Source organism: Euleptes europaea, chromosome 8 (genome assembly GCF_029931775.1).
Source record: "Euleptes europaea isolate rEulEur1 chromosome 8, rEulEur1.hap1, whole genome shotgun sequence".
NCBI lineage: Eukaryota > Metazoa > Chordata > Lepidosauria > Squamata > Sphaerodactylidae > Euleptes > Euleptes europaea.
The window spans coordinates 42,583,061-42,655,149 of record NC_079319.1 but is presented as its reverse complement, the minus strand read 5'-3'; the positions used below and the strand labels follow the sequence as shown (position 1 = coordinate 42,655,149).

General features: G+C 42.9%; 2 protein-coding genes across 2 annotated transcripts in view; both read right to left on the bottom strand.

The window, feature by feature from the left end:
* LOC130482096 (epidermal retinol dehydrogenase 2-like) overlaps positions 1-4,164 on the bottom strand; it is a 17,279-nt gene extending 13,115 nt beyond the window's left edge. The window contains exon 1 of the mRNA XM_056854912.1: positions 3,832-4,164. Coding sequence (XP_056710890.1) covers positions 3,832-4,158 — 327 coding nt within the window. The 5' untranslated portion in view covers positions 4,159-4,164. The remainder of the gene's footprint in view (positions 1-3,831) is intronic.
* An 11,950-nt stretch (positions 4,165-16,114) lies between these two features.
* PENK (proenkephalin) lies at positions 16,115-34,866 on the bottom strand. Its single transcript, XM_056854290.1, has 2 exons — positions 34,732-34,866; positions 16,115-17,080 (listed from the first exon to the last, which is right to left on the bottom strand). The coding sequence occupies exons 1-2, from the start codon at positions 34,864-34,866 to the stop codon at positions 16,412-16,414; spliced, it is 804 nt and encodes a 267-aa protein (XP_056710268.1). The 3' UTR covers positions 16,115-16,411.
* Positions 34,867-72,089: the final 37,223 nt, after the last annotated feature.

Below are 72,089 nucleotides of genomic sequence, written 5' to 3'. Positions count from 1 at the left end.
GGACTTTTTTTCCTCCTCGGAGTCCAGGTCTACTGCCAAGAAAGCCAGTGGGTAGACATGGCCTCCCAATGGGACTCAGCTGGAGGCCAGGTCTACCAAAGGAAGCCTGCCCCGCCCAACAGCTGATAGGCGGGTGGGGGGCAGGAACCGCCGAGCCACCCGCCCAGCAATCGCGCGGCTAGAGGGGAGGCTTTAGCCTCCCAACCATTGAGGGCAAGGGAAAGGGGAACCCGACCATTCTCCACGGCGGGGGGGAGGGAGAGACAGTGCGCCCACTCGCCTGCTCTCTCTCTCTCTCAGGCGCGCCGGCTCCGCAGCCCGGCTGCCGGAGCAAGTAGGCGCGAGAGCAGGGGCTCCGAACCAAGTTCGGAGAGCCGCACTCAACGGGCCAAAGAGCCGCATGCGGCTCGGGAGCCGCAGTTTGCAGACCCCTGAGGTAGTATAACAGCTGTCACGAGACGGACCCGGCCGAGGTCCGCTCGGACTTATCTAGCCCCCAAACCAGAGGAGACTTCCCTCTCCAAGGGGAGAAGAGGAAGGGAGGGACAGGGACACAGACAACCAGGACTAAAGCCCCTTTCCAACGAGGCACGGTTTTTTCCTAAGTGGCAGGGGCGGAAGCAGCCTATGGAACGGAACCGGCAGTCAGGGAGGCCCCGGGGCTGAGGGGAAAGGAGAACCCACGTATCGCAACATCAGGAGGGAGGAAGAGGACCCTCGCGTCGACACAGCCCGGAGCCGGCAGGAGCGCGGAGTCAGCCGGCCACGGCAAAACAACGCGGCTGGCCAGCACCAGTCCTGCCGCCCAGCTGAACAGCAGCAGGGTGCGTCCCAGGCGCGGATGCACGTGCACAGCCCAGTCCTAATAAGGACTCGGGAGGGGGGGCTTGGGGTGGGAGGGGCCGAGAACCAGGTCTACAAAAGACCATTAGAGTGGAGGTCAGGGAGGAGGGCAGACTTAGGTCTCACGGCTGTATACCTGCAGGACGGAGACCCTGGCTGCATCCAAGGGAGAGATTGACTCCAACTCTCCCTCGGAATGGTCTGAGGCCGAGGAGGCTCCTTTGGCTCGGCCCCTACGGACCACAGAGGAAAAAGGGGTGGTCGCCATCGAGCTCACAACCCCTACAACAGCTTTACCTTTTGCTTTTCCTCTTATCCCGCTAGGGCAAGATCCAGATCCAGGCCAAACTCCTCTCTCCAGCACTTCCATAGTTGGTCTAACCGCTACACCTCACTGGCTCTCAAAAAGAGAACCACTAGTCCCTTATGAGAAAAATTGAGGGTTGATTGATATGCATGAATGTGCTTGAAATATGCATATTTTCTCCATGTGGCTACAAGGGTAAACTGGTACTAGTAGCCAGTTTCATTATTATGCCTTTTTAGAAGCAGGTTGGTATTGTTAGAGTGCAAATTATATGTGGTGCATGGATTTTCTTCATGTCTTCTTACACACATTCTGTAACCTAGCTACACTAATGCATACTTCTATAATCTCGTCTTAATTACATAACAGAGTTGATGCTCAATGCAACTGCTTCTTTCTTATAGAGGCGTAGGTGCAATAACACTTAAAGTAGTTAGTATTGTAAACATCTTCTCTAAGGTGGAGGCGATAATTAAATTGTTTACTCTGATTTTGACTCAAACAGTTTTGAGGACGGATAGATACAGCAGGAAGAACTGGTTTGGTGGGGACTGTAGATTGCTGTCGACGCTATACTTAAGAAATATGCCACTTCCTTTAATTATCAAAGATTTCTGCAGATTAGGTGACATTACAACTGCCCAGGCACTCCCAGGTGTAATGAAAATTTTAAATGAGTTTTACAATTATTGCACTAAAGAATATTTAGAAATAAAACCCAGGTTTTGCAAACGAATCCTAAAGGGAGGGGTGGTTCCAGAGCGCCCGGGGATGGTGCTGCCGCACTGCCTCCTGAACAGCTTGCTGCTGAGTGCGGCAAGCCAAAAATACATTTACAAAAGAAACGCTGTGGAACTCTCCATAGAGTTCCATGGGGTTATGCCTGCCTTTTTGCAGGCGCAACTCAGCGCATGCATAAAAAAGCATTCCCGGGCACAATAATGTCAGCTCTGCCCCTGGGAATGCGGTGGGAATTGGAACGGGTGTGAGACCTTGCACCGGAAAACTCTGCCGGCGAGACAGCACCAGCACCCAAGCCTTGCGCTGTTGCAAGGCTCCCTATGCCAGCGTAAGTGCCCCTGTGCCAGATTCTTTGCCCACTTAGCCAGTGCAAGTGGCACTTACACCAGCATAGGGGGTCATGCCGGCTCCTTAACAGCTCCGCCCCCTCTTCAGGATTGCTTGGTTAATCTTCACTAAACCTACACTTAAAAGGGTGCATTTCTTATCTCTGTAGGGAAATTCTATAGAGATAGTAAAACATTTAAAGTACCTCGGGGTCATATTAACACACAATCTTTCATGGGACTTGCATATCTTTATGTTAATGCAAAAGTTAAACTCCTCCTTTATTTCCCTTTTAAAAAATCAGTTTTTGCACAGGAGGGTGATTTGTACCAGCCCTTATGACCCTATATAGAGCAATCATACATTTGATTGTTAGATATGCTGCTCCAGTTTGGTACCCTGGCCATATAGAACATCTTTATATTCTTCAAGTTAAATTTTTTAGAAACTTGCTGGGTATTCTGCGATGTATTTCCTCCTCCACTCTGCAATTAGAATTGGGGCTCCAAAAATTTATAATCTATTATATATCAATCTGTCTTTAACAGCTCCTCAGATGTTTCAGTTGTTAATCTCAGATATCTCAATGTCCACCTGGACTAGTAGGTTAAGACAAAAGATTTTCCCTCCCAATAGAGCAATTGAAAGCTGAAAGGAATAATGTTTGGAAAGCAAGCTGTAAACAGTTACAAAACAAGATCTTAAATGAGAACTGGTCCCTGTTTTTAAGGATGCAAATCGTAAATGTTCACCTCTCTTCTTCCAGATACCCTTTAATGTCTATCTAATACTGCTCATACAATTATAGCCTTGAGCAGAAATAACCTTAAATGGTACTTTTTCCTTGCCAGACTATTTCTGCTGGTTAGAAATCTATAAATTTAGACAAGCTTTTTTATTGGCAAGGTGTAATGCCTTAGGAGATACAGTAAAATTATTGCAGAAGAACGCAAATGCCAATTTTGTCCAGATCAAATAGACTCACTAGCCCACATTGTTTTAGCATGTTCTCAAAACAATATTGCACAATATATATATATCATTCCCTGGATAAAACAGCTAATGGCACTTTCTGAGAAGTGGATACTGCATTATCTGCTATCAAGCAGATGGGTGAATTGCATGAGAGACGTGGCAACTTTTCTCTTTATAGTGTCAAGAAGAAATTTATCTTCATTTCTCCCTTTTTAAAAATGTGTGAAATGGAAGATGAATAGGTAATGGCTGTTAAATCTAGGGAAATGAAGGTATCCTGTCCTAGAGAACGTTACAAAAGACAGTTCTCTCCTGGATTTATGAAAGGATTATTAAAAATTCCTTTTCCAGTTGGCATCTGGTTAATTAGGATTTCATTGACTGTTTTGTATGTTCTGTGTGTGTCTGATTGGCACTACTGCTTTTTTTTTTGCATGCTTAACTTCTTTTACTGCTTTTAAGTTATGGAAAATGAGAATAAATATTAAGTAAGTGTAAATCCCAGCCCTAATTCTATCTTGAAAATTCCACCTGTCCCATCAGTATTTTTTCATAATTCAAATCCATTAGTAGCTACAATGATTATAATTACATGAGGCTTATTTATTCATAATCAAGTATCCAAGGTTTTTTTTTACCTGTTCTGCCACTGCATAAACTTCTTCCCGTTTGCTGCAGTCACACTTGTAGGTATAAACAGCTAAAGCTCCATTTCTTTTGGCAAGTTCAGCCGTCTCCCTGTTACCTTCTTCATCAATATCCCAGAGGACCAGAATGGCACCAAGACTAGCAAAATTTAAAGCAATCTGTTTTCCAATTCCATTTGCCGATCCTGTAATAAGTACTATCTCCCCAGCAACATTCTTAGGAGCGCTACAAAACTTCATAATGAAGGCCTCAAAGTAGTAATAGACTGACAAAACTATGACTCTGAGAGTTTCGAGGATGCTGCTTATCATGGTCATGATTCTACTGAAGGGATTTGTCCTTCCTAAAAAATAATAATAATAAATGATTAAAATTCTGTTAATTCAGCCATATCTAGGGAACAGCCAGTGGAATACATCAATTAACTTTAAGCGCTAATTTGACCTACCTAAGATATTTGTTGAAAATTGTATTCTGTCTGTTTATCTTGGTAATTTCTTCAGGGGCATGAATAAGAGTGATGCCCTTTCTTGTAAGCCAGTGGAAAAAAATTCTTAAAGTTTGTTTTAAGTTAATTAGATAATAATTTGCTACCCCCCCAGCACTTTGCTGCCCCCCCAGCACTTAACCAAGATCAAGTTAATTCATGCCATCGTATTCCTGATTACTATGTATGGGTGTGAAAGATGGACAATGAAGAAAGCTGATAGGAAGAAAGTAAATTCCTTTGAAATGTGGTATTGGATGAGATGCTCTGGACTGCCAAACAACAACAACAACAAATCAGTGGGTTATAGATCAAATCAAGCCTGAACTGACCCCAGAAGCTGAAATGACTAAACTGAGACTATCGTACTTTGATCACATTATGAGAAGAGTCACTGGAAATTAAAATCATGCTAGGAAAAGTTGAAGGCAGCAGGAAAAGAGGAAGACCCAACAAGAGATGGATTGACTCAACGAAGGAAGCCGCAGCCCTCAATTTGCAAGATCTGAGCAAGGTGGTTAAAGAGAGGACATTTTGGAGGACGTTGATTCATAGGGTCACCATGAGTCGGAATCGACATGACGACACTGAATACATACACAGAACTTTGCTATAGAAGGGCTTTCTTTCCTTCTTCACCACAAACGGTGGGATGAAACCAACAAAGCTGCCTCCCAGGTCAACAGTGTGTGCGTGTGTGTAAAGTGCCATCAAGTCGCGGCCGACCTATGGCGACCCCTTTTTGCGGTTTTCATGGCAAGAGACTAACAGAGGTGGTTTGCTAGTGCCTTCCTCTGCACAGCAGCCCTGGTCTTCCTTGGTGGTCTCCCATCCAAATACTAACCAGGGCGGACCCTGCTTAGCTACTGAGATCGGTCGCGACCAGGCTAGCCTGGGCCATCCAGGTCAGGGCCAACAGGCATACCTTTAGCATAAAGAGCAAGATCAGTTGAGCGCCCACCACCAAGCGAAAGAGGGATTAGGCGCCCAGCCCTTCTTGCCTATAGGGGCAGGCGTGTCTCTTTCTCTGCCTTTCCCTGCGCGCCCCGCCGAGGCCAACCCCCCCCCCCAGTGCACGGCCAGCAAGGGCGAGGGGCGGGACGGTGGCCGGCTCCCCACTTACCGCGCTGGCGTCAGTTCGACGGCACCCGTGCAGACAAGCGAGGGCGATCTGGGCGCGCCGGCAACCCAGGGCTGCGGAGCGGGCGTCTATTTCTCCGCCCCTCGCCTCCAGACCGCGCGCCACCTCCCAGGCTGCAGGCGCTGGCGCGCTCTGCCCAGCTTGTGGGGCGAGGCCCTCCGGCCGCCCAGGAGAGACGCAACTCCGCCCCCCCCGCCCCACTCGCCAATTGGTGCGAGGTGGGAGAGGAAGGAAAGGTCGCTGCTGGGCTGCGCAAACGGCGCGCTGGACGGGACGGGGCTCCAGACGGCGCTGCCTGGCGCCCCTTGCGGCCGTTTCCGTACTTACCTTGGCAGGTCCGCTCATGCAGGTAGTCTCAGTTGCAACTATGCAGGTAGTCTCAATTGAATTGCAAGGCTCTGAACCTCTGGAGGGCTTGCGCTGACCTTCCTGTTTCACAGTGGGTCGCCGTGTGAGTCTGTCTGCAGTAGTCGAAAAGGGCAAGAGTCCAGTAGCACCTGAAAGACTAACAAGGATATTTTCTGGCAGGGTAGGAGCTTTCGTGAGCCACAGCTCACTTCTTCAGGTACCTGAAAATATTCTTGTTAGTCTTTGAGGTGCTACTGGACTCTTGCCCTTTTCTATTCCTGTTTCAGAATCTGGTCCCACGCTGCTCTGATCTGGTCCCGGAATCTGGTCCCAGAATCTGGTTCCACGCTGCTCTGGGGTTCAAAGGTACCAACAGTGGCCAGAAATACTTTCCACCCATCATAGGCTGTGGTTTTTGAGGAGGTAACTTCGAAGTCACAAAAGCCCACATTTCTTAATCTGTGTATTAGTATAGGTCAAGTGAGCCTATTCTATGTTTCTTAACTCCCTTTGCATATTGAACACACGAAGCTGCCTTGTACTGAATCAGACCCTTAAACCATCCAAGTCAGTATTGTCTACTCTGACCGGCAGCGGCTCTCCAGGGTCTCAGGCAGAGGTCTTTCACATCACCTACTTGCCTAGCCTTTTAACTGGAGATGCCGGGAAATGAACCGGGGACCTTCTGCATGCCAAGCAGATGCTCTGCCACTGAGCCATCCACTCCAAGACACCTCCAGACCCATCCTCTCCAAGATACCTCCAAACCCATCCAAGACACCTCCAGACCCACCCGCTCCAAGACACCTCCAGACCCATCCACTCCAAAGCACAGTCGCCAACCCCTTCAATAGCATTTCTTAAACAATATATTTGCATTAATGAATCATGTTAATATTCTTAACATATATAATCCTAATTTGCAATGTTGAGATATTCTATAATATCTCTTAATCTGAATAAAAGTATAAGCAATAATTCAAATTAAAATTCATACCGCCCTCTTCCATGGCTCTTAGTAAATCAAATTAAAATTCTTAACTCATATAAACATAGTAGAAAAGGGCAAGAGTCCAGCAGCATCTTAAAGACTAACAAAAATATTTTCTGGTAGGGTATGAGCTTTCATGAGCCACAGCTCCCTTCTTCAGATACAGCTAGAATGTGAATCCATCTGTCTTTAAGTAGAGGAGAGTGAATTTAGACAAGCATTAGTATGTAAATGTTAACAGTATGTAAATGTGAATAGCAGGCGTGATGGGATTAGGTGTGGTAGGCAGAAGAGTCTGTGATGTCCAGGGGAGAGATGGATGTGGAGAAATCAGCATTGGTAATGAGCCATGAATGCAAGGTCTTTATTCAGCCCAGGTAAATGCATTGACTTTAGTTTGAATATCAACTGTAATTCAGCAGTTTCTCTTTCTAATCTCCCTTTGAAATTCCTTTGTAAGAGAACTGCTTCTCTTAAATCTGCAACAGAATGTCCTGGAAGGTTGAAATGTTCTCCCCCTGGTTTTTGAATATTGTGGTTTCTGATGTCAGACTTATGTCCATTTAATCTTTGTCTAAGAGACTGACCTGTTTGTCCAATGTAGATTGTGGAAGGGCATTGCTGCCATGTGATGGCATAAATCACATTAGAAGATGAGCAGGAGTATGAACCTGAGATAGTATGGCTGACATTGGTGGGTCCAGAGATGATGTTCCTAGAATCTATATGAGGGCAAAGTTGGCACCTTGGTTTGTTGCAGGCCTTGGTGCCAGAGTCCATGTTCCTGTTAAGTAGTTTATCATCATGGGTGAGAAGATGTTTTAGGTTAGCCGGCTGTCTGTAAGCAAGAAAGGGACGTAGAAGTTTCATAGGGCTTGGGGGAAAATTATTTTTCATTTCCCTCTGTGCTGCTGCAAGCTGCTCAGGAGGCAGCGTGGCTACACCGTTCCCAGTCACTCCCTAACTACCCTCCTTAAGGATTGCTCTGTAAGTTTGTGGCAATAAAGTGTATCTAAATGTTTTAAATTATTTTAAATAATAAATAAACAAATAAATGTTCCATTGCCCTGGAAACATATCCAGCTTTGTGCTAAGCAAAATGACGATTATTAAAGATAAAAAGGAAGACATTCATTTTTCCCAAAATGAACCCCGCTTGTATTAGTAAAGGAGATCATGAGCAATTTTGCATTCCATCATAGGTGTCTACATTTCATTTTAAGTATGAAGTATAAAAATGCATTCAGGCTGGCATGGAGACTATTTGCTGAGGTTATACCAATTATTCTCCAAATGAAGTTACCTGCTGGAAGGACTATAAGCTGGTTCAACACTACGATATACAAAATGTACATAGAATTTCCTCCTCTTGCATGTACCACTGGAAGGGCAAAAATATTTTGATCAATATGCATGTTCTCTTTTTTGAGCATTGTCTGAAAGAATCTTATTTTTACTGTGGACATCACTCTTTCATCCATTTATAACCCATTACAGATTATTTTGTTGAGATCAAATCCATTTCAGAAATGGTCATATATAGGTTTAAAGCCAACAACTAAACTGTATTTTAATAAAGAACCTCAGAGCTGTTAACAATCACGTGAGCAGAGGTGAAAGACATTTGAGGAAAACCATGCAGTTGTCATGGAAACTCATGCAGTTTCTATTATTCATTAGTTGTGTACAAAACTGGGTAGTCTATAAAGTAATGGGTATTCTCCTTGGTACCAGTATTTGCAATTTAGGTTCCCTACTATCCTTAACAGAAAGGGTAGGGATAACTGAGAAAATCTGAAACCTTTGTATCTATATTTGATAGCTGGAAAGTTATGCTACCTAAATTGATCACAGACTTCTTCATAATGATGATCATTTTGGTAAAGAAAATGGAACAAGATGTAGAACAGGGAAATTGTAGACTCTGTGTGATAGACAATGTTCATAAATGTCCTGCCTACTTGCCTTGTGTAAACTTGAAAGAGGATCTCTGTACATTGTTGTGCACCTGGTATTTGACTCCGAAACAAGTTAGTAGTAGTTACAAGTAATCTACCAGAAACCTGTGGGGGCAGCTATCCCATCCCCTGCTATGTCAGGGCATGTCAGTGTGCTTATGTATAGCAATTTCCTAATTGCTTCTCTGTAGCTCTTGTTGTCAGGTAGAAGTTCACTGCTTCCTTCCTGATTCAAGTAATTTGATTCCATAGGAGTGCTGACTGGTTTAGCATCTTTCATATTCATAAAGTCTGCCTTTGGTTAAGAAGATAGCTCCCATCTTCTTCCCTTTTTATTTGTATTCCAAGATAGTAGTGAATATTTCCAAGTTGTTTTACTTCCACTTCTTCATTCAAATGTTGAACAATTTCATCACAGTCCTCTTTGCTTTCATAACACAGAAACAGATCGTCCACATAAGTCAAGATGTAGGTCCATTTGTTGTCTCTGTACCTTGCGTACAAGCAAGGTTTTGCTTTGCCTTGTTCAAATCCTTCTTTGGTAAGCATTTGATGAAGATTCCCATTTCAGCATCTAGCAGCTTGTTTCAGTCCATAAATGCTCTTTTGCAGTTTACACACGAGCTGCTTGTCTTTGCATCACTCAGATCCTGGTGGCTGTTCCATGTAAATTTCTTCCTTTATTTTTCCATGTAGAAAAGCAATCTTTACATCTAAATGTCCAACACATCTTCCTTGCTGCTGAGATGCTTAAGAGTAATATCACTGAAGTGTGTCTCACCATTGGTGTCAAGGTTTCATCGTAGTCTTCTCTACTTGTAGGTCATTTCTTTCCAACTCCCTCTAAAAGACGGGGGCGGGGTGGAGTCCCCATCTTTGTAGGTCTTTAAGCAGAGGTTGGATGGCCATCTGTCAGGAGCGCTTTGATTGTGGGATCCTGCATGGCAGGGGATTGGACTGGATGGCCCTTGTGGTCTCTTCCAACCTTGTGGGATTTTGTGATTTTGTCCGAGATAATTTATAACCCTCCAAGAAAAGTTAGTTTCACTTCCAGGGCAATTTACAACGAAACAAACGAAAACCCACAGTTAATTATCTCCACAGTTAATTATCTCCACAGTCAAGGAATGTGTTAATTATCTCCACAGTTAAGGAATGAGGGCTGGCTGTTCTTTAAAAGTCTATGTTGTCGCGGTTCGTGCCGTTAAGTGCCTACACTCTTAGAAAGGACCCCTTCTTGAGAAGGGATATGTTATCTTATTCAGCGAGACACCACTAGACCGGAATCAACGGTTCCTAGAAACTTGTTATTGCTCCTAGGACATCTCTTGAACACGCCAATAAATTTATAATAATGGACAAGAGTAGAAGTATATTAAAAACACATTTATTTACATTATATAATATATGCTTTTTGGTTGCAAAGCCTTAAAATATCATATAAGGATAGACATCATTAGTCTTAAACATGTTTATGTAGCAAGTAATCATTCACATTCTCTATGCCTCCATAAAGGAGTATCTTAGTCAGAATATACTCATAAAGTATCCTTAGTGCAATGCACCTTCATTCAGAATATAAGGTTACAGAAATCCTGTCAAAATATGGTTAATTCTTTGGAGAAAGATTTGGTTAGAAGCATCCTAACATAAATCATTCAAAACATCATAACATTTCTGTACAGAAGACACACTATACCTTGCTGTGTCATCTGTGTCATCTGGAGTCCTTTAAGAGTCTAAGCTCTATGAGAACATATGAAGTTATCCCAGAGCATCTGTATTTGCTAAGTCTTGAATCCTTTAAAGACTTCTATTAATATTTTTAACTGATCATCATTAAGATCAGGCATTGTCTATGTACATGCTATGCATGCTCTTTCTAGTTTTAGACAGCAATGCTGAATATATAAATACTATGTGTTAGCTTAAAGCTGTTTACAGTCTCTTTGACTGTGCCAATCTGTGTATGTGCTGTATAATGTATCAGCATTGTGCATATCTCACAGAGTACAGAGAGTCTCCTTTCCCTTCAGGAATATCTCTGGTCTCTTGCTCTGAGTAGGTTCAGAAGTCCCTCTGTTAAGTAGAGGACGTTCTGACACTATCTCAGAGGTCTAGCTATTAGCCCTGTATTCAGGATGCTTCTTAGCATTGGTAAGCCAAATAGGTTTAGTTTGTAAGAATCCATAAATCTGATGGACTCTCAGTGTTCCAATACATGGAAAGATCACTGCACTTAGATTCCCATTCAAAGAATAGGAATTCTAAGGGTCTCTATCCTCTTCTAGGAATAGAGCAGTCTCACAAGAAGACTGTAAGTAAGATATGTTGAAATATCCAGATCTTGATACTTCAAGATACCTCTGAGAACTACTGTCCACGCAAGGACCAGAGTCTCAATGTTTTACATCTCAAGCCTTTTGAGATGGAGAAGTGCTACATCAGACAGCTGCAGTCTGCCAGTCATAGCACTCTAAAGTGCTAGCTGTTCTGCAGCTGTATTTATGCTGTTTCTAGACTCATTAAGAGTGAAGAAAGCTCCTATCCCCTCCTTCTTATCCTTCCAGAGGGGTGCCTTTATTCTTTCTTATCAGATACCAGGAGCTTAGTGGCATCTGCTCCTGTCTTATGTCCTTATATGGATTTCCTTTTCTTTCAGTCCTCTTAGCTTAGAGTATACTCATTTCTGAGTTACATGATCACATTACATATTTAATTTCTATACCATCCTCTTCGTTAGGACTATACGCATTAAATGAGACTACTTAGAAATCTGTAGCACAACGTTTAACTATATAACTAACAAAACACAATTATAGCTGACATTGTCACTTGCAAAGTGTCATTGTTTACATTTGGTCAGCTGCATAGCCTTCAGAAGGCAAGAAAGCATATTACTCTTATCTTTAAGAGAACTTTAATGCCTCAATAGCACAGTTTCAGCTATTGATACCTTGAAAAGGCCAAGTATTCTGCCTTTGGTATACTTTGAGATTCTGACATCTGGCAGCTGAGTCAGAAAGGTGACTTTTGCACACTTTATGGACAGATAAGTGAAGGTACCCTGCGCTGCCCCTTCAAGGACAAAGCCAGAGTAACTTTAGTAGTTAGCTTTGATAGAGCTAACCTTGAGCTAGCCTGTCAGCATGACACAGACATTCATTATACATTACACAAACCTCTGTAATGGCTCAGTTTGCATGATGTGTTTAAGCTCTATATGGAATTAATTCTGCACATGTTCACAAAATACCATGATCATGTCAGAGACTGTTACAATGTATTTTCAGTGGCTTTGAGCCACATTACCTTCCTCTTCTCCCATTGTCCACACCAGCGTCAGCTGCCCAGACCTCCATCTCTTCAGCTAACAGCAGAAAAGACAAACGGCCAGAAGATGTGAGATTAATCTCCTTGGTTACCCTTTAGTCCAGAGTGAGAGTTTGGCTGGTGAGCTAGCTCTCACTGCCTTAAATCAGCTCACAGAGCTCCTCCGCAGTTTGCAAAGGCAGTCAGAGTGCCATCACCTTCACCAGAAGGTGATCACAAGTTTGTACTAGGGACTTTCCTTGAGTTTATACTGGGGTTGAGTTGATATAGAGGTTAGTCTTTCCAGGGGTCATTCCTTGCCCATCATAGTTGGCTTCAGTAATGAGTATGTGCGTCTCTGTGTTCAGGACTTTGCAATGTCATATGATTTAACTTGATTTACAATGCAATTGGGCTTTGAGTGATTAAAATGTGTAACGGAGAATTTCTCTGTGTGATTAAGAAAAACCTAAAATGACAAATCTGTGAAAATGGCAGATGGGGAAAAACCCAGCTAAAACATTGCTGGAGAAAGCAGAAAATGACGAAGTCTGAGTGTGGTGTATTTGGCTGTCGTGCTTGAGCAAAACATTTGCTCGTAATTCGGCAGCACCAAAATGAACATATGGATTGAAAAAGTGGTGCAGTCTCTGTGAACCAGAACTGTGCAAGTTATGTGCTGTATAACAAGCCTTTATGGTGTATGGCAATTTGAGCTTTAAAATTTCAAAGCAATTTGCAGATAAAACCAAATATTATGTAACAAGTTTCTACGTGTCAACCTATTAAAGTATGCAATACAGCCAAGGAGGCTGACAGCTGCCACGGAGAGGGGGAGGCTCCAGAAGCTGTGAAAGACACTGAGACCAGGAAGAGTGCTGAAGAAAAGAGGTCTAAGGTAGTGCAGGATTTTTGATACAACTGCTATTTTTTTTATATAGCACCCATTTATATTTTGCTATTCGGCGTAGTAGGGATCGATATAGAGATCATCATCGTTTCTGTACAATCTGCAGGTGTCAGGCAAGCTGAAGCAACATGCCCTGAATCCAGAAAAGTCCCATCCCTGGAGTCTCATTCCTAAAATGTAAAACTTTTACTATTCCTGCTGGAGCCTTGAATGTCAGCAGAAAAACAAGTGGATTGTGAAACGGTGATTGAGGGCCACTTCTATGACTCATTCTACTGGCAAAGTAGTTATCAAGATGGCATGGAATGGCTGTTGTGCCTGTGCAATGCCATGCCTCAAGGTTTTGCAAAGATCATGTGTGTTAACCTATGTTCACTGAAGCAGAGTGGTAAACTGCAGTACGACCTGAGTTCAATACCAACAGAAGTTGGTTTCAGGTAGCCGGCTCAAGGTTGACTCAGCCTTCCATCCTTCCGAGGTCGGTAAAATGAGTACCCAGCTTTGCTGGGGTAAAGGGAAGATGACTGGGGAAGGCACTGGCAAACCACCCCGTAAACAAAGTCTGCCTAGAAAACGTCGGGATGTGACATCACCCCATGGGTCAGAAATGATCCAGTGCTTGCACAGCGGACCTTTACCTTTACCTTTTAAACTCTGCTTAGGACTGCGCTGTAAACCACCCCAAAATGGCTAGGTGGGTTAACACAGATGAACTGGGAATGGAATGTATAGAGACGAAGCATGCCTAGGATATGATGAGATCAGAACGGAGGACAGCTTTTGAGCCACCTTATAAGACATGTTGGTCACCATGTAGTCGGTCATCTGTATAACCTCAATAAAATAACTGACAGCCATAGGGAGAGAACTAACCAGCGGCAGCATAAGATAACTTCCCCACTTGCTTCAATCTGATGAAGCTTTATCTACAGCAGTAGAAGTCACTACTGGAATGGGAGTTGCATATGTCTCTATGATCTGCATGTTAAAAATAATATTTATTATGTGGAAAGGCATCATTAGATGCTTTACAATGTGTAGCAGTATGTTCTTAGTATATTTTAGGAATCTAAAATTGAAATCACAACCCATGGTAGACATTGAGGACCAGTGAACTGTGAGCCCCTCTTTCATACTAAATAGGGTTGCCAACCTCTAGGTACTAGCTGGAGATCTCCTGCTATTACAACTGATCTCCAGCTGATAGAGATCAGTTCACCTGGAGAAAATGGCCGCTTTGGCAATTGGACTCTATGGCATTGAAATCACTCCCCTCCCCAAACCCTGCCCTCAGGTGAACTGATCTCTATTGGCTGGAGATCAGTTGTAATAGCAGGAGATCTCCAGCTAGTACCTGGAGGTTGGCAACCCTAGAGTAGACAGCAAAACAAATGAAAACAAAACAGACAAAAAACTTGTGCTAGTCTTTTAGCCAAAGAAGAATCTGCTTGAAGCTCTCAATAGTGTGAAAATAAAGTAAAAATACAATTTAAAAACAAAAACAAAAAACGTTTGAACATTTCTCTAAATATTTTGAACAGACTTTGGGTTGGATCCTGCCAGTTCTCTCCTTCAGTCTCACATAATCCTCCCCCCTTGTTACAACTCCCATTCCAATTGTTGTTTTTTGTCTATAGAGATCCCATTATCCCCAGCATAGTTTTTTTGGTAGTCAAAAGGTGGGGGACAACTTATTCTCCCTTTTTACTAATATAAAAAACTGTATAGATCCAACCCCATGTGCAACATTTTCACACTTACCTGTACATATAGGCATCAGTGTTCCCTTTTGTTTGAAATGCTCCTTATTAATTAAAACCAGTATTACTGGGTTTTCTCTTCATACAATTATAAACAAAATAAATGGTCATTTTTGCTTTTTGCAAGATAAAATAATGAAATTTGATTTGGGAATTCCAAAGGGCTGGGGAGAAAACCAACTCATGGAAAGCTTATGAAACAGATGACTAGTAGGAGCAGAAAAAAGTCTGAAACATGACATGAAATCAGCAAGGCAGTGGAAATCTTCAGTATAATAACAAAGGTGAATGCAGAATTCAGAAGAGGGGAATGTAGAAGTGGCCATTATTGTGGCTGGTAGCTTAGTTTTTATTATTCATCCTTATGTATGAGCCAAACATCAGCCCATCATAAATCATATGGTTAATGACACAAAGTTTTACATATTATAGTAACACACAACTACTACTGTTTCTGAATACAAGGAAGTATTCAGCCAGTAGTATGCTTTGATGTTTTTTGACTACCACATTCTAATGTACAAAGTAAAAAGCTGGTTGCAATAGTGGCCACCTTGCATTAAGAGAGATCAAGTATGATTCACTATTGACCTTCAGGGATTTAATTCCTTGTTATTTGAAATAACAGGGGCAAATCCGTAAGTGTATTTTAATATACACATATTTGAGAAAAGTTGCTAGAGGATGAACACAAGAAGATGCAGCTGAAGAACAGATACTCTTGAAAAGTAAAGGCAGTCTTCGGAAGTCATTGTTGCTCTTCATAGCAAAACCAGACATTCTGGGCCAGGGTTGCTTTTGAAACTTGTTGAGTCATTAATTAATTTCTACCATTCCATAAAAAGGGCTGATTCAGTTGGAGGAGACTGAAGCACTGGGACCTTGAGCTCAGCATCCCAAGGGTTTGTTGTAACACTGCCATTTGTGAGCATCCATCCAAGCACAAGTAACACAAGCTGGGTATCATACTAAAAACTGCTAGAACCACTCCTGAGACATAGCAGCTCCATGAATTTAGAAACATAGAGGTTGTCAAGTGCTTGTTTTAAAGATGCCATATTATGTTAGAAAATGCCTTGCTTGTACCAGTTGTACAAACTGCTTTAGTTAAATGCATAAAAGGTATGTACTCATAAATTTGCATTAAGCCATGTTGATCAGCTTTCAGTACAATTAAATAATGAATCATAAATCTGTAAAATGTATAATTTGCTTTAAAGTTTTCCTTAAAAATCCAATTTAAGTCCTTTGAAGATTGAACAAAACTGCATGTTATAATTCATTATAGAATTTGTTTTGTTTTAAAGAATTTGTCTTTGTTTTGAAGCAGTGATTGCCAAGAAACAATAAATACTTCTGGATGTAATATGCAGTTAGGATGAACAATTTATTGTATATACAGTTAAGCAACTGTGTTGTTTTAAAGAAATGGATATGGTAATCAAAGTAGATTTAGCATGAAAAGTACAACATAGACTCAAAACAGACAAAAACAGAAGATAGTTGTTGACTTAAAAATAGCACAGAACTTGAAATAACAGACAGCAGGTTGCATTATTAACTAGGACAGTAAAAAACTGTACAATACAAGCAACAAATTACAATAAATCATGATAAATGAGGCAGTCTTTCATTTGCGACCGAAAGGACAACAAGGAGGATTTTAAAATCTCATAAATCCACCGTATCTCTTTTCCATCTCTGGAACTTCTTTGGAATAACTTTCTCCATCTTCATCTGAAGGAAGAAGAGAATCGGCAAAGCGCTTAAGAAATCCACCATAGCGTTTTTGGTAGTCCAGCCACCACTCTGGCCTTCCCACTCGTCTCATGAAGCCACCATACCTCTTTTGCAGCTCTTTGGCATCATCTTCCTGTTCTGGGCTGTGCCTCACATTTCTCATGAAGCCACCATATCTTTTGATGATTTCACTATCATTATCAGTCATGTCCCGATAATGCCCAATGTTAGCATTTTCAGCTGTACCAAGAAGCTCTTTCAGATCAGAGGAATTAGCCAAAGCATCATCATCATCTGAGTTCTTCTTCATAAACCCTCCATACCTCTTGGTAAGGATTTCTCCTCCATTAGGTTCCTCCTCTGGTTCTATACGATAGAGCTCATCCATCTTCTTCATAAAGCCGCCATACCTTTTCATGAACCCACCATATTTTTTGGCTAGCAAATGACTCACATCCTGCTCTTTTGGGTTGTCCCCTAGGGCATCATTTCCTTCCTGGGATTGATCCAGTTTAGTTAGTTGTAGGAGTTCTTTGCAGGTTTCCCAGGCTTTGGCAGAAGGCAACTTTCCTTCACATTCTAGTGTACATACCTGAAAAACAGTTTGATTTTTAAAAGGATGCTTAAACATAATATTACATTTGAGATAAACATTTACATTTGCTAAAAATGTATGGATATACAAACTCCCACATTTCACAACCAACTATTCAGAGTATTAGTCATGGTTATGCACTTTGGAGCTCTGTAGCCTTCTTTGATATAGCACAGGGGTGTCAAAACTGCGGCTCCAGAGCCGCATGCGGCTCTTTGGCCCGTTGAGTGCGGCTCTCTGAACTTGGTTCGGAGCCCCTGCTCTTGCACCCGCTTGCTCCGGCAGCCAGGCTGCGGAGCCGGCGCGCCTGAGAGAGAGAGAGAGCGGGTGAGCGGGCGCGCTGTCTCTCCCCCCCGCCATGGAGAATGGCCGGGTCCCCCTTTCCCTTGCCCTCAATGGTTGGGAGGCTAAAGCCTCCCCTCCCCTCTAGTCGCGCGATTGCTGGGCTGGTTGTTTGGCGGTTCCTGCCCCCCCGCCTATCAGCTGTTGGGCAGGGGGGGCTTCCTTTGGTAGACCTGGCCTCCGGCTGAGTCCCATTGGGAGGCCAAGTCTACCCACTGGCTTTCTTGGCGGTAGACCTGTACTCCGAGGAGGAAAAAAAGTCCCCCTTCAGAGGCCAGGTCTACCAATTGGCTTCTATGGGCCTCCGGAGGCCAGGTCTACTGCCAAGAAAGCCAATGGGTAGACATGGCCTCCCAACGGGACTCAGCCGGAGGCCAGGTCCACCAATAGGCTTTTATGGCGGTAGACCAGGCCTCCAGACGAGGACTCCGGACAGGGAGGGGGAAATGGCAGGAACTTACAATTTAATTTTTATCAATAAATAAGATCACTATTAAGTATGAGATCAAGTTTTATTCAGTGTACCTATAGTTTAATTAAGACTTAAAACTTTAATTAAAGTTTATTAAGTTAATAAACAGTGTACCTACCTATATAGTTTAAGTTTAAGAAATTTGGCTCTCAAAAGAAATCTCAATCGTTGTACTGTTGATATTTGGCTCTTTTGACTAATGAGTTTGCCGACCCCTCATATAGCATATTGAGAAGAATTTATCTAATCTGGTATGGAATGCTCTTTGATGTGGTTTGGTACTGCACTATAGAAATCTAATCCGTTTTGGTAAAATTAGTGGAGATTCTGCATCAATGCAAATAGTGCAATCACACTTCCCAAAATATCATCTAATAGTGAAGTTGCCCAAATTGGAGGATACTAAATCCAGTGACTGGAGCTGTGAACAGACAAGACTGATCTTTCTACAAACCCCCCAAAAGCCCCAGGTTTGCAGGAAAAAAGTGAAATCTTAAAAAAAAAAAACTCCACACAAAAACTTTGGGGGATTTGAAAACATCCCAAATGACAAAAGGAGTGCCTTAGCTTTAAGAAACAGATTCCCGCTGTTGCTAAGCAACTACAGCATTCTAAGCCTGGAATTTCTCAGAGTAAAAGGGAGGGTCAGGACTCCTTCCAAGGCTGTTTTTGCCTTTGAGGAAGGCCTCATGGGGTCAGACCTGGGGGTACAGTTGCCAACTCCAGGTTGGTAAATTTCTGGATATTTGGGGTGGAATATATGGAGGGCGGAATTGGGGAGGGGAGGGGACTCAGCAAGATATAATGCCATAGAGTCCACCCTCCAAAGCAGTCAGTTTCTCCAGGGGGACAGATCTCTGTGTGATTTTGGGCCAGTCACATATTTTCAGCCTAACCTACCTCACAGGGTTGTATTGAGTAAAAAAGAAGGAGAGGGGAATAACATGAGTTGCTTTGGTCTCCACTGTGGAGAAAGGTGGGCTATAAATAAATAGTAAATAAATAAAGGTGGGTTATAAATAAAAAATAAGTATACCTGAAGATGGGAGGCAGATAAAAGGTAGGTTGGTGAATGATTGAGAAGGAGAGAATGAGGCAGGGAATGGGGAGAGGATATGGGGGTTGCTGTGGAAGGGAAAGAGGAAATAGTATGGGGAAAGGAAAAGAGGGGAAGTGAGGTTTCACCCCACAAGTCCTTGAGGATTCCCTACCATTCAAGCGGGTGTGGCCCAGTGGCTGGCACCGCTTGATTGGGCCACAGTTTTATTAGGAAAAGGCTGCTGGGGTGTGTGTAAAGGAAAAAAATTAAGGCAGAGGGCAGATAAAAGTTGATTGGTTGGCTGGTTGGTGGGAAGAAGATAGGGTTGCCAATTCCAAGTTATTAAATTTCTGGAGTTTGTGGGTGGAGCCTGGGGGAGGGTGGGATTTGAGGAGGGGATGGACCTCAGAAGGGGAACTAGGGTTGCCAACCTGCAGGAGGGGGGTGAAGATCCCCTGCATTTACAATAGATCTCCAGACTACAGATATCAATCCCCCTGGAGAAAATGGCTGCTTGGAAGGGAGCATTATACCCTGCTGAGGTCATTTTCATCCCCAAACCTCACCCTTTCAAGGCTCCACCCCCAAATCTCCAGGAATTTCCCATCCTGGAACAATAAACTCTAAGGCAGTGATGGCGAACCTTTTAGAGACCAAGTGCCCAAACTGCAACCCAAAACCCACTTATTTATCGCCAAGTGCCAATACGGCAATTTAACCTGAATACTGAGGTTTTAGTTTAGAAAAAACAACTCATACATTCACATATTTTGCGTTAAAAGGAAAACATAATAACAGAGCTTTCAATGATACAAACAACTTTTTATTGAAAGGTAAAAGTTTGCATTTGGCATGCATCTCTCCGGGACTTGTCCTCTGCTCAGTCACCGGACATTATTGCACATAAGTAAACAATTATACTGTGCCTGAACCTCCTCAAGAAGTGCTTGAAACTGTTCACAATTCAGAGCACGAGCCATGATGTGATTCACCATTTTTGTGACATCTTTGAGGACATCGTCAATTTTTTTGAACAATTAATGTGATTTTTGCTGTTGTGTGCATGCTGATAATTTGTCTACCCTTGGCTCATACTTTGTAAGTTTGAGAGCAACACATGCAGCACTCAGGTCATCTGTTAGCCTGTTTCTGGTGTCAGATTTGATATAATTCAAAGCTGAAAACAACTGCTCACAAGCATAAGATGATCCAAACAAAGTCAGGAAAGCAATTCCAAGTGCTTTCATTGACTTAAAATTATTTGGCAGAGAATTCCACACTTTAAGGATTTCATTTTCAGAACTAACTGTGCTGTCCTTTGGCATCCGTTCTATCTTCTCAAGTGTTTCACGCAGGTCATAGAATTTATTTTTCCAGATAGAGCTTTCTTGAAATTCTATTAGCTCAATTTCCAGATTTTCTAAATCTAACCAGTGTAGGCAGGAAAGATCAAGTTCTTCAAATTTGGCTTTATCTGGAGAAGTAAGAAAACAAAGGGTTGTCTCCATCTTACAGAACTGTAAAAATCTGTTACTAAAATTCACCTTTTCAGCTGCTACAATGCTAGAAAATTTCTTGTAGATTTCCTGATGGCTTGTAGGATTGTCTTCAAATGTTGTAGAATTTTCTAAATGCTTTTTTAGATGGGCGGGGACCTATCCAAACTGAAGACGGGCGCCCCCCCCGACAAACAGCTGAGCTGCCCCACAGCTCAGCTGAGAGGGGGGGCGTGTCAAGGTGCTCGGCCACAGCCTCCCGGTCCAAACTGAAGACGGGCTGGGCGCCCCGACAAACAGCTTAGCTGCAGCTGCAGCTCAGCTGAGAGAGAGGGAGGGGCTTGCCCGGGGTGCAAGTAGAGGGAGGGCGCCAGCGCAGGCTTGAGGAGCATGGGCTTGGGGAGAAGGAGCACCGCCCTCAGCGCCCTCACCACGGCAACACGGCACAGCCCTAGGCAGATGGGAGGGGTCCGCGCATGCCCACAGAGAGGGCTCGGCGTGCCCGTTCGCCAACACGGCTCTAAGGAGAACTGATCTCTGTGGCTGGGAGATCTGTTGCGATTTCAGGAGATTTCCCCCTTCCCCCACTGGTTGGCAACCCTAGAAGGACAGAAAAAGGGATAGGCTATTGGGCTTTCAGAACAGGGAAAGAGGAAATAGGGGAGGAGCGGGAAATTAGATGCCTCCTGCCAGTCCTTGCAGGTCCCTCCTTGTTCATATATATATTTATTTTAATTAAATGCATTATAAGACACAGAACCAAAGCTAACATAGCAATAAATCGCACTATTGAAATATGATTAAAATCCATCTGGTTTTATACTTCAGATGTCTCTGTAGAATATACATGTAGTAAAACGTAAGGCAAACTTCTGTTTCTGGTCCAATGTTCTCTGTAGCCACGTGTCAGAGAACAGAGATTGTCTGTCAGTCTCTGCCACGTGGGCATACACTCACACAATGATAACGACACATTCACCATTGCACAACATCTGAAGCAATGCGTTGTGCAGTAGCCCCAGTGGAAAATTCCCAGAACCGATTACATTTTCCCAGACCTTTCTGTTACAACAGCATGTAACCAACCTCATTTTAATTTCTCTTTAGAAATTTTTGTAATAAGCCAAACCTGTACACAGAGATGGCATCTTTCAGTTTATTTACAATGTTTTTATGCTGGCTTTTCACACAATTTAGGGTCCTTAGGGTTGCTTTCTAATCCTAGATGGTGAGGGCCCCTGGAGATAACCCTAATGATCAAGTAGGTTCATATGGGAATTGTTTTGTATGCATGTGTGTGTGTGTGATTGAATCAAGGGAATGAAGCTCCTTGTAATTGCATCAGGGGAAACCCTGGGCAGCTTGGAGTTCCCCAAGGCTCCTGAACTGTATGCTCCCATTGGCTACTGGGGTTCCCCTCCAATCACAGTTGGGGGGGGAGTGGCCGCAGGCGGCCAAGCAGGCATATAAGCAGGGGTCTGGTCACTGTAGTTAGTTCTGTTCTTGTTCGTACAATAAAGCGGTTGCTGGTGGAACTCCGTCTCCGACCTCATGGGTTTCCCCATGCAGACTTAACAGGAATGTAGTCCTTAAGGTACGTTGGACCCAAGCTGTATAATGAAGTCAAGGTCAATGTATGTTGGACCCAAGCTGTATAATGAAGTCAAGGTCAATACCAGCACCTTGATTTGGGCCTTATAGAAAATTGGGAACCAGTGTAGGTGGAAAGTGACTGGACCCACTCTAGTCAGCGTTCTGGCTGCAGCATTCTGTACCAATTGCAGCTTCCAGACACTCTTCAATGGCAGCCCCACACAGAGCAGTCTAATGTAGTTGTTACTAGGGCATGCACCACCGTGGCAAGACCTTTTTTTGCCCAGGAAAGGCCACAGCTTGAGAGCCAGCGTGATGTAGTGGTTAAGAGTGGCAGACTCTAATCTGGAGAACTGGGTTTGATTTCCCGCTCCTACACACAAAGCCAGCTGGGTGACCTTGGACTAGTCACAGTTCCCTCAGAACTCTCTCAGCCCCACCTGCCTCACAGGGTGTCTGTTGTGAGGAGGGGAAGGCGATTGTAAACCACTTTGAGGCTCCTTAAAGGTAAAGAAAAGCAAGGTATAAAAACCAACTCTGCTTCTTCTTCAGCTGGCTTATTAGCCGAAGCTGGTGGAAGGCACTTCTGGCCATTGCTACCACCTGCTTATCCAACAGTAGGCTCGGGCCAAGCAGAACCCCCATACTACAAATCTGCTCCTTTAGGGGGAGTCCAACCTATTCAGAACAGGCGACACATCAATTCCTGGGTCAGTTCTTCTGCCTACCAGTAGCATCTTAATGCCAGCATAAAGTGTCAGCTTACCAGCCCTCATCTATCACAAAACTGCTTCCAGGCAGTTTATACAGCCTCCCTGGGAACCTCTGGAAGGGAGAGATGGAGCTGAGTGTCATCCGCACATTGATCACAATCCAGCCAAAATCTCTGGATGACTTTCCCCAGTGGCTTCATGTTAAAAATCATAGTGGACCAGATGGAACCTTTCAGGACTGATAGGTGAGAGGTAAAGGGGCCAAACAGCTGTCCCCCAGCACCACATTTTGAAACCTACTCTTTAGATAAGACCAAAGCCACCAGAAAACAGTGCTTCCCAGTTCTAACCCAGAAAGGCAGTCCAGAAGAATACCATATTTGAAGCTACCAAGAGGTCCAAAAAAATTGAAAGTGTCACACTCACCCCACCCATCTAGTGGTGTAGGTCATCCACTAGAGTGACCAAGACCATTTCAGTCCCATAACCAGTCCTGAATCCAGACTGAAAAGGATTCAAAGAACTTGTTTCATCCAGTTACGCAACTGTGTTTGCACACGTGTAGCAGTAGCAACTATCTTTCCAAAGGACACCATAAATTTTTGCCAAAGAGTTATCAGTTCTACAGCAACTTATTTTATATTTTTAATTTAGCTTATCTGATTCGTTACATTTGGTACACCTTATTACTTCAGAAATTCTACCTATATTCTTAAAAATGTAGTTTGAATGCTAGTGATTTCTAAAAAAGATAGACTTGCATGAATATAGTATATAATGCATCACTTGTTACTGCTTCCCAGTCACGAGACCCTTTCCTACAAATACATTATTATACCCGTTCAACACAGCTAATGAATTAGGAATGCTACATGCAAAATAATGCTTTGCCTTATTGCCAGGGCTTAATTTCTACATTTAATACTTGGGACTTGTGCATAATTCCTGACATTGGATCAGAACAGAGGATTGATGCTTACACTTCAGACTGTTCAAATGTTTGAAAGTGGGGTGAAACCTGCAGGGATGAGACTCCCAGATTCAGGCTCTCCAGCATCGCGACGAGATAATTGTTGTTGTCACTGTTGCCCGCTTCAACATTTTGGTGAATGGCTATGCACATGCAGCAGCGGGAAGCTTATTCAACACTCTTGTGCCGTCTATACCTGTCCAGTTTTATCATGTGGAATTCATGATAAATTAGGGTTGCCAACCTCCAGGTAGTAGCAGGAGATATTCTGCTATTACAACTAATCTCCAGCCGATAGATATCAGTTCACCTGGAAAAAATGGCCGCCTTTGGACTCTATGGCATTGAAGTCCCTCCACTCCCCAACACCACCCTCCTCAGGCTCCACCCCAAAACCTCCCGCCGGTTGTGAAGAGGGACCCGGCAACCCTAAGATATATAAATGTGGTCTTTGTCCAAATAATAAAAGTATAGTGAAATGTGGTGATTGGGGGAGAAGGTATGGCTGTTGTTTTTTTACAGATGGTGTGCGGACTTAATATTTCAACAGGACTCACTCTTCCCCCTTCCTAAATAACTTGGGATAGGATCTAAACACACATATACCCCCACAGTGATCTTTACAATATTAACTAGACTGTACAGGAATAGCTGGGTTTAGACATTTTAGTGAGAATGAAGATGAAATTTATAATCAACTCCTGGGAATACTTTCATGAGTCAGATTTGGTCTTTATAAAAAATTAACAGAAGTATGTGTTAGTTTGCAGTTCAGTTAGTTTCATGATTCACAAAACATCCTGCATATTTCACTCCAATTGTTTCACTTCCATGGTCATGAGTCAAGATGAAAGGTGGGATATAAACAATTTTAAAGCAATTCTTCTCTTATATTACTTTGAGTAAATAATGCACAGAGGCAGTGTATGGAGGGTCAGTCCGGTGTCTGAAGAGTTGGAATATGTCTGACAGTTTTATTCTGACTGCTTTTAGGGAAATTCTTTAGAAAGAGCTCAGAAACTGGCAGGATAAGCCCATTACATTCCACACAAAAGAAGCTTGGTAGCGAATTAATTCCAATATGTTATTTAGCAATATAAATAATGTTTAGTTTGATTCAATTCATTTTTACTGATGGCTTAAATATATCTTCAGTTTTAACTGCTATGCTGAAGAAATAATTAATGGCCCCTGGTGTAATAATAGTTAGGGAAGAATGAGCCTGACCTGGTGACTTTCTGAGCTCTCTGGACTCTGGTTATGCAAAATACTTAAGTGGGTGTCCATAAACTTAATAAATTATGTGATCTTCCAAATGCCAGCAATATTGATGAGCATGATAACTTAATTACATATACAAAAGCTTGCTTCTGCTTTATATGAAGCAACATATCAATGTGTGCAGGGCATACACAAAAACTTTGATTCTCCCATCATTAGTATCCTTAAAAACAATGAAGAAAAATGAACTTCAGGACTGGGGATTTGTTAACCCTTCTATGGTTTATATTGAAAAGCACTTTATAAGTATTAATTAAGGTGAAGTCTTCCTATACTGAAATTAGAGACTTTTACAGAAGCCATGAAGCACTGCATAGGGACATGGAAACAGGTCAAAGGGAAAACAGAGTGGCTGACTTCCCCAATGAGCCTCCTCTGAGGACTACAGCACAAACCCAAAGGCATCAAGCAAGATGACACTCAATGCCACCAGAACTCAGTCATCGATTCCAGGTCTTTGCAGTGGAGTCAGAGATGGAAACACTGTCCAAGGAAGAACCAGAAGGACAAGAAAGACAGAGTGAGGAGAGCATGAGGATATGACATTGGAAAAAATGACATTGGAAGGGAAAAGAAAGTGTTGGTCATTGGCAACTCACCTCTGAGGGGTATGGAACATCTTGTGTCTAGGTCTGACCCCTAGCACAAGAGGTGTGTTGCTTTAGAGGGGCAAAGATTAAAGATTTTGCTGACTGGATGCCAAAACTGATCAAATCTACAGGTCATTAACCATTTGTTTTTTTATGTTTTGTTTTTTTGGTTCAATAAATTACCCATTTGTGATTGTTCATGTAGGAACGAACAACACAGCTGTGAACACCATCACAAGCATTAAGGCTGACTATTAAGTTCTTGGAAGGAAGCTGAAGGGAATGAGTGCACAGGTGGTGTTCTCTTTGATCCTTCCTGTCATAGGAAGAGGAATATGACGGGAGCAGAAGATAAAGGAGGTGAACCACTGGCTGCATTGGTGGTGCCAGCATGAGCAATTTGGATTCTCGGACCATGGGCTAGGTTTTCTTGAAGATGGCCTACTAGCACATGATGGACTTCACATATCAAGGTCAGGGAAGAATGTGTTTGGCAGAAAACTTGAGAGATTCATCAGGAGGGCTTTAAACTAACATCACGAGGGGAAGGAGATGACCAACATGAGGATTTCAATGAAGGAGAGCAAACAACAGAGGCTTAACTGGGAGGGCCAGGTCAAAAGGTGCATATCTACCAATGCACAAAGCCCAATGCCCAATAAGAAAGAAGAGCTTGAGCATCCTTGTAGTTATGGGTGACTTCAATTTTCCTGATGTATGCTGGGAGACAAACTTGCTAAGCATCCACAGCCATGCAACTCCCTGACCTGCCTAGATTATAACTTCATTTTTCAAATGGTTGAGGAGGCTATAAGGAGCACAGCCATACTTGGTGAAGGTTATGGGGACCCTAGGGGGAAGTGACCATGTTCTACTAGAATTTCTTTTGCAGTGAGGGACCAAGGAAGTTCATAGCCAGACATGTATATTAGACTTTAGTAGGGCAGACTTTCATAAACTCAGAGGCATGATGAGAGTCATTCCATAGGCAAGAAGCTGGAAGGGATAGCAGCCAATGAAACGTGGGTTCTCCTAAAACAAGAACTCTTGCGAGCTCAAGCCATCACTATTACAACAAGATGGACATGGTAGGGGATCTATGTAGATGAACAGAGATCTCTATGACAAGCTATGGAAGAAGAAGGAAATGTTCAAGAAATGGAAGCAAGGACATAACCTCTACAGAAAATTATCTGAGGGTTGCTAAGCACTGTAGGTCAGCCATCAGAGAGGCCAAAACTCAGAGTGAGCTGAGGCTGGCCAGGAGGTTCGCTACAACAGGAAAAGCTTCTTCAAATATGCGAGGAGCAAACATACAGAAATAGGCCCACTGTTGGGTGAAAATGGAGAAACAGAGAGAAAGCAGAAAGGCTCAATCTGTGCTGGCAGTGACAGACCAAGAAAGGGATCTTGGGGTGATAGTGGATCGCTCGATGAAAATGTAAACCCAGTGTGCGGCTGCTGTGGAAAAGGCAAATTCCATGCTGGCCATAATTAGCTGAGGAATAAAGAATAAAACTGCTGCTATCATACTGCCCTTGTACAAATCTATGGTGAGACAATACTTGGAATATTGTGTAGAGTTCTGGTCACCACACCTAAAAAATGATATTGCAGAGCTTGAGAAGGTGCAGAAAAGAGCAACCAAAATGATCAGGGGACTAAAGCGGTTAAAATGCTTAGGGCTGTTTAGCTTGGAAAGAAGGCAGTTAAAGGAAGACATGATAGAGGTCTATAAAATTATGCATGGTATGAAGAGAGTCCATTTTCAGGAGCCCCGTGGGGCAGAGCGGTAAGCTGCAGTAGTGCAGTCAGAAGCTCTGCTCACGACCTGAGTTTGCTATTCGGCGTAGTAGGGATCGATATAGAGATCATCATCGTTTCTGTACAATCTGCAGGTGTCAGGCAAGCTGAAGCAACATGCCCTGAATCCAGAAAAGTCCCATCCCTGGAGTCTCATTCCTAAAATGTAAAACTTTTACTATTCCTGCTGGAGCCTTGAATGTCAGCAGAAAAACAAGTGGATTGTGAAACGGTGATTGAGGGCCACTTCTATGACTCATTCTACTGGCAAAGTAGTTATCAAGATGGCATGGAATGGCTGTTGTGCCTGTGCAATGCCATGCCTCAAGGTTTTGCAAAGATCATGTGTGTTAACCTATGTTCACTGAAGCAGAGTGGTAAGCTGCAGTACGACCTGAGTTCAATACCAACAGAAGCTGGTTTCAGGTAGCCGGCTCAAGGTTGACTCAGCCTTCCATCCTTCCGAGGTCGGTAAAATGAGTACCCAGCTTGCTGGGGATAAAGGGAAGATGACTGGGGAAGGCACTGGCAAACCACCCCGCAAACAAAGTCTGCCTTGGAAACGTCGGGATGTGACGTCACCCCATGGGTCAGGAATGACCCGGTGCTTGCACAGGGGACCTTTACCTTTTATGAAGAGAGTGGACAGGGAGAAGCTTTTCTCCCTCTCTCATAATACTAAAATGCGGGGTCATCTGCTGAAGCTGGAGGATGAGAGATTCAAAACAGATAAAAGGAAGTATTTCTTCACACAACGCATAGTTAAATTGTGGAACTCCCTGCCCCAGTGTTGTGCTTTTCAACATATATAGGGTTAAAATGTATAGATAGTGACAAACTGCAGCATGGATTAAAACCTTTTTGATATTAGTTTGGGTTTCCATAGGAGAATGACATCTGAGAGAGTAGATTGCTTACAGAAAAGGAAGCCTGAATTTTTTTTTAAAAACCGCAGTTAAGAAGTCAGCTAAAATCAGCTGAAGTCTGGGAACAGAGCTAGACTAGGAGATAAGGTTGTTGATATTTCACAGTACAAAGAAAAATATATTTAAGAGCGGTACACTTTATACTCAGCTGTGAGATTCACCCTCAGTTATGAGAATGAGTGGGGGGGGGATGTTTCAGCTTTGTGGTTTCTTAAGTATTTTTCTTGCTTTTAAGTTTAATATAAGTGCAACTATATGCAATTTTAATAATGAATTGTTTGTCTTTGTGGTTAATTTACTTTGAAGAAGGAAGTGTGAAGGTTGAGATCTTATTTTGAGAATGCATATTGGTATCTATGTTTATATGTTATTTCCTATGTCATCTATTCATCTGACATGAGATCAAGGTGAAGGATAAATGCTTGTTAAGAGAAATTTTGTCTAATTAATACATTTTATGTCTTTTGATGCTTGAGAATATTTCAGTATTCTCATAACAGTATTTCATTGGTTCTCATAACAATTGAACTCTGGAAGGGTAAATACAGGGACTTAAAATTGTAAGAGGTTGGGAAAATTCTCTGTCAGACATGCTGTCTGCATGAGAGTTTTTCCCAACATGGCACATTAATGGGTATGTAACCACTGTATATTTTTTACTGTATTCAGATCTGTCATAATTTGTCATAATCTGTTAGATTTTCTCATATAATCTAATGTTCATATATTCCATATATATATATTAGTGCTTTTTTTACTTTAATAATCTTGAAGCACTAACAATAAAAAGAATTCTAGCACAATTCAAAGTTGTATCATGACTTGAGGTGGCTGGTTAAGTAAGATAACGTATCTTTTAGTGAAATACAAAATCTATAAACATTGCCACTAAGCAAAGTAATTGATCTGCTTCACCAGGATGTGGTGATGGCTGCCAAGTTGGAAGGCTTTAAGAGGGGAGTGGACTTGTTCATGGAGGAGAGGGGTATTCATGGCTACAAGTAAAAAATGGATACTAGTCATGATGCATACCTATTCTCTCCAGGATCAGAGGAGCATGCCTATTATATGAGGTGCTTTGGAACACAGGCAGGATAATGCTGCTGCAGGTGTCTTTTTTGCGGGCTTCCTAGAGGCACCTGGTTGGCTACTGTGTGAACAAACTGCTGGACTTGATGGACCTTGGTCTGATCCAGCATGGCCTTTCTTATGTTCTCAATGCCCATTTTGCCTCAGTTTTTTCCCTGAAGAAGAGAACAGGCTCATCTAGAGATGGCAGTAGGTAAGGCATGGTGGTCCAGGCTGCCGGTTGACACAGACAGGGAGGATGTTGAGAGGCACCTGCCTGCACTGGATGAGTACAAATTCCTTGGGCCAGATGGCGTGCACCCGAGAGTATTCAAATAACTTTCTAGAGAGCTTGCAGAGCCCTTGTCCATCATCTTCAAGACCTCTTGGAGGATGGGTGATGATGTGCCACAAGACTGGAGGAGGGCGAATGGTATCCCAATCTTAAAAAAAGGGAGGAGGGATAACCCTGGAAACTACAGGTCAGTCAGTCTGACCTCTGTCCCACGGAAGGTGCTGGAGCAGATTTTAAAGGGATCAATCATCTGAAGGACAACTTGGCAATCCAGAGAAGCCAGCATAGATTTGTACCCAACAGGTCCTGCCAGACCAACCTTATTTCCTTCTTTGATCAAGTTATGAGCTTACTGAATCACAGGAATGCTGTTGATATTGTTTTCCTCGATTTTAGTAAAGCTTTTGACAGGGTCACCATGATGTTCTGATGGGTAAGCTGGAACACTGCAGACTAGACTCTAGGATAGTTAGGTGGATAGGGAACTGGTTGGAGAATTGCGCCCAAAGAGTAGTTGTCAATGGCATTTCACCTGATTGGAGGAAGGTATTCAGTGGGGTGCCACAGGGTTCGATTCTAGGCCCAGTACTTTTCAAATTTTTTATAAATGATCTGGATGAGTGAGTGGAGGGACTACTCAGTAAATCTGCAGATGATACCAAATTGGGAGGAGTAGCGAACACCCCGGAAGATAGAGATATAATTCAACAAGATCTGAACATATTGGAAAAGTGGGTGGATGTGAGAAGATGCAATTTAACAAGGACAAGTGCAGAGTTCTACATCTGAGTAACAAAAATGAGAAGCATGCATACTGGATGGAGGGTACACTTCTGGATAGCAGTGTGTGAATGAGATCTTGAGGTATGGGTGGATTGTAAGCTGAATATGAGCAGTCAGTGTGATGCAGCAGCAAAAACAGCTAATGCGGTCTTCGGTTATAACATCCAAATCACAAGATGTCATAGTCCTGCTGTACACTGCATTGGTCAGGTCACACCTGAAGTACTATGTGCAGTTTTGGAGGCCTCACTTCAAAAAGAATGTGGACAGAATGGAATGGGTGCAAAGGAGAGCAACAAGGATGATCAGAGGCCTGGAGACCAAGCCCTATGAGGAAAGGCTGAGAGAATGTTCAGTCTGGAAAAGAGGAAATTGAGGGGGGACATGATGGCCCTCTTTAAGTATTTGAAAAGCTGTTACTTAGAGAAGGGCAGGGAGCTGTTTCTGTTGGCAGCAGAAGATAGGACTTGTAATAATGGGTATAAATTATGGGCGGAAAGGTACCGGATGGACATTAGGAATTTTTTTTAAAGTAAGAGTAATTCAGCAGTGGAATTGGCTGCCTAGAGAGGTGGTGAGCTTCCCCTCACTGGCCGTCTTCAAGCAGCAGCTGGACAAACACTTATCAGGGATGCTTCAGGCTGATTGTGCATTGAGCAAGGGGTTGGACTAGATGGCCTGTATGGCCCCTTCCAACTCAATGATCCTATGGGCAAGAACCAAGATGGCCAGGATTTTGTAGTCCACGACTTCCCTTTAGGAGAAATGTTCCATTGCATTTTTAATTGCTAAAAGGGCAATTAAAATTTAGCATAGATAATATTGTCCATTCCCCCTGTCTCTGCCATGATGGAGAAAAATCTGGCATGCTTGAATATCTGGATTAAAGCTTGTGTCGTAACAGCGGCTGCAATCCATACAAAGTTACTATTAACGTCATCAGGCTCTGTATATCATTTGCACAGGTTTGTATGAGAATGAACATGTTTACACATATGCAACCATTTTGAAACCAATGCATTTCTAGGCACTTCCCTTGACTCTTAATCTCTAATGTCTCATGTACTCTTAGCTTGCCTGACTTGCTTTTTCTTCTGTATTACTCTCAAGAAGGAAAGGAAACTCACTGATGGAACAGTAAGACAAAAGGACCTCTTTAACAACAATTATGTTTTCAGAACCATAGGGACCTAAAATAAATGACTACATTCTCAAGCACATTGTTCCCTAGAGTTAATGAATTCTTTGATTTAACAATGGTATTTTGGTAGGAACTATGGCTCAGTAATAGAGCACATGTGTTATATACAGAAGGTCTTGTTCAATGCCACGCATATCTAGTCCAAGGATCTCAAAAAGCAGGTAATGAAAGACTTTCTTTACCTGAGACTCTGGAGAAGTGCCAATCAGAGAAGACATTACTGAGCTAGATGAACTAATGGTCTGATTCTGTAAATTCATGTCTTAATTTCTGAATAGTTTTGATGTAATATGGTGGAAATAAATGTTTTCTGAACCAATTCAATTTATGTATGAAATGCCTGTTCTAATGACAATACAAGTGTTATGGTAAAATATATGATCTGTTAATGGTTTAAAATGGAAGAATTGGAACATGGACTATTTAGTTCTCACTTAATCCTACAATTCTATAGATAGAATTACAGCTAAAGGTATGACCTAAAGTGATCTGGCCATACCTTTTTGTATGTCTATTTTACATTCAGATTCATTTCTCTTATGCAGATAGATCATTTAATTATATTTTCAATTTTTTATTTGGCAACTATATTAACAGTGGAATCAATGAGACTGGAATAACTCTGTGCTGTAACTTACATAATGATTTTAAGATGTGTTAACCTCCTGAAGAACAGCATTGTTAATCTTCAAAGCTAGGCTTTTCATCAAGCAAGAAGGAAGGGGCATTCCATTCATTTTGTATCGCATTCATTCTAATTGTCATGTTTTTCCACATTAGCTATGGCTACATAATTGGGCTGATTTATCTTCCTGGAATATGTGATCAGCAAATATGAAGATAAAAAGGAAGCAAAATAAGCACAGCCTCTTGAAATCACAGCATTGCTCTTGAACCAGGAAGAACCGGAGTACTGTTTTCTTTGTCATATATAGATTGAGGGATCATACACAGAGTGAAGGAGCGAACTTTTTCTCTCTGAGTTCTTAAAGAAGAAGAAGAGTTGGTTTTTTATATGCCGACTTTCTCCACCATTTAAAGAAGAATCTAACCAGCTTTCATTCGCCTTCCCTTCCCCTCCCCACAACAGACACCCTGTGAGGTAGGTGGGGCTCAAACAGTGTGACTAGCACAAGGTCACCCAGCTGGCTTCATGTGGAGGAGTGGGGAAACAAATCCAGTTCACCAGATTAGCCTCCGCCGCTCACGTGGAGGAGTGGGGAATCAAACCTGGTTCTCCATATCAGAGTCCACTGCTCCAAACCACTGGTCTTAACCACTACACCACGCTGGCTCTCAAATTCATATTTCTCCTTCTGCCTTCACAAATACAGTCTTGTATCACCATAATGTTCAGGAATCCATTAAACAATTGGTGCTGGTGCTTTTGGGCAAAAAGTCTGGAATTCTGGTAATATAATGACAAGCTTAAAGCTCCCTTGTACTCCTTGCAAAAGGAACTAAGACTGAGTGCACAGGCAGAAGCGTGTTTCTCTCTTTCATTGTCCTGTAGGACAATGTCTATGAGCCGTATATAGTCTATGAGCCTTATAGACTCATAGGCTGGAAACAAACAAAAAACCCTCAAAAGTTTTCTTTTTAGGATTCTAGGTTTTTTTATTCCTTTGAACAGTTTCTCCCCACTAGCATATTATAATCTGCTTCTGCAACTCATCAATATCAAAAGCCACTTGTCACATTTCATGGAAGGCTGCTGTTTAAGCAAAAGAAGTGGGCAGGTGGAACTAATTGCCCTGTGTCGTTGTCATGCCCCCCCCCCCCCAAGAATCCCGGCAATACAGTAAAAGAAACCAAAAGACACAAAAATCAACACATTAGATACTCGAGGAAAGTTACATGTGCAGATGGTTCAAGTAAGACTTTTCTGATATGAGAAGACAAACCCACCCCAACAAGAACAAAATTCTGGCTTATTACCCTACTGGGAACTACATAGTGATACGTAGACCTAAATGCATCCATAAGGCCATTAATCAATTAATCCTTTTGACTCATATTTCCCTTCTGATTTCAAGCATCTGAATAATGCTTCTCTCATCTTGGCTAAATCAAAAGGTTTTAACATATTATGATTTACGGCAGATCAAAATGGACCTCCCCAGGAAGGGACTGCAAAAGCCCAATAAATGGTAATTCTGTCACCACGGTGTAAAATAAGCATGGCCTCAATCTATCCTCAAATGTTATGGAGGCTATCATACAGTTTAAGATCATGGTTGGGGGGGGGGGTCCAGTTTATACTTAATGAACAAATAATTCTATTTCTTCCCTCTTATGAATTGCTTAACTCTGCCAGGCATGAGCTAGTGAGAAACGTAAGAGCTCTCCATGGTCCTGAGATAGCGGGCATGCTTTTAGGGGTGTGTGTGAGTATGTGTAAAATGCTGTCAAGTCACAGCCAATTTATGGTGACCCCAGAAAGGGGCTTTCAAGGCAAGAGAGAAACAGAGGTGGTTTGTCATTGCCTTCCTCTGCAGAGTCTTCCTTGGTGGTCTCTCTTCCAAGTACCTACACTGCTTATCTTTTAAGATTTGACAAGATAGGGCTATACCATGCCGCCTTCCCTCTCATGCTTTTCGGTACAGGGATGTATTTGTTATGCATCTGTCATAGAAGCCAGAGAAACAATCTGAATATCTGATACAACATAATGCTAAGATTGGTTCTCAAACATTCTTCTAGCAGTGGATGGAGCAGTATACATGGTTTCTGAGGGTATATAAAAATGTCTATACTGAAAATTCAGAATATCTCCACCTGATGCTGTACTCAGTGACAGAGATTAGAATCACTACATCATACATAACTGTATTTGGAAAATACAGTTGGTTATTCTTTATTGAACATGGCTATTGTTATAAATGGGTGATTAAAGTGAATTAGCAGTCACTAATCTGTGTTAGTGACCTGTGTGAGGCTAAGTTTCACTATGTGTCTGGTTTCCATGTGCTGTATAGTTTTCTGTGGTTATACAAGTGTGGTTTGCTCATTGGATTTCTTACATGGGTAACAATGGGGGGGCTTTCATAAAAAACAAACAGTTAATTCTGCTTACCAGAGGTTTGATGCTGGCATGGGATGCCAGTCGGGTACAGAATGTACAGTCTTTGCTGCAATCTGCCTGAACAGAAAGGAGGAGGCATGTGCTAAGAGCCAAGAGCAAGAAATAAAATCTCAGAAGCAATGTCATGGTCTGCAAAAAAGAAGAAGGGACAATTTAGCCCAACAGCTGTCACCTATTTTCCTGTAGCATGCATATCTCCCATCCAAAAATACTTCATGTTCTTATCACTGAACACATTAACAGGTAAAAAGAAATCAAGGGGAAGGAGTTCTACCTAATTAATTGCTAGAGCAATTTATCTGAACACATTTCCTTGCAAGCAAGTCCCATTGGTTCTAATTGCACACACATCAAGGTAAAGGCAGTCAAGGTTTAAATATGTGTAACATATTAAATAAAATATTAAATAAAAGCTTAAACCATGAAATAACTGATCTCTTTCTCAGTTTATAGCTTAAGAGACCACAACCTTCTGCTGGCTGATTCAAGGGAAGATGCAAGATTGTGGAATGTAACACTGAAGGAAGACAAAAGTTTCTAAGTGGACGGAGTAAAATGTCTTTCCTTTCATTTTTCACTTAGGATTAATTAACTTGGAATAACTACCATTCCTTGATTCAGTACTTGTAATTTCTAATGCTACCGCGAGAGAGATTTTACCACTATTTTACCAATTAACATGGTTTGGATGACTGCAGAAAATTGACTCCACCCCATAGTTAAAGTACAAAAGTGCCGTTAAATTCGGTTGATTAAGAGGTTCCATATGAAGGTGTCTTTTAAAATTTGCATCCACTTTTTCTTGGAGCAGAAGGGAAGACTGTTGCTTCTTATCTGCAAAGGCTAAATAATGGGAGGTTTTGCCTTGGATTTGCCGTTCTGTAGATGCATTTTCCCCATCCAAATTCGCAACACTCTGCATGGGGGCTTATTTTTGAGTTTGGAGAGCTCAGATGGGAAAATGGGCATCTACAGAGCGGCAAATCCAAGGCCAAACCTCCCATGCATAAATGGCCACAGAGAGAAAGCGGTGGAGCTGTTTCCGGAGAGGCGTTGGATGACAGCCCCTGGTGAAAGAGATCAGGAACTAATTGCTTCACAAAGATTTCTCCCAAGTTCACCAATAAGGCTACACTGCTATAGCGTTATAGCAGCCCCAGCAAAACATCCATCCCCTCTCAGGGAAGTAGTAACGGAAACTTATAGACAAAAGGGACAGCGCTCAGAAAAGAGCTATTAGGACTCTCCCTCTCCTATCCGTCGTAGAGTCGGGTACCTTTACGCGCACCCCCTACTCACATTGATTCCTCCCGGCACGGTTGCTCTTCCAACGTGAGAAGCGGCTCGGTGGAAGTCCGATGCTCGGAGCCGAGTCCCTCGCTATCCGGAGAAGAGCTGAGCACCGGCCGCCTCTCGAGGAGCTGCAGAAGGGAAGAAACAAGCAACAGTCAGCGCTCGGGAGGGGTGTGGGGTGCGCGGGTGGGTGGGTGGGGGGAGTCAAGAGACGCAGCCGACGGAGGGCTTTTCCTGCCGCCGCCAATCTTACCGGGGACGCGGGCGGCGGGAGCCGGGGTCGCTGCCTGCCCTTTCCTCCCCGGGCCGGGCTCGTCGGCGGGCTCGGCAGCGCTTCTGCAAAGTCAGGACCCGGGCGAGCGGACAGCGCCACTTTATAATTAGTCAAACCAGAGAATCGCGGCTCCTGCCCCAATCGCTTCCAGGCTCTGACGCAGGACCGACGGCATCCAGTAGGAGCTTCTGCTAACGGGGCGGGGGCGCGCTCGGGGGGGGGGGGGTCTTTGCACGAGCGCAGGACTCACGATCCTGTCGTTCCCCGGAGCGTGTGGGCAGATGTGCGCCTCTCCCCCCCCACCCCACGCGTCCCCGTGTCAGGGGTCCCTGCCATCCCAGGAGGGGCGAACGGGCCTCTCCGAGCTTCCCCCAGGGAGAAGGGGATGTTGGGGTCAGTTCTGCTTTGGGGCGGGGGGAGGAACCCGGGGCTTCCCCTTTCGGACTGGCGGGTCCTGACCCTGAACGCGTTTCGGAGGATGCTGAGCATGAATGGCCACGATCGCAGGATCTGCTTAAGGAACGCAAAAGAGTGGATTGGGATTAAGAGCAGGGGTTTGGAGCGGCGGACTCGAGTCTGGAGAACCGGGTTGGATTCCCCACTCCGCCACATAGAGCCAGCTGGGTGACCTTGGGCTAGTCACACTCTCTCAGCCCCACTCTCTCAGCCCCACCTACCTGTTGTGGGGAGGGGAAGGGATTAAGAGCGGGGGTTTGGAGCGGCGGAGGCTAATCTGGTGAACCGGGTTGGTTACCCCACTCCTCCACATAGAGCCAGCTGGGTGACCTTGGGCTAGTCACACTCTCTCAGCCCCACCTACCTGTTGTGGGGAGGGGAAGGGAAGGGAAGGTGGTTGTAAGCCGGTTTGATTCTTCCTTGAGTGGAAGAGAAAGTCGGCATATCAAAACCAACTCTTCTTCTTCCTTCTTAGCGTGCCAACGAGTTATGTTCATTCTCTGCCTGGACTGGTTCATCCCTCCAGTGGCATAGGGCAGCGATGAAGGAGGAGGCAATGGTTGTGGCTTACATCTGTCAGTGCTTCCCAGACTCTTGACCAAGCTGCAGCAGCCGCCTGAGTCCACCGCTACTTGGTGAAAAGTGGGCTCTAGAGGTGTGTCCTCAGCCAGACTGCAGAGAGTGGGGTCTGCCTTGGATCTTGCAGGTGTGGCCCAGGAGGAGGCACCTATCCTATGCCTCCGCTACCAGGCTAACAGGGAAGGAGGGCACTTGGAGGGGCAAAAAGGCCTTGAGCTGGCCGGCTCTTAAATCAGATCTCTTCAGCAGCCCCTGGCATAATGGGGACCCAGGATCACAGCTTTCTAAGGGTAAAGGAGAGGAAATTAATCCAGCCCTTGATATTAATTGTGTATAGCCAGGTGTCAATGTTGTGTGATGACTGCTGCCGCTACCTGTACAGGCATCACCTTCCCATGAAAAGAAAGACGTGGGAGATGAATATTAGTAAAAGAACTTAGATATACTTTCAAACTGAGGATTTTATTCAACATATCCAACACCCACATCCTATAGTATATGCAGATGCCAAGCCAGAGAGAAATCCCAAGAATGAAGGTTGCAGGAAAACTTGTAGCATTTGGTGCGCATGTGTATACGTATACATAAAACAGTACTTGTCCTAATTTAGTACTATAGTATGAAACTAGTCATGGTGGAAATTGTCATCTGGATAAGCCCACAGCTATCTATTGTATTACAGATTGTGTGGTTTCAAGGGTCTAATATGCTTTCCTGTAGTCTGATGTATCTTTGTTTCCTTCTCAATTTAAGCAAAATATGCTTGTGTCTGGGGAACATTTTATGCCAGCTCTCAGATCATTATATCCCAAATGGAATGGAGGGCATGGGCATCTCCCTTGTATATTTGTGCGGGCCATTTGGCACATGTAGGCTGACTCTCAATATATAGAAGAATAAGAAGAGTTGGTTTTTATACCCTGATTTTCTCTATCTTTAAGGAGTCTCAAACCGACTTACAGTCACCTTCCTTTCCTCCCCCACAACAGATACCTTGTGAAGTAGGTTGGGCTGAGAGAGTTCAGAGAGAACTGTGACTAGCCCAAGGTCACGCAGCACGCTTCATGTGTAGGAGAGGTGAATCATGCCCAGTTCTCCAGATTCTCTCATGGTGATAGTACCTGTGTATGTGGGCGAGGAGGATGGCTGATTCCCTCTGTGGTACATCTGCCAATAATATCTCTGTTAAGGAATTAGGAGGATTCATGGCATGTAGAAGTCTCAGGTTAAATCCCCATAATCTCTAGCTAAAACAATTAGGTAGCAAGTGATGTGATTGCTCTCTGTCTGAGACCCTGGAGAGCTGCCAATCCTGACCTCAATAGACTAATGGTGTGACTCAGTAAAAGGCAGCTTCATGTGTTTGATGCACTTCAGATCCTACTCATAGAGAGCCAGAATCTTGACATTATGGGTTGCTGAAGAAGAGACATTAGGCAGACATAGTTGGTCTGCTTTGAAGAGTGTGGTGGGAAACTAATAGCATATTAAAAAATATTAATTGCATAAGCAGGGGCTACAATGTGTCTGATCGTCATGCGGTCCAACTTCCTGTTTTAAACAAGAATGTTCTGTAAATAATCCCTCTCCACATTAACATGCATAATTGTGTACCACATGCAGAAAGTGGGAGTGAGCAAGATGCAACAACTATACATGATTGCAGGCAAGGAACAGCTTACAAACCAGCCAAAATATGACTTTTGTGCTCGTTAGTCAGCGAAATATTTTCTTGTTATTTACATAGATACTGTGGCTTTGAATAGCTCCCGGGAGCGCCTGAAGAGGCTCTCAAAAAGACAACCTCAAAAACAAACAAAAATTGCCAAGTATAATCACTCAAAGATACAAGGAGGATGAACAGGAAATCATTTCACACATTACACATCAACGTACCCACAGGTAAAGTCAACAGTGAGCCACAGCTGAAGTCCCCTGTCTGTCTGATGCATCTGTATGACACAGACAAAAAATTGGTATATTCACTTCTTACGCTTTTAGTTGTATATCCAAAAAAATTAATGTGTGAAAAGTCCCTCTGTGATAGTCTTAAGACTGAGTATTCCATGGAAGCAGATGAAGCCAGTTCTCAGAAAGAAGCTCAAGTTTGCTTTTAACACTTCTTTCCACAAACAGGGATAGGTTTTGGGCTGAGCATTCTCCTCATCCTTTTTGTTTCAAACCACATGTGGATATTGTTCATAAGAACATAAGAAGAACCCTGCTGGATCAGACCAGTGGTTCATCTAGTCTAGCATCCTGTCTCACATAGTGGTCAACCAGTTACTCTGGAGGCCAACAGCAAGGCATAGAGGCCAAGGCCTTCCCCTGATATTGCTTTCTGGCAGTGGTGTTCAGAACTTTATTGCCTATGAATGTGTAGGTTCCTTTTAGTCACCATGGCTAGCAGCCACTCTCCATGAGTCTTGTCTAATTCCATTTTAAAGCTGTCTATGCCTATGATCATCACTACATCCTCTGGCAGCGAATTCCACATTTTAATCACCTGTGTAAAGCAGTATTTCCTTTTGTCCATCTTGAATGTACTTCCCATTGACTTAATTGGATGCGCTTGAGTTTCAGTATTTTGGGAAAGGGAGAAAGAGTTCTTTCCACCCACTCTGTCTATGTAGTGCATAATTTTATAAACCTCTATCATGTCCCCCCTTAGTTGCCTCTTTTCTAAACTGAAATGTCCCTCAAGAGTGGCTGTATCTCTATCACATTCCCTGGTTGTACACACAGTGTTGATTGTTATAAACAGTTATATGGACATGTATGCAAGTTAAAAGCTCAGACCTCTTTACTAAGGTTCTAAGTTTCATAACATCACTGTAGTTACTAGGTATATCAGTCACAAAATAGTAACAACAAGGCATTCTTAAAACATACATCTCTGCAATTTAACTTTAAACAATCTAAGAACAGACCTTTGTACCCCAGGGGCCCCTTATCTCTCCTCCAGAGGTCATATTTTGCTCTTCCATGTTGAAATGACATCCCTGCTCACAAACATGTTAAAATGTTGTATGGGGACTGAAGATGTTCCAATTTACTTGAATAGGAATGACGAAGAGCACTGGGTTGTTCGTGATGCCAGATGAATTGTGCTCCTATTGGCAGTCCCTGTCTGAAAAGGGCCCCCCAAAGAGCAACCACTTCTGAGGATTTGTTAGAATCCAGGTAAACACTGTGAGTCACAATCTGCTGCTGAGTCCCTTCCAAGCATGAGAAGAAAGAAAAATGAAAGTCAAAGCTGTAGACAGCTTTGATTGCAAACACACAGGGAAAAGAAACAGGGCATTGCGGCTAATTGGCGTTTCAGAACACAGGGCAAAGGAAAGTCCTACAGCTTTTTGTAGAGGCTGACTTGGGCTTCCTGTGATCTTGTACTTCGCTTTTGATCCTACCGTCTCAGGAAGTCTTGTTCACTAGAGGGCGCTCATCCCCTAACAGGAAACTTTGGTAACAGTCCTTTTTGTTTGTGAGCAGAGGTTTTGAGAGTTAATTAAATACGGATAATAGAAGAATAAAGGCACATGTTTGGATCACTGTTAATGCTGGATAACACCTGGAAGGTGTACATGTGCAAGTGACTGTGTATGTGTATGTTAAATGAAGAAGGTCAGTGGTAGAGAGTGTGCTTTGCATGGAGAAAATCTACTAGTGTTATATTTTTATCCTGCCTTTCCTCCACAGAGCTCAGAACAGCACATTTAGTTCTCTTCTTCTCCATTTTCTTTCTCACAGTTATTCTATGAGGTAGGTTATGCTGGGGGGAGGGAGAATGACTGACCCAAGGTCACTAGCAAGCATCATGGTTGAACAGGGATTTCAATGTGGGTGTCCCCAAGTTCTAGTTCAACAACCTAGCCAGTCTACCACACTGGACCTCATTGCTCTAACCCTATTTGAAAGGATGTCAGGTAGAAGGACTGAGAAAGAACTCTGCCAGGGGCACTGGACATTATTCTTGGATAGTGGGTAGATGAACCAGTGGTTTTACCATCCTGGGGGCAGATGGATCAATGGTCTGATTGGCTGTAATGTGTACACACATATACCCCTCACTCACCTGTATCTGTGTAGATGTGACATAGATGTGACATAGACAAAGGAAACACCCAGCCAACTGGTTCAACGATGAGAATTACTGTACTGTCAGTATGACTGTACATTTTTCTCCCAACTTTTTCTCTGAACAACATGTCTTCTACATTGCCAACCATTTGGTTAAGAAGAAATTGAAAAAATGGCTCATTCAGAGGTCGAGTGTTGCAAGGGGTTTAAGAAGAAGAAGGAGTTGGTTTTTATATGTTGACTTTCTCTACCTTTAAAGGAGAATCAAACCAGTTTACAATAGCCTTCCCTTCCTCTCCCCATAACAGATACCTTGTGAGGTAGGTGGGGCTGAGAGAGTTTAAAGAACTGTGACTAGCCCAACGTCACCAAGCAGACTTCATGCGGAGGAATGGGGAAACCAACCTGGTTTACCAGATCAGAGTCCACCGCTTATGTGGAGGAGTGGGAGGAATCAAACCCAGTTCTCCAGATTATCTCACTGGTATAGCCACACTGGTATAGCCACTGGTAAGGTTCACAGGTAAGGATGCAATGGAAGAGGACAGAACCATGTATGCTGTCCTGGTCTCCTTGGAAGAAGGACAGAATACACATGTAGCAGATAGATGTTTGGCGAAAGAAGACATAATTCTCAGGCAGGCTCAGTTTAGTACAGGTTATACTGATGTAACTTTATAATAATATACATGTTTTCTGCACGAGCTCACAATGTTCTCATGGAATACCTATTTATTTCAATGGAACTTGTGCAGAAGCTCTCAGAGGAGAGTCCCCAAAGTCTCTTATGAACTGGTGTTGTTTAATATAAACAATATAGATGAGCCTTGCCATCTATAACATTTGATCTTAACGTAGGCAAGACAAATAATGTGATGGCTGGGAATGGGAGGAGCAGTTTGTGAACGCTATGACAATCTTGCCACGAAGCAGGCGACACATCTTTTATATACATTTTCTGAATACTGTAAAACTTTTATTTGCATATAAGCCGGTGGTTGCACAAACAGCTAAGTGTGTATTATGCTTTCTTTTACAAAGAAGTAGACAAAGAAAACTTCTAACCGAACTGTGCGTGGAGTCATTCTTGATAAAATAATATTCGTCGACAGGATGAACTGGATTGCACTTTTTCAATAATAAATAGGAAGTAAAATATTGAAAGCATCTATAATGAAAGCTGACTTGTTTGTACCTTTCCTTTCTCGTCCGAGATCATGATAACTGTGGAGGCGGAAGCCTTCTAAAATGAAGAAATACTCTTGCCAATGTTCTCTTAAACCCCAACGATACTGTGTTGATAAACAGCAGGGAGGCAGGCTTGTGTATTACAGATGCCTGCTCTTTCTAGTCTATGTCTAAATACAGAAGCAACATAAAATGTAAGGATTTACATTTTTAGCAATATTGTATGAGGGAAGATTAAAAAAAAAACTTTATGAAGGAGATGGGGAAGCCAGAGGTATTCTTTGTGCCAGAGCCAGTGTGGTGTAGTGGTTAAGAGTGGTGGTTTGGAGTGGCGGACACAAATCTGGAGAATGGGGTTTGATTCCCCACTCCAGTCCTCCACATGAGCGGCAGATGCTAATCTGGTGAACTGGGTTGGTTTCCCCACTCCTCCACATGAAGCCAGCTGGGTGACCTTGGGCTAGTCACAGCTTTCTTCAAGCTCTCAGCCCCACCAACCTCACAGGCGTCTGTTGTGGGGAGGGGAAGATAAGGTGATTGTAAGCCGGTTTGATTCTTCCTTAAGTGGTAGAGAAAGTCGGCATATCAAAACCAACTCCTCCACCTCCTCCTCCTCCTCCTCCTCCTCCTCCTCCTCCTCTTCTTCTTCTTCTTCTTCTTCTTCTTCTTCTTCTTCTTCTTCTTCGATACATTTTCAACAGCATCTTCTTTCTAACTGTTGAGTGCATTGGGGTTTCCATCCTGACCCACCATGAAGTAGATGTCTGCACCCTGCCTCTGGGAAATGTAACAGCATGCTAGTTTGGTCCAGATGCTGTTCATATCCAACCAAGATGGAACTGTGGAGCTGCTGGATTACTCTGCACAGTGTAAGAGCCAAAGGATTACTAATAAATTAAGGACTAGATTTTGACTGAGGAAAAATGACCACTGTTTGAAGCATTATTGAGATGGCCTTCTTATTATTATTCCAGCTGTGTTACTTTCACAGTTTGGCATAAAACACTCCGACATACTGCTACATCAGAGGTCAGAGAGAACTGTGACTAGTCTAAGGTTACCCAGCAGGCTTCATGTGGAGAAGTGGGGAATCAAACCTGGTTCTTCAGATTAGAGTCCTGCTGCTCTTAACTACTACACCACACTGGCTGAGGAAGAAGAGTAGGTTTTTATGCCTCGTTTTTCTCTACATTAAGGAATCTCAAAGTGGCTTACAATCACCTTCCCTTCCTCTCCCCCCAACAGACCCCTTGTGAGGTAGGTGGGACTGAGAGAGTTCAGAGAGAACTGTTACTGGCCCAAGGTCATCCAGCAGGCTTCATGTGGAGGAGTGGGGAATCAAACTCTCTTCTCCAGGTTAGAGTCCACCACTCTTTACCACTACACCATGCTGGCAGCAATGCAAATTTCACTTCTTCAAAATTTACAACACTTTTGGATGCTGGTTGTACACACTGTGCATTTTTATCAGAGAGATACTCAAAATGGCACAGCATAGTTTATTCCCTATCTTTCTAAGCTTCATTTTATTGTAACAAGCATCATTACATGCTGCTGTATGTACAACATGTGCCTGTCTAACATTCGTTGCCAAACTAATGAGAAGCTAAGATAAATACTGACTGTACAGCCACATTGATGCCCCATCAAATAGCCTTAATTTGATGTTCTTTCCCACACACTGTGACATAAGGAAACACTAAGGGACAAACGTTCTCATGGTAACACTCTGGTGATAGGACATAAGTACAAGGATAAAAGCAACATGAGAACATAGCCTCTCACTTATAAATTCCTTGTTGTCATTGAGTGTGTTTCAGGACATGTCAAAAGAGATTTCTAGAGGTTTTGGTGGTAAGATTTATGCTCCCCAATTTACATATATAGTACTTCAGTATTTAAGGGGGAGGGGAAACCCCTCTGCCACTGGCAGCTGAAGGTCAGACAGCCCTCCTCAACAAGCATGTGCTTCTCAGTTCAAATGGAATCTGAAAGACCCGAATGCAATTTGGCAAGTGAGAATACTTAAGCTTTCTTTAATCTGCTGCAGTACATCATGTACTCACCTATACAAAAATGGCAATTACCTCATTGAAATGAATGAGTCACTTATGAGTTAGTACTGATAACTCTGGCTGTTCCTTCAAAACCAAAAGGCTGAACAGCAGGAGGAAAAGGACAATACCAGTCTTATCCTGCCTACAAAGAGATTGCTCTGAAGCAATGTTTAGCATGCGCTGGATTCTAGGCAATTTTGTTTCACTACCGATATGATGGAAGCAGAGGTGAAATGAAATTGATCAAGGGAGAACAAAAGGTTCTTTTGGTTCCAAATTATAATAAAAGACTGGATGAGCTGGTAATCTTGGATACATCCACAAAAATGGAATTCTATAGGTTCTTTTTGATCCCAAATATATTGATATTGTCTACACATCCAAGCACAGGGACAGAGAGTTTAGATAAATTATAACAAAACATATGGCATGTTTGGCATCTTGGATACATCCACAAAATGGAATTCTATATTTTATTTTCGTTGAAACACAAAATTACTGCAATAACTGTATATGAAGATGTAAGACCACAAAATCAATTATGAATAAACATCTGTTGCCTTGCTTCAATTTAAACTAGCTTTTTTAATTCCCCCCTGCGAATACTTGTAAAATCTTTGAGTTTTTTTAACCATTCATAAAAGACTGGAAATCAATGAGTATAAAAATGTCCTGATGCCATCATCCCTTCCATTTTCTTATTGTACTTATCCTTTGTGGTAGGATAGGTGCCATAATGGTGGTGGGAGTAGCAGAGGGTTCCCCCTCTCCACTGAAGCACCTAGAATACTTCAGTAGCATAGATCCAAGGGAAATGCTATTCAACAGGGCTGTTAAGTCCCTCTATTGGAAAAGGTAAACTTGGGAGAAGGTAAGGCACAATGGTGGCCGGGAAGAAAACTACAGTGTGGGAGAAGGCAAACTCCTGTATGAACCTATACAAGGGGTCTAGTCTTGCATTATGCTGGGATGAGGTACTGAAGGATTTGTATTTGAAATGCCTCCAAGTTGAACTTCACAACATTACTATGCATTGTGACCTCCAGAAAGTTTTGCACGTGACGAGTGATTATGATGATGATCACAGGCCATTTCATAAAAGTTCGGATAAACTGAATAGCCAGTGAGAGAAGTGCTTGTTTATTGCTAAAGCTGAATCACTTTGATTGGACTGATGAATGGGGAAATATGGTTCTGTGGACAGACAATACTAAATTTTGATTGCGACGTTGGCTATCTAGACTTTTTTGAGCTTGGTCACATTCTACATTTTACTTGAAAATAATTCAATATCAATATCTTTCATGGGTTTTTATACTAGATTGGATCCTTTCACACACACAGAATTCCACCCACACCAGCCTGCCAATTGCCATTAAATAAATTGGAATGTCAATGTTGTGTGGTAGGAAAAGCATTCAGCAAATAAAAGAATCAAGTTATGACCCAAACCATATCCATTCTGTAATATAATTACAGCTCTAAATATTAACAATTATTCTGAACATTCATGAACAATCAGAAGTCTTCTGACCTGACTGTTTTGAGTGCTTTGTTGTCTGGTTTTATTTTCTTTTAACTCCTTTTAAAATGTTTTTTTTTTTAGAGATTTTATTATTACAACATAATAGTAATAGTAAAGTTGACATCTGTATATAGAACTTATTACTTATTACATACATTTCTAATGATTTGTTTCTATACTAGGTTTCATTACAGTGCATTCATAAGGGGGTCGGAGCATCTCAGGAGCCATCGTGACCCCTACACCAGTATAAGTGCCACTTGCACCATCCAAAGTGGCACAGATGCCAGCACAAGGGCACTTTAACTGGCGTAGGGGCACCGCGTGGCAGCGTGAGGCTTGGCCACCGGTGCTGCTTCATTGGCAGCGTTTTTCCGATGTAAATGCTCACGCTGGCATCCAGAGGGTCATTCCTGGGGCATTCTCAGGGGAATGCCCCATTTTGCAGGCGCAGTTACACCTGCAAAAACCCTGTGAAACTCTGTGGGTGAGTTTCACAGGGCTTGAGAGAAAATCGCTTCCCCCCCGCCAAGCCACTGGAGGCTGCTCAGGAGGCGGCGTGGCTGTGCCATCCCTGGGAGTCTCATAAGTACCCCTCCCTTCAGGATTGGGCCGCCTGTCTTATTTTCATCGATATTTACTTATCAAAAAAGCCTTAGAGGGGTTCAGTCTGTTTTTATTATTTTTAAGGAAACCTTTCCATTGCCCACTTGATCTTAGTGGGAAAGAACATTTCATGTCATGCGTTTGAGCTGGACAATGTTAATTGTCCATGGAATGAAAATGCTTTCTTCTACCTTCCTGCACTTTGGCAGAACCAACCCCTCAAGTGGAAATTCTATTAATCTCTTCCCCCAGGAAGTCAGGTGTGCATTTTTCCTGAAACTGTCAGCAGAGGTGGCAGCAGTGAGCTTTCAACTGGAGAGATCCTCTTCATATAGGTCACTTTCTCACCTATCATGCTATTACACCAGCTCTCAAAATGCTGTTTGAAATGGCGTAGCTTTGTGTATAGATATATTATAATAGTCACTGATCATTCAACTTATTATTGGGAAGTCATTGTTTTGACATTAAAAGTAGACAAATTTGCACCTATGGTTGAGCTATTTTCTCATATGGGTATTCTAGAAAAATAATAATTAATCTGGGTAGTAACTGAGGATAAACTGTTGGATAGCGTAGCTGTAACGATATTATAGGTGCAAGATCATTTAGGACAATTAGAAAAGGAACACTTGCAGAAAGACTAGTTTTGGATTTAGCAGAAGGCACTGGTGTTAGCCAAATTGCTCAGTTATGAATATTTATATGGGGGGAATTAGCAAATCAATAACCGGCACTGGGCATAACTGCAGGATCTAAACCTGTGTCTACGGGAGTCCGTTTCCGAGGTTCAAAGAATAAGGCAGAAACAATTATTTCCTTTAGAAAGTTTACTTAATAATATGTGAACAAGCAATCAAATAACACGTACACAACACACAGTCAGAGCCTAGGAAGTAAAGGTTGTAGAATAGAGACATTCACCAATGAGGCAGTTTCCCTTTGAAGAGGGGCAATACTACTCCTGATCCAGAAGTGGACGTCCGGGGTTCTGTGCAGCTAGAATGCAAGAAAAGTGGGGGCAAGGGATTCTCTGGGCTTGGCCAGCGAGGTGGGAGGCTATCGTGGCTGGGCTGCACAAAACCCATACCAACAGAGTGACAGCGAGTATGAGAGGGGAAAAGGAAAATTTCTTATGGCTGAGAGCGACCCCAGTTATACTCTTTTTGGGGTGGGGGATAATGGGATTATCCCCTCGTGGTTCCCATGGTGGACAAAAGGTGAATAAGACCTTAATGGTCAGCTGCAAAAGTGTGGCAGGGGGGCAATTGAGGCAGGCTAACTAAAAACCTATGGCTTGCGCAATTCCGGGAGGGTCAGGAGACAATCGCTGATGGGTTTATTTGTCTGGATACAAAGGCGCGAATAGCTGTACCCGGGTGGGTCACTTTCGCAATGTCGGAGGAGCGATCTTCTGGAGCTGATATCTTGGAGGCTTCCGATGGGTCGTTAATCATGCAGATGGCGGGGTGGGTGCTGGCTACGTGTCTGGTTGTTCCTTGCGAAATGGCTGCTACTGGACACTTGAACAGGGTCACAGGAAAATTGATTCCCTCTGGTTCACTTGGAGGGGCTGTCCTGCCCATGGTTCCTTCATGCCTGTTTCACGAGATGATGCGGGAGCCCTTTCCATAGTGCTTGGGGCTTGTTGCAAGTCTGGAACAGTGGCGACACATAGCTCCGGGGGTTGCCATGCCTCCAGTCCGGGAGATGGGAACCGTTTGGCTACACTGGTGAATCCAGGACTTCCTCATGTTCCTGTGCCTCAGCAGTCCCTCCCAATCCTTGGAAAGTAGGTTCATGGGGTTGCGATACTTAGGTGGATTAATAACTATGTGGGTTTGTTGGGGGTTGCACTAAGAAGGAGAAGGGAAATTGTCCTTCTGCTTCTTGCATCAGTGGATTTGGTGCTTGCAGAAAAGGAAAGGGAGGCAATTCTGCACCCCTCATCAGCAGGGCCCTTACCAACATATGGCTACAGTTCCTGCAGCTGTGAGAATCAAGTTTCCTGGATCTGGAGGGGCTTCTTGGCAGATGCGTACAAGGGAAAAGTCTCTGTGAGCTTTCTGAAGACTGAATTGCATATCTGTAAGCTGATGGTCTAGATGGTGTCTGGAATGATGTATACAGTTTGGTTTCAGCTTCGCTAAAGGAACTTGCTGAGCCTTTGCTAAGGTCAAGCATAGAAATCCAAATAGCTTCAGCAATTTGGTATAAAATTTTAGATACAGCATTTAAGTACCATCTTAAGCAGAGTTTTTCCTTATATATAGAATGGCAGTATTGATGCTATGCTCCTTTCTTTCATCACAGCAGAACTTCTCCTACCTTGGCTCCAAACTTGGCCAAGTCTTCTCACGGGCTTTGTTTGCTCTTTCCTGCTATGGTACACTGAGAGGTGCTAAGCTTCATCCCCTACCCCCACCCCACAAATGCTGTTCTACCAAATGAGAGCTTGATTGATGCTGCTCAGCACCAATGGCTGAATGGCAATTTGCATATTTCCTCAGAAATACCGTCAAAGCTTCCAGACATACGTCTTGAAATTAAATAGAGAGAACTGTCAAAAAGGGTAAATTGTTGAATATTTCAAAATAAAGGCTTGGATCCTGAGCCTTGTTGTCACACGTCCTGTGCCCAGGGTTGCCAATTGTCCTGAAGGAGAATGTTCTATCCCTTTAATGTGAGCAAAAGGGCAGATGATGCTTTTCATGGCATGGAACTAAATAATATCACCTGGAAAGTAACATCCCATTGAGCCTCTATTAAAGGGTCAGGACGTTTTTTTTCTCCAGGCAGCTGGTAACCCTACCTCTCACTCATTCACTGTAAAGGCAGTGCTTAACTACGCAACATGTTCTTGTGGGACTAGGTGCTTTTCAGCTCATTGAAAGACAGTCTTGCATAAGTGAAAGCCCTTGTTACTAACAACTGTATATAATTATGTCATTAATGAATTGGATAATATAAAGGTTCAGCTCTGTTTGCTGGTTCATGTCAAGTTATGGTTGACAACTTCTATGATCCAGTGTCTGAACAGGATAGTGTGAATGGATGAATCTTTGAGAGAAAATTGTAAGGAGAGACGAAGCATACCAGATGTTCAGGCAAGGCATGTTTACAATGAAAAATAAGGGAAAATATCAATGAAAAATAAGGAGAGGGGACAATTCCCTAAAACAAGGAAACCAAAAGTAAGGATGAAATAAAGAAGATAATGAGGCCTGTTTTGGACTGAAATCTGGGAAAGTTCTAAACTGATGCCTTACAAGGAAGAACAAAGACCATAGAACTGTATAAAGGCCCAAGGAGAGCACAAGTTGGAGTTCACCCACTGAATCCCGACAGCACGGCATGCACAATGTCAGCTTCTATGTCAAGTCATCAAGTCATATTTACAGGTTTGGCCATCCCTGAATAAGAATGTGTGACTAACAGCCCATTCCTGAGGTGCGCTGGCGGGTGCACCCAAAGCCCTTTGGAGGCTGACAAAGGCCTCCTCCGGCGCAGGGGCCTACAACGTTGGTGCCCAGAAGGCACACGCTGGCATGAGTGGCCCCAGCACTGGTGTGCAGGCCCGGCCGCGGGTCCCTGGCTGCCACCGTGGCAGCACTGGACCCAGCCACCACCTCCCGCCGGCCTCCGGACGCTGGCACAGGCCGCAGAAATGAGCCGGGAAGCATTCTGGCACCCCGGGAGGCATTCCCAGGATGTAATAGCATCTTGGGAGGCGTTCCCAGGGAGTTCCAGCACCGGCTGGGGGGCGGGGCAGATGTTAGTCAACCTCCTGAGCCGAAACGTCTCAGGAATGCCCTTCCCCCCCCCGAGATACGCCAGCTTTTTGCTGGCATATCTCTCGTGCAACCCTATGGGGGCTGCACAGTTTTTTTTGCGCCAGGCGGAGGTTTTGGTGGTGCTGAAACCTCCTTAGGAGGCAACGCCACTGGGTTGCCTCCTAAGCCTGGCACAGGCATTCCTCTCAGGAATGCACTGTCAATGAGAGGTGAATGAATAAGTGAGACTCTCCTGTTTTTAAAGTTTTGTTTTGTTTATTATTCTATACAAAGCTTTATTAGTATGATTCTGCAAAAAGCACATGCACAAATGAAATCATGTGCCCTCTGGCTCATTTGCTTTCCTAAAAGATCCCAAGTTTGTTACCCTCTTAACAGTAGAGGACTATACCTGTAATGGAAAACAGTGCAGTGCAACTGAAAGCAAGGCTCTGGGCCATAATACGCCTTTTGGTGAGTTGAATCAGGGTTCCCCAGATCCAAGTTGCTTCACAGCTCCAAAATTATGTAAATAACTCTGCAGGGGTCATTTGGGCTAGGAAAAACAGTGCAGAGAGGAAGTCAGGAGCTCTCCTCTACCATTCCTGCCCCCACACTGCAGTTCCGAGCAGAATTGGGGTCCTTGCAACATGGATTTGGGAAACCCCAACCTGACTCACCAAAAAACATAAAATGAAGTTTGGCCCTTTGTTTCCAAGTCAAAGTCTTAAAAGAAATGTGAAGTCATGTAGTAGATACGATAAGCACTTCTAAAACAAAAATCCAAAATAATGCCATTGTAAAGTAAAAAGGACTGTTCGGAGAGTATAATATTGAATTCCAGATACATACCCACAATCATGTAATATATTGAGGAGGAAGCAGCAGATTCAAGATTACAGTGAAGAGACAATTACACATTGCTTAGACAGGAAATCCTTGTGTTCATTATTCTCATCTTCAAACATTTCCAGATATTCTTGTGCCGTGGAGATTAAACCTTCACTTCAATAAACCATCAATCAAAACTGTATTTATAGCAAATGCTATCAGCCCAGTCCTGTTATTAGGGAACAATGGTAATGGCCACTTTTGATAATTACCACAGCTCTGAACAGCTTAAAGTGTTCCCAGTTTCATAGAAGGAGATGTTTTCCCCTTCAAACTCTTTAATTGGCATAGTGACTTCAAGAACAAAGCCTGGAAAACTTCCCAGGTAAGAGAATGGTTCCTGCCAGTTCTTCCATAAACAAGTTCAAAATATTTCTTTTCATAGAAAAGTTTGGGATCAGCTGTTTGGATATTAAAATATTACACTCATGCCCAAAGACTTTGAGTACGAGATGGCATCTATCCAACTGTAATCGCTGCTGAAAGGCCCAATAGAGCAGCCGGTGCCCCCTATTTTGATAATAGAAGGTGGGGGGTGGATAGGGAGGCAAGCATACATAGCAACCTGAGGCTGCCCTCCCTTGTAGGCCCGGTAGAATAGCTCCATTTTACAGGCCCTGTGGAACTCTCTGAGGTTCTGCAAGGCCCTGATGTTCATGGGAAGGGAGTTTCACTAGGCTGGGGCCAGGGCTGAGAAAGCCCTGGCCCTTGTTGAAGACAGCCGCACACTCCTTGGGCTGGGGACCACCAACAAGTTGTTATTAGATGAGCATAATTCTCTTTGGGGGTATGCCAGGAGAGGCGGTCTCAAAGGTCCCAGACCATGTAAGGCTTTAAAGGTGAAAACCAGCACCTTGAACCTGATCCGGTACTCCAGCTAGAGCCAGTGCAGTTGTCGTAGCACTGGCTGTATGTGTTCCCATGGCAGGGGTCCCGTAAGAAGTAGGGTTGCCAGGTCCCTCTTCACCACCGGCGAGAGGGTTTTGGGGTGGAGCCTGAGGAGGGCGGAGTTTGGGGAGGGGAGGGACTTCAATGCCATAGAGTCCAATTGCCAAAGCAGCCATTTTCTCCAGGTGAACTGATCTCTATCACCTGGAGATCAGCTGTAATACCAGGAGATCCTCAGCTACCACCTGGAGGTTGGCAACCCTAGTAAGAAGCCTTGCTGCAGCATTCTGTACCAGCTGGAGTTTCTGGATCAGTCTCAAGGGCAGTCCTACATAGAGCGAGTTACAGTACTCAAGTCTAGAGCAGGGACTGCCAGTGCCAACCTTTTCTTTAATGAAATCAATTTCTGAGCTAAGCATCACAGAGAAAAATCTTATGAATGGAAAGTTTTTTTAAAAAAAGGTATATAGTAGATCTTTCTGTGATCTCTTCTTAAGTCTTCTAGGAAATGAATGAGCTACCTGTGTAGGGTTGCCAAGTCCCCCCTCTCTACCAGTGGGAGGTTTTTGTGGCAGAGCCTGAGGAGGATGGGGTTTGGGGAGGGGAGGGTCTTCAATGCCATAGAATTGCCAAAGCAGCCATTTTCTGCAGGTGAACTGATCTCTGTCGGCTGGAGATCTGTTGTAATAGCAGGAGATCTCCAGCTACTATCTGGAGGTTGGCAACCCTACACCTGTGGGAGACCCCTGGTTTAGAGTCTTCTTTTGGCACAGAGGCAAACAGGAATGTCCAGATTAACTCCTTCAACTTGCAACAGTATGAAGCTTCTAGATTGGCCAGGCCTTGTATAACAGCTGGGAGATTACCTTTCTATTCTTGCCCTATCAGACAGCAATTGTCTTCAACATGCTGCATCCTCAGCTTTTCCTAACTTGTAGCATCATCAACTGATCTTAGGAACACTCCACTGGAGAACTTCCCCAGCCAGTCAAGATGCCATTACAGCTGTTTACAGCCCTGCCTGTTCCTGACAATCACATTTCCTATATAACTAGGCTGTAAAAAAAATAAATAAAACCCAGGTGTTTCATATTATGTAAAATCATGTTAAGCTATGTTTCTGGGGAATAGGCTTTGAATTTGTTACATTGCTTATATGTTGATGAGGGTTGGCAACTGGAACTAAAGAGAAGCCTGATGAATAGGCAAATCTCGGAAGACAATAAAATACTATAGAGACCACCCACTTGCCCGAGATCACAGATGGGCACTACTGGTCTATAACAAAACAGATGGATGACAGCTCTTCTTTGGATTTGAAGTGAGTAGAAATTTGTGGGACAGAGAGACATGATCAGCTACATAGAAATACCAAATACTCTGTTTTTGTGTTTTGTTTTAAAATGTGATCTGGATTATAAACGTTTCCTTGTGGTAGTCATTCATGAGTAAAAGAAGCTGCTGAAGGAATGTATTATTCTACTAATATTTGAGAGGAGGCAGCTACTGATGCTCACTTTGCACACATACAAAAAAAAAATCAGCTCCAATCTCCAAACATCTTTCCCAAGAAACAAAAATCACTTGAATAGAAGATATGAGTAAACTGTAACAAAATCATCTGAGATATTTTATGAACTTAGGTTTGACATTACGACTGGTCAAGTCAATTGGCCCAGATTCATTTTTAGATTATTTTTTCTCATGGTTATTAATTCAAGTGCTTTTGCCAAGTGTTCATCTGTTCAGTCTGATGCTACAGCTGCCACAGTGGCTTTGGAGAAGTGCATGACTGCACAAGAATAAAAATGCAACCATGACTGGCATGGGAGAAGAAAATCACGGTGATTTCTTAGATTAGGCCCTACAGCTGTGCATCCCATCCCATGTGTGATGGACCATGAGAATCAGAAGAAAATAATTCCAGGCTGATCCTATTCAACAAGGCTAGTTAACACTGGTTCCAGGCCATCAAACCCAGGGCCAAGAGCCCTTCTGCTCACACCTCCCTCTTGTTCCATCCAGGCTGTAAGCAGCTGCAGGAAGAAGAAGACAAAATTTAGCTGAAATCTTCCTTATCCTCTTCCCTCCAAATGAGAGTCCTTCACAAGCAGTTGTGCAGGCGTGCTCTATTTCACATTCCACAGAGCCAGAGCCATGATGGAAAAGGCCTGGGCTCTGGTTGATGCCAGACAGGCCACCCTAAGTGGTGGGATAGCCAACTGATGGCCCTGACTCAAGTATTTGACACACAGGGACATATGGAAGAAGGCAGTCATTTAAATATGTGGGTCCCAGATAGGGTTGTCAGGTTCCTCTTTGCAGTTGGTAAAATCCAGGCAAGTACACCAGTGTAGTAAATAACAAAGAGGTGCTGCAGGAATCAGGGTCGTAAACCTTCCATCTTCCTTATGTTCAGGAACTTGGGAGATATTTGCCAGTTACACACTAATGCCACACTTCTGATTCCAAGTTCTCTGGCTCTCTCGCGATGATAGATTGTTTCCGGGAAGGACGTGGCAGGAAAGCTTTGTTTAGTTAGAAAGACGACTCTTCGGGGTGGGGGGGATTACTCCTCCACCCTCCCCTTTATACATAGTAGTTCCTGATTGGTAACTGAAGCTTCTTTCAAAAATCTTAGTTGTTATGTCTTCTCACTGATCAAATTGATAAGATTCCTACCGGTTTATCTGATTTTTTCTTGTTTTTAAAGAGTCATTTAAACGTTTCTTGGTTCCCCCACTGGGAGCCCCCGGGGTGACACAGTGCTTCGCTCAGCAGCCCTACCAGAAGTTGTCAGCACCTTGTATTGAACTTGGAAACAGACCAGCAGCCAATGTAGCTGTTTCAAAATGGGCAACAGATGTTCTTGGCGGCTAGCCCCTGACAATAGATGAGCTGCTACATTCTGGACCTGTTGTAATTTCCGGGTTGTCTCCAAGGGCAGACCCATGTAGAACACATTGCAGTAATCCAACTGTGGGGTTAAAAGTACATGAATCAACGTGGCCAGACTGGCTGAGTCTAGGCTGAGTCTGAGCTGGTGAATCAGATGCAGCTGATAGAAGGTGCTTCTGGCCACTATGCCAACCTGCTTTTCAAAGAGCAAGACATGGTCCATGAGCAACCCTAAGCTCTTAAGTTACCTTCTCTGAAAAAGCCAATGTCATCCCATCTAGGACAAGTGGATTGAGTCCCTTCCCGACCAGCAATACCCCTGTCTAGTCTGGATTCAGCTTCAGTTTTTTCTGCCTTAGCTACCTGAGTGGGGGTTGGATGCTCTTTAATGCCTTCAGGTACAAACAGGCCTTAAAGCTCGGTTATGATCTTTGTTACATTAACACATTTTTCTTTCAGAATGCATCTGAGGTCATTAAATGCTAAATATTTACTCTTTACTTCCCCCCCCCCTTAAAATTTGGAAATAAATAACTCTCAACATCATATCCAGTTTTCAAGAAGCACTCAGTCACATTCTTAAAGGTAATAAATTTCATTGGTTCTTGTAGGTTATCCGGGCTGTGTAACCGTGGTCTTGGAATTTTCTTTCCTGACGTTTCGCCAGCAACTGTGGCAGGCATCTTCAGAGTAGTAACACTGAAGGACAGTGTCTCTCAGTGTCAAGGGTGTAGGAAGAGTAATATATAGTCAGAAAGGGGTTGGGTTTGAGCTGAGTATTGTCCTGCAAAAGTATTGTCCTGTAAGTATCAAGATAATGTGCTAATGAGGGTATGGTATGTTAATATGGAACCATTGTATCCTGAAGTGATCTGTTAATGTGTGTAATCCAAAACTAATCTGTATGGCTATTGTTGAATGTTGTCTTTGTCTGGAGGTTTTTCAGGGCAGGAAGCCAAACCTCCAGACAAAGACAACATTCAACAATAGCCATACAGATTAGTTTTGGATTACACACATTAACAGATCACTTCAGGATACAATGGTTCCATATTAACATACCATACCCTCATTAGCACATTATCTTGATACTTACAGGACAATACTTTTGCAGGACAATACTCAGCTCAAACCCAACCCCTTTCTGACTATATATTACTCTTCCTACACCCTTGACACTGAGAGACACTGTCCTTCAGTGTTACTACTCTGAAGATGCCTGCCACAGTTGCTGGCGAAACGTCAGGAAAGAAAATTCCAAGACCACGGTTACACAGCCCGGATAACCTACAAGAACCAATGAACTCTGACCGTGAAAGCCTTCGGTAATAAATTTCATCTAATTCCCTGGATTCCTCTCTAATAATAGAATTAGAGCTTGGATATGCAGTGGAATGGGTGAGCATGACAGGCTCTTTCTTGGAACTTGAGGGATACACACAGCCTCATAAGATTTCAGGGAGCCAGGTTTGTTTAGAACTATAAACCTTTCCCCCAGTTAGAAGATGTTATTAGAGTAGCAAGTGTAAAGGCTTTGGGTTCACTGCTGCAAGGTAAGCTTGGTGGTGAGCAAGAACATGGAGATCACTGAGGCAGGAGTTGTATGTAAATAACAAAGGATATTTATTTATTCACAGGTTGTTTCTAAAGAACAGATCAGCAGCACAGGTCTCCACACAGTCAAAGGAGAAACCTGGCTGAGGCACATACATTTAAGCTTCTACTGTGCTGTCCATTATACTAAGAGGTTCGTTTTAAGTTTATCTCCCCCTGGCTTAGCAGGCATCCCAGCCAGTCGTGTCTGGGGTATACCAAAATGTTGCTCATAGACAAAAATCCATAGGTTGCAGCAGGAATGGCAAAGATCTGTGCTGTGGCCTGTAGAATCTTCCAGATGCTGTTGAGAACGCCAGTATGCCAACCATTTTAATGTGTAGTATAAACTAATATAACTAGTTTACAATATAGTATAACTAGTATAACTGGTTTACAATATAGTATAATTAGTATAACTAGTTTACAGTAACTAAAGGTAAAGGTTCCCTTTCATTCCTGACCCATGGGTTGACGTCACATCCTGACGTTTACTAGACAGACTTTGTTTACAGGGTGGTTTGCCAGTGCCTTCCCCAGTCATCTTCCCTTTACCTGCAAGTTAGCTGGGTACTCATTTTACCAACCTCGGAAGGACAGAAGGCTTAGTCAACCTTGAGCCAGCTACCTGAAGCCAGCTTCCGTCGGGATCGAACTCATGAGCAGAGCTTGGACTGCAGTACTGCAGTTTACCACTCTGCGCCACGGGGCTCTTACAGTAACTACAAATAACTAATTTATAATTCGTGTAAACCTGTGGTTAGAGTGTAAGACTAAGGGTTTCTGGTGAAAAATTGTGCTGTGCTGGTCTATGACTGTTTTTAATAAAGATTGATTGATTGAGCTTCAGTGTGGTTTGAATGCTCTTTAATGCTTTCAGGTACAAACAGGCTTTCACTGACTAGCCACTAGGTTGGATCCTTTAACACACAACAGGATTTCACCCACACCAGCCTGCCCTTCCCCAAGAATCAGACTAAATGGTACAAAGTCTGCTCATCACCAGGTAAGTAATTTGCTCACACAAGTATCTGGCCCACAAAAAAAATTATGTCTCTGGATGTGTTGTAACATCAACAAGTGACAAAATCTATTAGCATGCTGAACCAACTCCTGCTGTTCTCTCTGACATTCCATCCATGGTCTGATATGTGCTTGAATGCTGGAGCAGTATTCCCAAAGGTTCAAAGATGAAACAGCTGAGTGGCTGTTTTTCCCTCCAGGGGCAGGACAGCTCCCTATCAATCACAGTGAGACTATGAAGGTGGACCCTGACTTAGTTCTTAATGAATCCTATTAAATTATGTGGACTGTGAGAAGGTGCAAAATCTACCCTTTTATTCCACCCAATAGTGGGGTGGCTGAACTCTTTTCCTTGTGAGGGCGAAACCCATCTGAATATTAGTATCCTGGCCAGGTGCAATCCAACTCTATGTACAGAGTACACAGTACCCTTCAATATACAGGACCTTTTTACAGATATATATCATCTGACAGAATGCATTCATTGTTGCAAGTTACTTTGATCAGCTTCAGAAACTCTTGAACTATTAAGTGTTAGTTAAAAGAGCTGAAGTAAACATTGTCGGTTGTCCATGCTCTGCTTGAGAAGACCAGCATTTTCAATAATGTCTTTTAGAAACATTTCAAATTCTGTTTCTTCAAGAGGGGTTAAGCAGATGTGAAACTGTTATAAATTGTACATGTTAAAAAAATATAGAAAGAAAATGTGCCCATTAACTGTTACTAAATTATAATGGAACAAAATTTGCCTCTCAATCCTATGAATACTAAGCAAGTCTGTTATGATTAGACCTACAGTATCACAATGAATGCTAAATGTTATTCATAATAACAGGTCACAAAGGAAAGTGCTTATCACATGTGCCTTGCTTTAATTCTATATGGCAGACGTAGTTTAATAGGAATGCATATTTGGGCAGCCTTTTCCACTGGGAGAAAAGAATAAAGCACAGCAAAATTATAGGCAACATCAGAGACCCAAATAATGCAACATTTGGATTCCTTAATGTTCTTAACTTTTAAAATGTTCTCCAGCAACTTTTGCTGATACTTATCACGCACTGTGGTCTACAGTCACAGATTGCTCGGTAGGGAAAGTTCAGTAGGGAAAATACATTTTTAAACAAATCATTAAAAATACATGGATGTTTTGCAGAAGAAAAGGGATGCTTATTGGTTGTGGAGAGTTCTCCAAAGAACATTGCTTTGGGTAATTGCTGGTTTAGTGTGGCCTTGGGGATGGCATTCTATTTCCCACAGATTTGCTAATCCATATTTCTTGCAAATCCTGAATTGCTCCCATATTGAAGGAGATAACATCTGTGGGTTAAATATGCTGAGAACCATGATGTAGTCAAGACAAAGAAAACTGTGGAGGCTTAAGGAGTCTTGTTCAGCTGAAGCACTGAGACTGTTCCTGCTCTCAGATAAGTTCTTATTGTCTGGTAGGGAAAAAACCCAGAATGATTAAAGAATACAGTAAATGTATTATGCAGGTGCTGAGAAGAGGGGAAACTGGAATGGGGAGAAGCAAGGGTCATGTCCTTCTTCAAATCGACCACAACAGACAGCATATTATTGTAAAACAGATTGCCTGGTTCCCCTGCTTTTTGAGAACTTTCATATCCATTTTAAGCAAGCCAGTGCTGTATAATATAAACCTTAAAAGAAGAATTAAAACTTTTTTCACATGGAAAGAAAGCAAAATTTCAGGTTTGTACCACTAGTGAATTGCTCTGTGGTATAATGTTCATTCGGTGTATATGGGTTGAGCTGGGGTGGCATGGAATCTGCACGATCTTTCTTTGCTGGCTGCAGGTTTATTCCGAAGGAAGCCTGATTGTATTTTCCAGTTTTTGTTATGCTCTCTTCTCATGCCTCTTTGAAAATTGTGCAGTCACATAACCCTTAATGTTTTTCCCTTTGTTTACACCGTGGTATAGAAGTGTTTCTGTGCACTGTTAATTTTAAAGGTTGATTGGGCCATGCAGTATTGCCAGTCCCCATGGTCTTCTACTGATCCTTCAGTCACTTTACTGAGGATGGCAGCAGAAACAGCAGTGGCTGTGCATTTTCTGCCATCTGGGAAACTGGAAAATTAAAAATCATTCCAGCCAAGATGAGCAGCTGCCAGTATTTTTCCTTTCTCTGTTGCATGCTTAAAGATCACTCTAATTTTCCTATGGATTTGATGTTATTACTGTGTTAACATTTGCAGTGCTAACAGTGTGTTATTGAAAACAGACTGCTACAATGCTCAGCGGAGTTATTAAGAGTTTTATAGTTCATGCTATTGCAATGTGTCTTCAAAACAGATACCTTTCTCCATGTCGTAATTGATCATTCTTGATTTACAAAGCACTGTACGCTGACATCCTAAGCAGAATTACACCCTTCTAAACCCACTGATTTCAGGACTTCTGCCTAGGATGCCACTGCTGCTGACATACGTGATGTGTAGGTGATGTGAAATTCCTTTGCCTGAGACCCTGGAGAACAGCTGCCAGTCTGAGTTGGCAATACTGACCTTGATGGATCAAGGGTCTGATTCACTATTTGGAAGCTTCATGTGTACCACATTCCTTTTAGGGGAGAGGCCGTGGCTCAGTGGTTGAGCATCTGCTTGGCATGCAGAAGGTCCCAGGTTCAATCCCTGGAATCTCCAGTTCAAGAGACTAGGCAAGTAGGAGATGTGAAAGACCTCTGCCTGAGACCCTGGAGAGCCGCTGCCTGTCTGAGTAGACAATACTGACTTTGATGGACCAAGGGTCTGATTCAGTATGAGGCAGCTTCATGTGTTCATGTGTTCATATGTGGCACACTATACCGACCAAAAATATGTCCTTGACTAAGAATATATCTGATCTCTGCATTAATTTTCTTCCCTTGCAAGTACACAAGAATAACTCAATAGCCAGTTTCCTCCAACCATTTGAAAAGCATACTTGCCATTTACACCTGTGTTCATGCAATGTGAGATTTCAAAAAAATCATTTAAATCAGAGATATTATCTGATGGCAAGAAGGGACTGGTACTCCAGGAATATTAGTGAATCAGTCACAGGAATGGCGTGTCACAATACTTTTGAAGACAGTATATTTTTTGCTGATCCTGGAGTCTAATTTAATAGTTGAAGACAAGATGGTAAAGCCATCTGCAAGCAAGCAATGAGCTCCCTTTGAACAACCAGCAGTCTGCGTTTTCCAGAGCCATATATTGTGGGCAATTGCTTTGTCCGGTATATCAAAAACAAACATGTGCAGTTACTAGTCTGGAGCTCATTCTACTGGCAGACAGGTTTTTATAACTGACATTTCTCAAGGACTAGAAGACCATAAGACATTCATTGGTTGGACTTATTCATTTACTTTTACACTGCAAAAGGATCTGACATTTTCACAGAATTCCTACTATTGTACATATTGCTGCTTCCACATTTTAGGGGATATTTGAGGGTTATTTCTAGAGAACAGATCAGCAGCACAGGTCTCCAGACAGTCAAAGGAGAAACCTGGCTGAAGCACATGCATTTCAGTGTGGTTTGAATGCTCTACCAGGCAAAGCTACCCTTCACTGTGTCTGCTCATTTGATGAGGCAGACCCATTTCTCTCTGAAACAGAGAACCTAAGGGTTTTGCTGAGAACTAAAAATTCTTAAAAAGTAATATATTTATATATTTATTAGGTGTACACAATAAATTGGAGAAAAAGGCTCGGCCTGGACTGCAGGCTACATATAAAATCACAAGTATAAACCATTACAAAAATAATCAACACCATTGTTGATATGCAAAATATAAATGACCAATAGACCACACGTGTTTCGGCCTCTTGGGCCTTCCTCAGTGGTCAAATTATATAAAGCATGATTATTCAAAAACACATCTGGAAATGCACTTTACAAGGTATTTTATCTGAAATTTGTAAACCTTATATCCTGTGTGGTAAGATATGAATGAATAACACCAATCACAGGTCTTTCAACATGGTAATTTGCTCACACAAGTATCTGGTGCAAAAAAATGTATGTCTTCGGATGTGTTGTAACATCAACAAGTGACAAAATCTATTAGCATGCTGAACCAAACTCCTGCTGTTCTTCTCTCCGACATGCCATACAGAGTCTGATATTTGATTGAATGCTGGAGCAGCATTCCCATAAGCTCAGGGATGAAGCAGCTGAGTGGCTGTTTTTCCCTCCAGGGGCAGGACAGCCCTCTATCAATCACAGTGAGACTAAGAAGGTGGATCCTGACTTAGTTCTTAATGAATCCTATTAAATTATGTGGGCTGTGAAAAGGTGCAAAATCTACCCTTTTATTCCACCCACCCAAATAGTGGGGTGGATGAACTATTTTGCCTGCGAGGGTGAAACCTATCAACCATTCCAAGTCATATTGTAGTTATACCATCAGAACATATGAAATGCCTGCTGGAGAAGACCAAGGACCCATTCAGTCAATCGTTGTGTGACCACTCCCTCCCCATGCTTCCTGCAGTACAGGAAGCTTCAAGCAGGACATGCAGGCCTTCTTTTTTGGGTTCCCAGACTCCAACATTTAGAGATATCTGTAGATAAAGGTACATGTACTGTTTAGGTACTCTAATTGTTGTTGATCGAGCTATCTGACTTGAATTTGCCCAATCCTTTTAAAGCCATTTTATAATCTTGGTATGGCTTATAATACCATCTGCATGGAATGCTGAAAAATATATCCAACCCATATTTTATTATTTTAATAGGAAGTTCTTTCTTCTGCAGTAATATGGTCCTTCTTTGAGACCAATTAAATTTAATGTTCATGGCTAAAGCTTTGGAGCCAGATCTTGCCCTGAATTGGTAGAATTTTTTTTAATAGAGAAAACCCATCTGCTCAGGCCATATCCACTTCTAGGAGTTCAATCTATGATTCAAAAGATATTGTTGACTGTTAGTTTAGGGATATTTGTTTTCCTCTGGTGTCCTTCTCCAGGTATACTGTATCCTTTATGAGATAAAGGAACTAACACAAAGTTCTTGAGTCACATAATTTTAAAACATTTCTCCCTAGTTCTTTTTTCATTTTCATTTTATTTTTGACCTAGTATGCTCTGTTCTGTATGAATATACTACTTCTGTGCTCTGAGAACGAATCCACATGGCTCTAAAAAGAAAAGTTTTCTTTTCATCTTCATTGTTCAGAATTATGCTGGACAGGTAGAGAGCTGCAAACCTACTTCAAACATCTACTAAATTTAGCCCCAAGGCCAAACAAACTATGCTATTGTGTTTTCACCCCTATTGCTTTATTGAGCTTTACTTTTTAGAAACAAACAAACATCAAAATAAGTAAGAATTACAATCTTTTGATAACTCCCCCTTTTTACTTTCTTTTAAAAATAACCATCCCATTTTGGGCAAACATTACATTAATTTACAATGATTCTATGTCCGGATCATTCAACTTCTTCTTTGTAGAACACCATAACTGATCACTGACACTAATACAAAATAATACTAAAAGAAAAGGAAAATATAGCCACACAAATGAACCCGCAAATATCTACATTTGTTTCAATAGAGATTCAGGCCTCCTCTCTCTGGGACAGAATCAGCCTTGATTGCCCTGACTGATGAACTTCATCAGACGAATGTCATGGAGTATCTGAACTTCTTTGTAGCTTTTGATACCACCAGACATACTAGACATTGTATCCTGCTGGAGAGGATGGCTGGGCTGAGAGCACCATGTTCTGGAGGTTCCACTCTTACTTTGGCTCCAGAAGGTGGTGTTGGAGGACTGCTGTTGAGCCTGGTGGCAGTTATGCTGTGATGTCCCACAGGAATCCATTTTGACCCCATGCTGTTTAAATAGGGTTGCCAGGTCCCTCTTCACCACTGGTGGGAGGTTTTTGGGGCAGAGCCTGAGGAGGGTGGGGTTTGGGGAGGGGAGGGACTTCAATGCCATAGAGTCCAATTGCCAAAGCAGCCATTTTTTTCCAGGGGAACTGATCTCTGTCGCTTGGAGATCAGTTGTAATAGCAGGAGATTTCCAGCTACTACATGGAGGTTGGCAACCCTATATTTAAAGCCTACATGAAACCACTGGAAGAGATTGTGTGAGGATTCCAGAGTACCAAGAAAACACATAGATGACATCCAGATCTGCTTCTCCACCTGGTCCCTTTGAACTTTAAAGAGATATTATGTCCTCTGGAGTTCCAGGTCTACCCCCATTGAAAATGATAGTCCTTTAAAATTTAAAGGGATCAACCAATAATCAGGTAGACCTGATGAGGCTAGGACTACCACCTACGATTTCCTATGCAAGATAGTACAGAATAGCTCCCCCTCCATGTCTCATTTCAAGTTTAAAAGGAAAGAAAGGACCAGAGAAGTCCTGGAGTTCTCTGGCTGGCATTGGCCCTGCTGGTGGCTCCAAGGTCTCACTGCAGGCTTCCTCCTGGTTACAGACTCTGCCACTGAGATTTTCTATGGAAGCAGACCTGGCTCCTGGAACTCCGGAGACTGGTCTTCTTATAGAAAATAATTGCTTTTTAAATGTTAAGGGACCAGGTGCTTCAAAACTGCTACTTGCTGTGGCCTGCTTCCTTTCCTCCCTCTCTCTCTGCTCCTGCTTTCCTGGAGGAAGGGAATGCGCGCCAAAATTATTTTAATTTTGGGTGAGTTTTTAAAAGGGCATGATTCTTGGGTGCCAAAATTCGGGAAACCAAAAATTATGTCCAAAAATAATTTAAAAAAATGAAAACTACCCCGCCCCAAAATTCTGACATAATGAAAACACTGTCCCTTTAAAAAAAAAAATTGAAACTTTTTTTTGAAGTGCACATTCCTTAGTAGAAACCTTTTTCTCTCTCCCATAATATTAGTACTCAGAGTTGCCCTATGAAATGGACTGACTGAACATTAAAGACAGAAAAAGAAAAGCACTACTTCATACAATGAATATTTGAGTTCTGGAATTCACTACCACAGGATGTGGTGATGGTCACTGGTTTGGATGGGTTTCAAAGGGGATTACACAGATTTATGGAGGCTACGTCTATCATCGGCTATTAGCTATGACAGCTGAATGGGACCGAGTTCAGAGACGGAATGCCTCTGGCAATCAGATGCTGGCGACAAGTCAGCAGGTAAGGGCTACTGTTTGCAGGCCATGCCTGTAGCATCCGATTTGCCACTGTTGGAAACAGGGTGCTGAACTAACTTGGTCATTGGTCTGGTCCAGTATGGCTGTTCTTATCTTGCTATGTGACTTAAGATGAAATGCTTAGCTAGGTCATAGACAAGCTTAATAGATTTGAATAATTAGACCAAGCCTAAAAAACCCCAGTATGGACATAGCCAGGCAAACAAATAGCTCTAGAGAAGCCAGAGAACCGTATGTCCCACAATGAATCACATAAGGAAAAAAAATATGGAAGCCTTTAGATTGTAAAAGCTTCTTCCCTGCCGCGAAGTTAATAATCTGTTCCCTGTGTTTGCGCCATCCGAACATGAGTTTGAAGAACATCTATTATTTTTGCTGCTAGCAGAGCAGAAAGCAAAATCTTTGCATCTGCTGTTACGAAAAGCAAAACAAATTGATCTGCTATTGCAGCCCCCAAGCAAACAATGGAAGCTTTTCAAGGATCAAGCCTTTCTCGCGTCATACTTGTTGAAATGCTAGTTTTTGAAGGCACATCAACTCTGCTTCTAACCTTTCTGAGTCATGATAGTAAGCAAGAGTCCAAGTGGTTCTCTAAATTATCTTCATAGTCTTAGAGTATTAGACATGAATCAATCATCACTTGTTTTAATGGTTTGTTGTAAGCCTCCTTGAGCAGGAATCTGAAGAGGAGGCATAAAAATCTCCTAAATAGGTCAATAAATCACTAACCACAGACCATACACATAGAATATATATTACTGTAGTCACCAGAAGAGCCTTTGGATGGACCTACTTGTTTTTGCATAATCTTAGCCTTGAAACAATTATTCCTATTGATCTTCAAATTCAGCCTATTTCAGATTCATGTATTTTTCTGAGCAAATGGATGCTCAAATGTGAGTCATGGATCTGAAAGAGATCATTATTTCATCTATAAATCCCCGTGTTAAAATAAAAATGATATAAAAAGAAAGAAATTATGCAATTGTATATGGAAGAGGAAGAGTCCTGCTGGATCTTGCAAGCAATCTAGCTAGCTCATTATCCTGTTTCTCACAGTGGTCAGCCAGATACCAGGAGGGTAGTGAAGCCCCTACCTTTGCTCCAGTGCCCTCACTCAAAAATGGATCCATTCAAGTGGACCCCAATGGAGAACTGAATAGGATTAAGAGGTTAGACTAACTACTATACCTCCTCTCCTGGAACCTTATGGGATGAGGGAATAAATATCAGGGTTCAAACTTTTTTTCATTTCTGTAAAAATTTGACTTCTTATGTTGGCAGAAAACCTGGTCCCAGGAGACCAGCCTCCCATCTCTACAAGGCTGTCAAGTATTTGCTGCCCCTGCTGTTAAAACTCATATTAAAGGTTGTGCCAGTGGGGGTCTAGCAACCTTTGTCTCAGTTGTTCTCAAGGCTGACATCCAGATCCTGAACAGTAGTGCCCAGAATTATATCCAGGAAATTAGAGGCAAACACATTGGATCTCTCCTACATATGAATACATACATTCCACCTAAAGGCTGCAAGTCCTAGAGAGTAGATGTTACCTGGACTAACTTATCCACCACCCTAGATGCTCTAAACTCCCAGTTTCCCATCTCCCTTATAGTCCTTTGTGGTGATTTCAGTGCAAGGATTGGGGCTAGTACTTCTGGTGTCTCAAAGGGCATAGAATAACCTGGTTGCTTTACAAGAATGTTATCTGGCTAAGTCATCTCAGGACAAGCTCTTGAACAAGTCTGGCTTGAGGTTCCTCAAAATACTATTCTCCCATCACTTACATTGTCTTCGTGGAACCATGTATGACACCTCTTATGGCATTTATATACACCTATCTACCCAGGGTGCTAGCACAATAGATTACATCTCAGTATCATAACTGCTATTACAACATATACATCCTTTTGAGGTAGGCAATAAGGCTGACAGTGAACACTCTCCCTTTAGTATCTCATTTGGCTTCTCTGATGCAATTTTTCTTAAAGGTTTGCAGGACTTTCCTGAAGGGGTCCAACAGGGAGCAAGAAGAATCAGATGGTCTGTTCACCTGTATTCTAATATTGCATTCATTTTGGAGGACAGTGTATTTCAATTTCTGCACCAAGAAACATTGAGGAATGGGTCAGATACCTTGGAACTCTGTGAAGGAACTGTTCATCAGTTTAGACCATTCCTTTCAAGTTATAAAGGTAAAGGTAGTCCCTGTGCAAGCACTGGGTCATTACTGACCCATAAGGTGACATCACATTGTGATGTTTGCTAGGCCGACTTTGTTTATGGGGTGGTTTGCCATTGCCTTCCCCGGTTGTCCAGACTTTACTCCCAGCAAGCTGGATACTCATTTTACTGACCTCAGAAGGATGAAAGGCTGAGTCAGCCTCGAGCCGGCTACCTGAAACCATCTTCTGCTGGGTTCGAACTCAGGTCATGAACAGAGCTTTTGACTGCAGTACTGCAGCTTAGAACTCTGCACCACAGGGCTCCTTTTTCTAGTGATAGGCTGTTACTGCACAAATGACTTAAATCAGAATATCCTCAAGGTTGATCCTAGAGGTTTGGCAGCAAATTCCAATTTCCTGTCTGCACTCTTCCCTGGCTTCAAGAACTGCCTGTGGGGCACTGAGCAGCCCTGACTGTCCACTATTTCCCGGTGTTTTATTTTCTCCACTAACTGTACCCACAGGGTCTCACTTTCAGCAGATACTGACCCTGACGAGTTCCCCCCTCTGAAATTTTGCAGGCACAAAAACAATTCTCACTTTTGGAAGGTGTTTCCCAGTTTTCACACCCATGCCTTTACAAAACACAAAGCATACACATACATCTTTGCCCTCACGGGTTTGATGTAAACGTTGCTAACTTCTGACTTGTTGCACATCTGAGCCACTGACTGCTCCATTCATTGGGGAGCACCCAGGTCTTTCGCTTCTTTTCCCCTTGCAGGATTCTTGGCCAGGGACTTTCCTGACCTCGAATGCTGGACTTTGCTGGTGCATGTGTCTCACCCACCCCACCCTGCACCTCAATCTACTGGACAGAAAAGTGCTGGGTGTGCGCCACCCTGCAAAGGAGAGCCCCCATGCTGAGTTGTTGGAGCAGGCTGGCTGCATGCAAAGGAAGGGAAGACTGGAGGGTGGGGGAAGACCAGGTGTGTAGAGCAGCTAGGACGGAGCTTGTTCACTGTACATGTCAGGCATGCAACCATGAAGCTGGAGCCCTCCCCACTGCCCTTACATCTCTTACGTCAGCTTACAAGAAGCTTCTAAAGCAAAAGAAGCATGCATTTGCCAAATTACAATGGCAAGAGTTGGGTCAGGCTGTGCTAGAGAGGAAGGAATGTCAGTTTGGGGAGCTGGTCTCAAAGGGTCTGGGCCAAACCTCCACTCCGTTGGATGCTCAGATCCCGGCCAAAGACTAGCACATACACTTTGGCCAGATCTTTGGGACTCCTTGTATCCCTCTGAATAGGTTTTTGAGAAAGTTTCTCCCATTGATCTATCCATCTTGCCCCTGTGGTCTCCCATATCAACGTCTGAGATAAAAGGTCTGATTTCCTCCTTTCTTCTGGTAAGGCCACAGGGGAGAACATGATCCTGCCAGAACTATTCAAACACTTCTCTGATTGTTGGGCTCCTATTTTGGCCAAGCTGTTCACCCAGATTAACACAACAGATATTCTCCCCCCAGGGTGGAAGCACAGTATTGTGGTTCCAGTATTTAAAAACGGGGATAAATGGGTACCCAGCAATTATCGTCCAATTAACCTGTTGGATATAGTGTCCAAAATGTACAGCAAATATCTCTTGGGCAAGTTGGAAGATTGGGAAGCCTCCAATCAAACCATCTGCCCAGAACAAGTGGGCCTCAGAAAAGGGCAAAGTACAATTGATCACTGCGTGATCCTATACCATCTTGCCCTAAAATGCATTAGGGGCCCTACCAAACATCTGTTTGCTGCATTTGTGGATTTAAAAGCTGCTTTCGATTCAGTAGACATGAATCAGCTTTGGTCAAAGTTGGTAGTTACAAACATTGATAAACGGCTATTATTCCCGCTACATGAACTTCATAGTAATTTAACATCTAGAATAAGAGTGGGGACATCTGGATCTTTAACAGAGGAGATTCCAATCCTCACAGGAATTAAATAGGTGTGTGGTTTAGCTCCCCTGCTTTTCAATCTATACCTCAATGATATAGTGACAAGTTAGACAGGCCTGGAGTTTAGGCCAACTAAACTATCTATTCTTATGTATGCCGATGACATGGCTCTACTGTCTCTTACACAAGTTGGCCTTATGAGGATGCTGCACAGGCTTAGTAACTTCTGTAAAAGAAGAATATGTATCAACCACCCTAAGACTAAGATGATGGTATTTGGAAAGAAGTCTCACAAGTTTTGGTGGCAGTGCCGTAGTTTTGACCAGTGCCGCAGCTTCAGATACCTTGGGGTAACATTCTCAAAAAATCTTCCTTGGAAGGCTCATATAGCAATAACAAAGTCCTCAGTAGTAAGATCAACTGGGGCTGTCCTTCAGTTCTATTGCTCAAAAGGTGCCTTCTTGATTGTTCCTGCATTGAAACTGCTCCAGAGCAAAGTCATTGTCTAGCTCCTGTATGATCTGGGGTTGGGATGATAACATGGTACCAAGCCTGGAGGTAATGCAAAATTCCTTTTTTAAGGAGAATTTTGATCTTGCCTCAGGGCACTTCAGCTGCCCTGCTGTGAGCCAAAACTGGCTTGCTTTCTATTAGGGCCCATGTCCATGTTGCCTTAATTAAATACTGGGGAAAGTTGAAGAATTCTCCCTCTAGTCATCTTTCTAGTCAGTGCTTTATCCAGGTCCAGAAAGACACCTTTTGGGTTGCCAGTTATCACAGGCTCTTCTGCCATTATCCAATAACGATGCCCAAGATTTTCCTCTGGATGGTTTTAAAAGTTGGGATCAGATATATAATATAGATAGGGGTATCTTAGATAGGGGTATCATCATTAGCTCTAGATATTCCCCATGGTTTAAACTGCTAAAACGGGATCACACCACAGCTTCTTATTTGTCCAGCATCACCTTCCATAAACTTAGAGAAGTCTTTACAGCTCTCAGATTTTAAACCATGACAACTGCCATGTTAGTGGACCATTATCAGCATACACCAGTTTCCCAATGAGTAGAGATCTGTGGAGCCCTGGAATTGGAGGACCATCCCCATTATGTCCTGTTCTGTAAACTTTACTCAGTTCCCAGGGCAAACTTTCTTGCAGCCATTCTAGCTAGGCTAGCCCTGCATTCAGTGGCAGATAAAATTATGTATCTTTTATCCGATGAGCATCATTATGTAACATATATGATGTCCCTGTATGCATCGGCAGCCAAGAAGATCCATGCTGAACTCTTGGCCTGATGTTTAACATGCTGCAATCTGTATGATGCGGTTTCTGACCATTTTAATATTGTTTTTAATTTGGCTGAGTTATCTTTTATTAATATATTTATTACTGCCTTGGCAGTTGTTGTTTTTTGTTATATAGTTATGGCCTTTGACCTCATACAATAAATTTTGCCTACCAACTTTTTTACAACTTGGGAGGCTTAGCAGGGCACAAACCCTCCTTTTGTTACTTCTTATGACTGGCATTCAGAAAACTTACTGCCCGCGACATCAGCCATCATGATTCATAGCCATTGGTGGGCCAATCTATGAATTGGTCTTGCTTCCTTTTGAAGCCATATACATGCTGGGGATTACAGAATAGTTTTAAACTGAAGTCAGGGTATTGGACTGTTCCATTTTGTTGGTGCTATATAAAAATGGGAGGGGGGAAAGCAGTAGTAGCAAGAGCATCACTGACAGCACAACTCATGGGGAGCACTGAGAATTACTGGCAGCGGAAGCCTTTGTGCACAGACCTCTGAATCACAGATCACTTGGGGGATCTGTCAGGGATATCTGTGCCTCTGCTGTGTTTGTTCATCCTTCTTCACCTCCTGTTATCCCATTCTGTTGCTTTGGCATATTGTTGAGAATCAGCAAGAGACCATGGAAGACATGACCTTTGCAAGGATAACAATGTGTTTATTTTGATGGGAGGAAATAGGAACCCTGTGGATCGGTAGGTCACACAGAATGTGGAATTTAAAAGAATTTCAAGAAGATTTACAAGGTTTCATTCTGAATTTTCAAAACAGTAACATCTGGACTTTTCTTTTAATACGCGTGAGAAATCCCATCAAAAGAGGTTAGCTCTGCAAACACAAAACATGCATTGCCAAGGTCTTTATGGGAATGCCCACATGACCCCCACTACAAGGCAAGAGCAAAAGGGAAAATATCATTGTCTATGAAAGGAAATGAAACCTACAGAGCCTTATTGAAGTTCTATGGTCTTTACTTGAACTCAAGTTCTGCCTGAATAAAACAACGTTGTACAATAATGACTCTAGCAAACTGTATGCTTAACTTGTAGGGAATGTGATGGATGCTCTGGGGGAAATCTGTTTTTATTTACTATTTATTTATATATGCCATTCAGGAAATGTTTCTTGCATTCCCTGCTAGGCACAGCAGCCTAGCATTCAACAAGGAATGCACAGCTGCCATCTGGAAACATCCTTTGCTGTTTCTGTTTACCTGTTTATATCCTGCTTTTCCAAAGGAACAGAGGAAACTAAGCACCCTAAGCTCTGCAGATAGGTGTTTTTACATTCCCTTTTGCCAGGCTGACATTCAGGAAAGAAACCATGGCCATTCCAAGTGAGTCACTCAGATGCCTCTACAGCTCACTTGAGAGAGGAACTACTCATGGAAAGCTCACATCATCTCCCAGGCAAGAGTTGAGAGGAAAAGTCTTTTTGCAAGAAAAGAAGACCACAGAAACAAGAGGGCATGCAACTCCATATCCCCAATAACTCAATGGGAAACAGGAAGGGATTTGAATCCCATTAACGGGGAACCTGGCTATAAGGCAAAGCTCACATTTTGGCCATCAAGAGGCCAATCAGAAGGAAGAGGCAGGATTAGAAGTCTCTTGGTTGCCTCTTCCCATGCATAGAGAACAACCTCCCCCAGCA

Bases quoted from the DNA above. Each gene is read 5' to 3' on its own strand.
- PENK (XM_056854290.1), bottom strand. From the start codon at position 34,866: ATGACATTGCTTCTGAGATTTTATTTCTTGCTCTTGGCTCTTAGCACA. The intron at 17,081-34,731 runs GTAAGCAGAATT...ACTGTTTTTCAG, and splicing joins ATGCCAGCATCAAACCTCTG to GTATGTACACTAGAATGTGA.